Source organism: Falco cherrug, chromosome 11 (assembly GCF_023634085.1).
Source record: "Falco cherrug isolate bFalChe1 chromosome 11, bFalChe1.pri, whole genome shotgun sequence".
Lineage (NCBI taxonomy): Eukaryota > Metazoa > Chordata > Aves > Falconiformes > Falconidae > Falco > Falco cherrug.
The window spans coordinates 127,746-198,947 of record NC_073707.1 but is presented as its reverse complement, the minus strand read 5'-3'; positions in this window follow the sequence as shown (position 1 = coordinate 198,947).

The following is a 71,202-nucleotide window of genomic DNA, read 5'->3' as shown; positions in this document are numbered from 1 at the left end:
TAACTCGTTTCTGGCACCTTCCCCGGTGGAGTTGTGCATGGGGTGTGTTTGGAACATTTTGTCAGCAGCCAAGTCCAAAAGTCAGCAGTTCCCCATCTCAGCCCAGAAAGCAGGTAGAACAACTTTTGTGGTGTCTTTCAGCTGCATACCGGGGTAGTGTAAGAACTACAAAGAGAACTCCTTTCTGGCACCTTCCCCGGTGGAGTTGTGCATGGGGTGTGTTTGGAACACTCTTTCACCAGCCGAGTCCAAAATTCAGCGGTTCCCCATCTTCAGCCCAGAAAGCAGGTAGAACAACTTTTGTGGTGTCTTTCAGCTGCCTACCGGGGTACTGTAAAAACAACCATCAGAACTCCTTTCTGGCACTTTCCCGGGTGGAGTTGTGCATGGGGTGTGTTTGGAACACTTTGTTCACCAGCCTAGCCCAAAATTCTGCTGTGCCCCATCTCAGCCCAGAAAGCAGGTAGAACAACTTTTGTGGTTTCTTTCATCTGCCTACCGGGGTACTGTAAAATCTATCAACATAACTCCTTTCTGGCACCTTCCCCGGTGGAGTTGTGCATGGGGTGTGTTTGGAACATTTTGTCACCAGCCGAGTCCAAAAGTCAGCAGTTCCCCATCTCAGCCCAGAAAGCAGGTAGAACAACTTTTGTGGTGTCTTTCAGCTGCATACCGGGGTAGTGTAAGAACTACAAAGAGAACTCCTTTCTGGCACCTTCCCCGGTGGAGTTGCGCATGCGGTGTGTTTGGAACACTTTGTCACCAGCCGAGTCCAAAATTCAGCGGTTCCCCATCTCAGCCCAGAAAGCAGGTAGAACAACTTTTGTGGTGTCCTTCAGCTGCCCACCGGGGTACTGTAAAAACTACCAACAGAACTCCTTTCTGGCACCTTCCCCGGTGGAGTTGTGCATGGGGTGTGTTTGGAACATTTTTTCACCAGCCGAGTCCAAAATTCAGCGGTTCCCCATCTCAGCCCAGAAAGCAGGTAGAACACCTTTTGTGGTGTCTTTCAGCTGCCTACCGGGGTACTGTAAAAACTACCAACAGAACTCCTTTCTGGCACCTTCCCCGGTGGAGTTGTGCATGGGGTGTGTTTGTAACACTTTGTCACCAGCCGAGTCCAAAATTCAGCGGTTCCCCATCTCAGCCCAGAAAGCAGGTAGAACAACTATTGTGGTGTCTTTCAGCTGCCTACCGGAGCAATGTAAAAACTACCAGAAGAATTCCATTCTGGCACCTTCCCCGGTGGAGTTGTGCATGGGGTGTGTTTGGAACACTTTGTTCACCAGCCTAGCCCAAAATTCAGCAGTTCCCCATCTCAGCCCAGAAAGCAGGTAGAACAACTTTTGTGGTGTCTTTCAGCTGCCTACCGGGGTACTGTAAAATCTATGAACATAACTCCTTTCTGGCACCTTCCCCGGTGGAGTTGTGCATGGGGTGTGTTTGGAACACTTTGTCACCAGCCGAGTCCAAAATTCTGCAGTTCCACATCTCAGCCCAGAAAGCAGGTAGAACACCTTTTGTGGTGTCTTTCAGCTGCCTACCGGGGTACTGTAAAAACTACCAGAAGAACTCCATTCTGGCACCTTCCCCGGTGGAGTTGTGCATGGGGTGTGTTTGGAACACTTTGTCACCAGCCAAGTCCAAAATTCAGCCTTTCCCCATCTCAGCCCAGAAAGCAGGTAGAACAACTTTTGTGGTGTCTTTCAGCTGCCTACCGGGGTACTGTAAAATCTATCAACAGAACTCCTTTCTGGCACCTTCCCCGGTGGAGTTGTGCATGGTGTGTATTTGGAACACTTTGTCACCAGCCAAGTCCAAAATCCAGCAGTTCCCCACCTCAGCCCAGTAAGCAGGTAGAACAACTTTTGTGGTTTCTTTCAGCTGCCTACTGGGGTACTGTAAAATCTATGAACATAACTCCTTTCTGGCACCTTCCCCGGTGGAGTTGTGCATGCGGTGTTTTTGGAACACTTTGTCACCAGACGAGTCCAAAATTCAGCGGTTCCCCATCTCAGCCCAGAAAGCAGGTAGAACAACTTTTGTGGTGTCTTTCAGCTGCCTACCGTGGTACTGTAAAAACTACCAACAGAACTCGTTTCTGGCACCTTCCCCGGTGGAGTTGTGCATGGGGTGTGTTTGGAACACTTTGTCACCAGCCGAGTCCAAAATTCAGCCTTTCCCCATCTCAGCCCAGAAAGCAGGTAGAACAACTTTTGTGGTGTCTTTCAGCTGCCAACCGGGGTACTGTAAAATCTATCAACAGAACTCCTTTCTGGCACCTTCCCCGGTGGAGTTGTGCATGGGGTGTGTTTGAAACATTTTGTCACCAGCCGAGCCCAAAATTCAGCGGTTCCCCATCTCGAGCCCACAAAGCAGGTAGAACAACTTTTGTGATGCCTTTCAGCTGCCTACTGGAGCAATGTAAAATTATCAACATAACTCCTTTCTGGCACCTTCCCCGGTGCAGTTGTGCATGGGGTGTGTTTGGAACACTTTGTCACCAGCCGAGTCCAAAATTCAGCGCTTCCCCATCTCAGCCCAGAAAGCAGGTAGAACAACTTTTGTGGTTTCTTTCAGCTGCCTACTGGGGTACTGTAAAATCTATCAACATAACTCCTTTCTGGCACCTTCCCCGGAGGAGTTGTGCATGGGGTGTGTTTGGAACATTTTGTCACCAGCCAAGTCCAAAATTCAGCAGTTCCCCATCTCAGCCCAGAAAGCAGGTAGAACACCTTTTGTGGTGTCTTTCAGCTGCCTACCGGGGTAGTGTAAAAACTACCAACAGAACTCGTTTCTGGCACCTTCCCCGGTGGAGTTGTGCATGGGGTGTGTTTGGAACATTTTGTCACCAGCCGAGTCCAAAATGCAGCGGTTCCCCATCTCGGCCCAGAAAGCAGGTAGAACAACTTTTGTGGTGTCTTTCAGCTGCCTACCGGGGTACTGTAAAATCTATCAACAGAACTCCTTTCTGGCACCTTCCCCGGTGGAGTTGTGCATGGGGTGTGTTTGGAACATTTTGTCACCAGCCGCATCCAAAATTCAGCGCTTCCCCATCTCGAGCCCACAAAGCAGGTAGAACAACTTTTGTGATGCCTTTCAGCTGCCTACTGGAGCAATGTAAAAATTATCAACATAACTCCTTTCTGGCACCTTCCCCGGTGCAGTTGTGCATCGGGTGTGTTTGGAACATTTTGTCACCAGCCGCATCCAAAATTCAGCAGTTCCCCACCTCAGCCCAGAAAGCAGGTAGAACACCTTTTGTGGTGTCTTTCAGCTGCCTACCGGGGTACTGTAAAAACTACCAACATAACTCCTTTCTGGCACCTTCCCCGGTGGAGTTGTGCATGGGGTGTGTTTGGAACACTTTGTCACCAGCCGAGTCCAAAATTCAGCGCTTCCCCATCTCAGCCCAGAAAGCAGGTAGAACAACTTTTGTGGTGTCTTTCAGCTGCCTACCGGGGTACTGTAAAAACTACCAGAAGAACTCCATTCTGGCACCTTCCCCGGTGGAGTTGTGCATGGGGTGTGTTTGGAACACTTTGTCACCAGCCAAGTCCAAAATTCAGCGGTTCCCCATCTCAGCCCAGAAAGAAGGTAGAACAACTTTTGCGGTGTCTTTCAGCTGCCTACCGGGGTACTGTAGAATCTACGAACATAACTCCTTTCTGGCACCTTCCCCGGTGGAGTTGTGCATGGGGTGTGTTTGGAACATTTTGTCACCAGCCGAGTCCAAAAGTCAGCGGTTCCCCATCTCAGCCCAGAAAGCAGGTAGAACACCTTTTGTGGTGCCTTTATGCTGCCTACCGGGGTAGTGTAAAAACTACAAAGAGAACTCCTTTCTGGCACCTTCCGCGGTGGAGTTGTGCATGGGGTGTGTTTGGAACATTTTGTCACCATCCAAGTCCAAAATCCAGCCATTCCCCATCTCAGCCCAGAAAGCAGGTAGAACAACTTTTGTGGTGCCTTTCAGCTGCCTACCGGGGTACTGTAAAAACTACCAACAGAACTCGTTTCTGGCACCTTCCCCGGTGGAGTTGTGCATGGGGTGTGTTTGGACACTTTGTTCACCAGCCTAGCCCAAAATTCAGCAGTTCCCCATCTCAGCCCAGAAAGCAGGTAGAACAACTTTTGTGATGCCTTTCAGCTGCCTACTGGAGCAATGTAAAAATTATCAACATAACTCCTTTCTGGCACCTTCCCCGGTGGAGTTGTGCATGGCGTGTGTTTGGAACACTTTGTCACCAGCCGAGTCCAAAAGTCAGCGGTTCCCCATCTCAGCCCAGAAAGCAGGTAGAACAACTTTTCTGGTGTCTTTCAGCTGCATACCGGGGTAGTGTAAGAACTACAAAGAGAACTCCTTTCTGGCACCTTCCCATGTGGAGTTGTGCATGGGGTGTGTTTGGAACATTTTGTCACCAGCCGCATCCAAAATTCAGCTGTTCCCCATCTCAGCCCAGAAAGCAGGTAGAACAACTTTTGTGGTGTCTTTCAGCTGCCTACCGGGGTACTGTAAAAACAACCATCAGAACTCCTTTCTGGCACCTTCCCGGGTGGAGTTGTGCATGGGGTGTGTTTGGAACACTCTTTCACCAGCCGAGTCCAAAATTCAGCTGTTCCCCATCTCAGCCCAGAAAGCAGGTAGAACAACTTTTGTGGTGCCTTTCAGCTGCCTACCGGAGCAATGTAAAAACTACCAACAGAACTCCTTTCTGGCACCTTCCCCGGTAGAGTTGTGCATGGGGTGTGTTTGGAACACTTTGTTCACCAGCCTAGCCCAAAATTCAGCGGTTCCCCATCTCAGCCCAGAAAGCAGGTAGAACAACTTTTGTGGTTTCTTTCAGCTGCCTACCGGGGTACTGTAAAATCTATCAAGAGAACTCCTTTCTGGCACCTTCTCCGGTGGAGTTGTGCATGGGGTGTGTTTGGAACATTTTGTCACCAGCCGAGTCCAAAATGCAGCGGTTCCCCATCTCAGCCCAGAAAGCAGGTAGAACAACTTTTGTGGTGTCTTTCAGCTGCATACCGGGGTAGTGTAAGAACTACCAACAGAACTCGTTTCTGGCACCTTCCCCGGTGGAGTTGTGCATGGGGTGTGTTTGGAACATTTTGTCACCAGCCGAGTCCAAAATGCAGCGGTTCCCCATCTCGGCCCAGAAAGCAGGTAGAACAACTTTTGTGGTGTCTTTCAGCTGCCTACCGGGGTACTGTAAAATCTATCAACAGAACTCCTTTCTGGCACCTTCCCCGGTGGAGTTGTGCATGGGGTGTGTTTGGAACATTTTGTCACCAGCCGCATCCAAAATTCAGCGCTTCCCCATCTCGAGCCCACAAAGCAGGTAGAACAACTTTTGTGATGCCTTTCAGCTGCCTACTGGAGCAATGTAAAAACTATTAACAGAACTCGTTTCTGGCACCTTCCCCGGTGGAGTTGTGCATGGGGTGTGTTTGGAACACTTTGTCACCAGCCGAGTCCAAAATTCAGCGCTTCCCCATCTCAGCCCAGAAAGCAGGTAGAACAACTTTTGTGGTGTCTTTCAGCTGCCTACCGGGGTACTGTAAAAACTACCAGAAGAACTCCATTCTGGCACCTTCCCCGGTGGAGTTGTGCATGGGGTGTGTTTGGAACACTTTGTCACCAGCCAAGTCCAAAATTCAGCGGTTCCCCATCTCAGCCCAGAAAGAAGGTAGAACAACTTTTGCGGTGTCTTTCAGCTGCCTACCGGGGTACTGTAGAATCTACGAACATAACTCCTTTCTGGCACCTTCCCCGGTGGAGTTGTGCATGGGGTGCGTTTGGAACATTTTGTCACCAGCCGAGTCCAAAAGTCAGCGGTTCCCCATCTCAGCCCAGAAAGCAGGTAGAACACCTTTTGTGGTGCCTTTATGCTGCCTACCGGGGTAGTGTAAAAACTACAAAGAGAACTCCTTTCTGGCACCTTCCGCGGTGGAGTTGTGCATGGGGTGTGTTTGGAACATTTTGTCACCATCCAAGTCCAAAATCCAGCCATTCCCCATCTCAGCCCAGAAAGCAGGTAGAACAACTTTTGTGGTGCCTTTCAGCTGCCTACCGGAGCAATGTAAAAACTACCAACAGTACTCGTTTCTGGCACCTTCCCCGGTGGAGTTGTGCATGGGGTGTGTTTGGAACACTTTGTTCACCAGCCTAGCCCAAAATTCAGCAGTTCCCCATCTCAGCCCAGAAAGCAGGTAGAACAACTTTTGTGGTTTCTTTCAGCTGCCTACCGGGGTACTGTAAAATCTATCAACATAACTCCTTTCTGGCACCTTCCCCGGTGGAGTTGTGCATGGGGTGTGTTTGGAACATTTTGTCACCAGCCGAGTCCAAAAGTCAGCGGTTCCCCATCTCAGCCCAGAAAGCAGGTAGAACAACTTTTGTGGTGTCTTTCAGCTGCATACCGGGGTAGTGTAAGAACTACCAAGAGAACTCCTTTCTGGCACCTTCCCCGGTGGAGTTGTGCATGGGGTGTGTTTGGAACACTTTGTCACCAGCCGAGTCCAAAATTCAGCGGCTCCCCATCTCAGCCCAGAAAGCAGGTAGAACAACTTTTGTGGTGTCTTTCAGCTGCCTACCGGGGTACTGTAAAAACAACCATCAGAACTCCTTTCTGGCACCTTCCCGGGTGGAGTTGTGCATGGGGTGTGTTTGGAACACTCTTTCACCAGCCGAGTCCAAAATTCAGCTGTTCCCCATCTCAGCCCAGAAAGCAGGTAGAACAACTTTTGTGGTGCCTTTCAGCTGCCTACCGGAGCAATGTAAAAACTACCAACAGAACTCCTTTCTGGCACCTTCCCCGGTGGAGTTGTGCATGGGGTGTGTTTGGAACACTTTGTTCACCAGCCTAGCCCAAAGTTCTGCTGTGCCCCATCTCAGCCCAGAAAGCAGGTAGAACAACTTTTGTGGTTTCTTTCAGCTGCCTACCGGGGTACTGTAAAATCTATCAACATAACTCGTTTCTGGCACCTTCCCCGGTGGAGTTGTGCATGGGGTGTGTTTGGAACATTTTGTCACCAGCCGAGTCCAAAATGCAGCGGTTCCCCATCTCAGCCCAGAAAGCAGGTAGAACAACTTTTGTGGTGTCTTTCAGCTGCATACCGGGGTAGTGTAAGAACTACAAAGAGAACTCCTTTCTGGCACCTTCCCCGGTGGAGTTGTGCATGGGGTGTGTTTGGAACATTTTGTCACCAGCCGAGTCCAAAATTCAGCGGTTCCCCATCTCAGCCCAGAAAGCAGGTAGAACAACTTTTGCGGTGTCTTTCAGCTGCCTCCCGGGGTACTGTAAAATCTACGAACATAATTCCTTTCTGGCACCTTCCCCGGTGGAGTTGTGCATGGGGTGTGTTTGGAACACTTTGTCACCAGCCGAGTCCAAAAGTCAGCGGTTCCCCATCTCAGCCCAGAAAGCAGGTAGAACACCTTTTGTGGTGCCTTTATGCTGCCTACCGGGGTAGTGTAAAAACTACAAAGAGAACTCCTTTCTGGCACCTTCCCGGGTGGAGTTGTGCATGGGGTGTGTTTGGAACATTTTGTCACCATCCAAGTCCAAAATCCAGCCATTCCCCATCTCAGCCCAGAAAGCAGGTAGAACAACTTTTGTGGTGTCTTTCAGCTGCCTACCGGAGCAATGTAAAAACTACCAACAGTACTCGTTTGTGGCACCTTCCCCGGTGGAGTTGTGCATGGGGTGTGTTTGGACACTTTGTTCACCAGCCTAGCCCAGAATTCAGCAGTTCCCCATCTCAGCCCAGAAAGCAGGTAGAACAACTTTTGTGGTTTCTTTCAGCTGCCTACCGGGGTACTGTAAAATCTATCAACATAACTCCTTTCTGGCACCTTCCCCGGTGGAGTTGTGCATGGGGTGTGTTTGGAACACTTTGTCACCAGCCGAGTCCAAAAGTCAGCTGTTCCCCATCTCAGCCCGGAAAGCAGGTAGAACAACTATTGCGGTCTCTTTCAGCTGCCTACCGGAGCAATGTAAAAACTACCAACAGAACTCCTTTCTGGCACCTTCCCCGGTGGAGTTGCGCATGGGGTGTGTTTGGAACATTTTGTCACCAGCCGAGTCCAAAAGTCAGCGGTTCCCCATCTCAGCCCAGAAAGCAGGTAGAACAACTTTTGTGGTGTGCTGCGGGCATTTCGGGCGAGCGGGAATCAGATTCAAATACTCACAGAGTTCAAGATCTGATCCGTTTATTGTACAAACCAGGTAGACTTTTATAAGGCATTCTATAAGCGTGCAATAATGTGGTTGGCTATTTTACAAGCGTATAATAATATGATTGGTTAACAATTGTTTACTGGGAAGATTTCTGTTTCTGCTTTCTCTGGCACGTAGGCTCCTTTCTGCGGTTTCCCAGCTCCTCTTATCACGTCCCGTTGGCCTTGCTTTTGAGCAAACATCTGCAATTTGCTCCTTTTTCTTCATCCCACTGTTCTGGCCGTAACCTCGTCTTATTTCTTCAGTATTTTTCCACTTGCTTCAGAGTTCAGTATAATCATTCAATACAGCAAGAGCCCCAACACCTCCCCCTTTCTTTTTAAATACAGCATTAATACTGCGTTCCGCACAGCTCTGAAAACATTGTAAAAGGCAAGGCACTAAAAGTAACAAAAGAATAACAAACAACAATATAGACAGACCTTGTTTCAATAAATCCCTCAACCACCCTCAATTCTTGTTGAGGTAAATAAATTGATACATTTAAACGGTAAATCAACTGTTGCAAAAAATACATATTTTTAACAAGTGTAGTATTCCACCAGGTACAGTTATCACTAAAGCCAAAATTCGTGTCATTATACTTCTTATCTAACCAACCCCAATATGATTGATTTATAGCCGTATAGTTTACTCCCAAAGGCTCAAAAGCTAGTTCAAAGCAGAAACACATTTCTTGTAGGTGACATCTGAAGCACTTTTTTTCCTTTTTTTTTTTTCTTTTTTTTTTTTTTCCTTTTTTTTTCTTTTTTTTTTTCCCTTTTTTTTTCTTTCTTTTTTTTCTTTTTTCTTTCTTTTTTTTTTCTTTTTTCTTTTTTTTTTTCTCTTTTTTTCTTTCTTTTTTTTTTTTCTTTTTTCTTTTTTTTTTTTTCCTTTTTTTTTCCTTTCTTTTTTTTTTTTTTTTTTTTTTTTTTTTTGGGGGGGGGGAGGGGTTTGTAATCAAGTCCGTATTTTTCCTTGAGAAGCTTAAGCTGTTCCTCTTGTTTCAGGAGAGTTTCCAACTCTGATTTGTCGAATAGGTCCGTATTTCCCAAATAAATCATACATTTCCTCCGCTGTGATTTTATACGGCAGGTTCCGAATATAAAGGATCCGATTGACCTCTGGGGGCAGCCAGATGTTAGCTCGCTTGGCCGCTTGCACTGCCATGGCGCCGATCGGAGCGGGGGGGGGGGGTGGAGGGGGGGTGCCGCCTTGGAGAGAAACCGCGGCCGGGACGGGGCCTGCCGGGCCGCACGCCGCCGCTCGCCGCTTGTTCCTTTTCAGGACACCAGGGTGGTAATTGCGCGACCATACCCCGTACAGCTCGATACGTGCGAGCCAAAGTCTTTACCCCCTTAGTCCCAACTTGCACAGATTCCCATAAGTCCTCTCCTACTTTCTTCCATGTTTCATTATTATATATATCTTGCGTAGAAGCAAGGTAACCACGGCGGCGACTCCAACATAGCAGATCAACTACTGCCTGCCGTGAGACTGGCGTTTCAGTTTTTTCTGCCAGTTTCATCAAACTGTCTACAGTTGCTTTTTCCACCACTGATGCAGTGATTCCCATCCTGCTTAAATTTCCTGACTCACCGGTCAGCCGTGCACGTTCCGCCTTTCTTCGGGCGCCCAGCTCTCTCTCCGCTGGCAGCAGGATCCTCGCCGGCTCCGCAGCTTGTAACACGATCCTTAATGAATCTTCCTGACTTTTAACCGATCCTGTCGACCCTCATCGGATCACGTCGGGGGTCACCAGATGCTGCGGGCATTTCGGGCGAGCGGGAATCAGATTCAAATACTCACAGAGTTCAAGATCTGATCCGTTTATTGTACAAACCAGGTAGACTTTTATAAGGCATTCTATAAGCGTGCAATAATGTGGTTGGCTATTTTACAAGCGTATAATAATATGATTGGTTAACAATTGTTTACTGGGAAGATTTCTGTTTCTGCTTTCTCTGGCACGTAGGCTCATTTCTGCGGTTTCCCAGCTCCTCTTATCACGTCCCGTTGGCCTTGCTTTTGAGCAAACATCTGCAATTTGCTCCTTTTTCTTCATCCCACTGTTCTGGCCGTAACCTCGTCTTATTTCTTCAGTATTTTTCCACTTGCTTCAGAGTTCAGTATAATCATTCAATACAGCAAGAGCCCCAACAGTGGTGTCTTTCAGCTGCCTACCGGGGTACTGTAAAAACTACCAACAGAACTCCTTTCTGGCACCTTCCCCGGTGGAGTTGTGCATGGGGTGTGTTTGGAACACTCTTTCACCAGCCGAGTCCAAAATTCAGCGGTTCCCCATCTCAGCCCAGAAAGCAGGTAGAACAACTTTTGTGGTGTCTTTCAGCTGCCTACCGGGGTACTGTAAAAACAACCATCAGAACTCCTTTCTGGCACCTTCCCGGGTGGAGTTGTGCATGGGGTGTGTTTGGAACACTCTGTCACCAGCCGAGTCCAAAATTCAGCTGTTCCCCATCTCAGCCCAGAAAGCAGGTAGAACAACTTTTGTGGTGCCTTTCAGCTGCCTACCGGAGCAATGTAAAAACTACCAACAGAACTCCTTTCTGGCACCTTCCCCGGTGGAGTTGTGCATGGCGTGTGTTTGGAACACTTTGTTCACCAGCCTAGCCCAAAATTCTGCTGTGCCCCATCTCAGCCCAGAAAGCAGGTAGAACAACTTTTGTGGTTTCTTTCAGCTGCCTACCGGGGTACTGTAAAATCTATCAACATAACTCCTTTCTGGCACCTTCCCCGGTGGAGTTGTGCATGGGGTGTGTTTGGAACATTTTGTCACCAGACGAGTCCAAAAGTCAGCAGTTCCCCATCTCAGCCCAGAAAGCAGGTAGAACAACTTTTGTGGTGTCTTTCAGCTGCATACCGGGGTAGTGTAAGAACTACAAAGAGAACTCCTTTCTGGCACCTTCCCCGGTGGAGTTGCGCATGCGGTGTGTTTGGAACATTTTGTCACCAGCCGAGTCCAAAAGTCAGCGGTTCCCCATCTCAGCCCAGAAAGCAGGTAGAACAACTTTTGTGGTGTGCTGCGGGCATTTCGGGCGAGCGGGAATCAGATTCAAATACTCACAGAATTCAAGATCTGATCCGTTTATTGTACAAACCAGGTAGACTTTTATAAGGCATTCTATAAGCGTGCAATAATGTGGTTGGCTATTTTACAAGCGTATAATAATATGATTGGTTAACAATTGTTTACTGGGAAGATTTCTGTTTCTGCTTTCTCTGGCACGTAGGCTCCTTTCTGCGGTTTCCCAGCTCCTCTTATCACGTCCCGTTGGCCTTGCTTTTGAGCAAACATCTGCAATTTGCTCCTTTTTCTTCATCCCACTGTTCTGGCCGTAACCTCGTCTTATTTCTTCAGTATTTTTCCACTTGCTTCAGAGTTCAGTATAATCATTCAATACAGCAAGAGCCCCAACACCTCCCCCTTTCTTTTTAAATACAGCATTAATACTGCGTTCCGCACAGCTCTGAAAACATTGTAAAAGGCAAGGCACTAAAAGTAACAAAAGAATAACAAACAACAATATAGACAGACCTTGTTTCAATAAATCCCTCAACCACCCTCAATTCTTGTTGAGGTAAATAAATTGATACATTTAAACGGTAAATCAACTGTTGCAAAAAATACATATTTTTAACAAGTGTAGTATTCCACCAGGTACAGTTATCACTAAAGCCAAAATTCGTGTCATTATACTTCTTATCTAACCAACCCCAATATGATTGATTTATAGCCGTATAGTTTACTCCCAAAGGCTCAAAAGCTAGTTCAAAGCAGAAACACATTTCTTGTAGGTGACATCTGAAGCACTTTTTTTCCTTTTTTTTTTTCTTTTTTTTTTTTCTTTTTTTTTCTTTTTTTTTTCCCTTTTTTTTTTCTTTTTTTTTTCTTTTTTTTTCTTTCTTTTTTTTTCTTTTTTCTTTCTTTTTTTCTTTTTTCTTTCTTTTTTTTCTCTTTTTTTTTCTTTCTTTTTTTTTTCTATTTTCTTTTTTTTTCTTTTTTTTTTCTTTCTTTTTTTCTTTTTTCTTTCTTTTTTTTTTCTTTTTTCTTTTTTTTTTCTCTTTTTTTCTTTCTTTTTTTTTTTTCTTTTTTCTTTTTTTTTTTTTTTCCTTTTTTTTTCCTTTCTTTTTTTTTTTTTTTTTTTTTTTTTTGGGGGGGGGAGGGGTTTGTAATCAAGTCCGTATTTTTCCTTGAGAAGCTTAAGCTGTTCCTCTTGTTTCAGGAGAGTTTCCAACTCTGATTTGTCGAATAGGTCCGTATTTCCCAAATAAATCATACATTTCCTCCGCTGTGATTTTATACGGCAGGTTCCGAATATAAAGGATCCGATTGACCTCTGGGGGCAGCCAGATGTTAGCTCGCTTGGCCGCTTGCACTGCCATGGCGCCGATCGGAGCGGGGGGGGGGGGGTGGAGGGGGGGTGCCGCCTTGGAGAGAAACCGCGGCCGGGACGGGGCCTGCCGGGCCGCACGCCGCCACTCGCCGCTTGTTCCTTTTCAGGACACCAGGGTGGTAATTGCGCGACCATACCCCGTACAGCTCGATACGTGCGAGCCAAAGTCTTTACCCCCTTAGTCCCAACTTGCACAGATTCCCATAAGTCCTCTCCTACTTTCTTCCATGTTTCATTATTATATATATCTTGCGTAGAAGCAAGGTAACCACGGCGGCGACTCCAACATAGCAGATCAACTACTGCCTGCCGTGAGACTGGCGTTTCAGTTTTTTCTGCCAGTTTCATCAAACTGTCTACAGTTGCTTTTTCCACCACTGATGCAGTGATTCCCATCCTGCTTAAATTTCCTGACTCACCGGTCAGCCGTGCACGTTCCGCCTTTCTTCGGGCGCCCAGCTCTCTCTCCGCTGGCAGCAGGATCCTCGCCGGCTCCGCAGCTTGTAACACGATCCTTAATGAATCTTCCTGACTTTTAACCGATCCTGTCGACCCTCATCGGATCACGTCGGGGGTCACCAGATGCTGCGGGCATTTCGGGCGAGCGGGAATCAGATTCAAATACTCACAGAGTTCAAGATCTGATCCGTTTATTGTACAAACCAGGTAGACTTTTATAAGGCATTCTATAAGCGTGCAATAATGTGGTTGGCTATTTTACAAGCGTATAATAATATGATTGGTTAACAATTGTTTACTGGGAAGATTTCTGTTTCTGCTTTCTCTGGCACGTAGGCTCATTTCTGCGGTTTCCCAGCTCCTCTTATCACGTCCCGTTGGCCTTGCTTTTGAGCAAACATCTGCAATTTGCTCCTTTTTCTTCATCCCACTGTTCTGGCCGTAACCTCGTCTTATTTCTTCAGTATTTTTCCACTTGCTTCAGAGTTCAGTATAATCATTCAATACAGCAAGAGCCCCAACAGTGGTGTCTTTCAGCTGCCTACCGGGGTACTGTAAAAACTACCAACAGAACTCCTTTCTGGCACCTTCCCCGGTGGAGTTGTGCATGGGGTGTGTTTGGAACACTCTTTCACCAGCCGAGTCCAAAATTCAGCGGTTCCCCATCTCAGCCCAGAAAGCAGGTAGAACAACTTTTGTGGTGTCTTTCAGCTGCCTACCGGGGTACTGTAAAAACAACCATCAGAACTCCTTTCTGGCACCTTCCCGGGTGGAGTTGTGCATGGGGTGTGTTTGGAACACTTTGTCACCAGCCGAGTCCAAAATTCAGCTGTTCCCCATCTCAGCCCAGAAAGCAGGTAGAACAACTTTTGTGGTGTCTTTCAGCTGCCTACCGGAGCAATGTAAAAACTACCAACAGAACTCCTTTCTGGCACCTTCCCCGGTGGAGTTGTGCATGGGGTGTGTTTGGAACACTTTGTTCACCAGCCTAGCCCAAAATTCTGCTGTGCCCCATCTCAGCCCAGAAAGCAGGTAGAACAACTTTTGTGGTTTCTTTCAGCTGCCTACCGGGGTACTGTAAAATCTATCAACATAACTCCTTTCTGGCACCTTCCCCGGTGGAGTTGTGCATGGGGTGTGTTTGGAACATTTTGTCACCAGCCGAGTCCAAAAGTCAGCAGTTCCCCATCTCAGCCCAGAAAGCAGGTAGAACAACTTTTGTGGTGTCTTTCAGCTGCATACCGGGGTAGTGTAAGAACTACAAAAAGAACTCCTTTCTGGCACCTTCCCCGGTGGAGTTGTGCATGGGGTGTGTTTGGAACACTCTTTCACCAGCCGAGTCCAAAAATTCAGCGGTTCCCCATCTTCAGCCCAGAAAGCAGGTAGAACAACTTTTGTGGTGTCTTTCAGCTGCCTACCGGGGTACTGTAAAAACAACCATCAGAACTCCTTTCTGGCACCTTCCCGGGTGGAGTTGTGCATGGGGTGTGTTTGGAACACTCTTTCACCAGCCGAGTCCAAAATTCAGCTGTTCCCCATCTCAGCCCAGAAAGCAGGTAGAACAACTTTTGTGGTGCCTTTCAGCTGCCTACCGGAGCAATGTAAAAACTACCAACAGAACTCCTTTCTGGCACCTTCCCCGGTGGAGTTGTGCATGGGGTGTGTTTGGAACACTTTGTTCACCAGCCTAGCCCAAAATTCTGCTGTGCCCCATCTCAGCCCAGAAAGCAGGTAGAACAACTTTTGTGGTTTCTTTCATCTGCCTACCGGGGGTACTGTAAAATCTATCAACATAACTCCTTTCTGGCACCTTCCCCGGTGCAGTTGTGCATGGGGGTGTGTTTGGAACATTTTGTCACCAGCCGAGTCCAAAAGTCAGCGGTTCCCCATCTCAGCCCAGAAAGCAGGTAGAACAACTTTTGTGGTGTCTTTCAGCTGCATACCGGGGTAGTGTAAGAACTACAAAGAGAACTCCTTTCTGGCACCTTCCCCGGTGGAGTTGCGCATGCGGTGTGTTTGGAACATTTTGTCACCAGCCGAGTCCAAAATTCAGCGGTTCCCCATCTCAGCCCAGAAAGCAGGTAGAACAACTATTGTGGTGTCCTTCAGCTGCCTACCGGGGTACTGTAAAAAACTACCAACAGAACTCCTTTCTGGCACCTTCCCCGGTGCAGTTGTGCATGGCGTGTGTTTGGAACACTTTCTCACCAGCCGAATCCAAAATTCAGCCTTTCCCCATCTCAGCCCAGAAAGCAGGTAGAACAACTTTTGTGGTTTCTTTCAGCTGCCTACCGGGGTACTGTAAAATCTATCAACATAACTCGTTTCTGGCACCTTCCCCGGTGGAGTTGTGCATGGGGTGTGTTTGGAACATTTTGTCACCAGCCGAGTCCAAAAGTCAGCGGTTCCCCATCTCAGCCCAGAAAGCAGGTAGAACAACTATTGCGGTCTCTTTCAGCTGCCTACCGGAGCAATGTAAAAACTACCAACAGAACTCCTTTCTGGCACCTTCCCCGGTGGAGTTGCGCATGGGGTGTGTTTGGAACATTTTGTCACCAGCCGAGTCCAAAAGTCAGCGGTTCCCCATCTCAGCCCAGAAAGCAGGTAGAACAACTTTTGTGGTGTCTTTCAGCTGCCTACCGGAGCAATGTAAAACAACCATCAGAACTCCTTTCTGGCACCTTCCCGGGTGGAGTTGTGCATGGGGTGTGTTTGGAACACTCTTTCACCAGCCGAGTCCAAAATTCAGCTGTTCCCCATCTCAGCCCAGAAAGCAGGTAGAACAACTTTTGTGGTGCCTTTCAGCTGCCTACCGGAGCAATGTAAAAACTACCAACAGAACTCCTTTCTAGCACCTTCCCCGGTGGAGTTGTGCATGGGGTGTGTTTGGAACACTTTGTCACCAGCCTAGCCCAAAATTCTGCTGTGCCCCATCTCAGCCCAGAAAGCAGGTAGAACAACTTTTGTGGTTTCTTTCATCTGCCTACCGGGGTACTGTAGAATCTACGAACATAACTCCTTTCTGGCACCTTCCCCGGTGGAGTTGTGCATGGGTGTGTTTGGAACATTTTGTCACCAGCCGAGCCCAAAAGTCAGCAGTTCCCCATCTCAGCCCAGAAAGCAGGTAGAACAACTTTTGTGGTGTCTTTCAGCTGCATACCGGGGTAGTGTAAGAACTACAAAGAGAACTCCTTTCTGGCACCTTCCCCGGTGGAGTTGCGCATGCGGTGTGTTTTGGAACATTTTGTCACCAGCCGAGTCCAAAATTCAGCGGTTCCCCATCTCAGCCCAGAAAGCAGGTAGAACAACTATTGTGGTGTCCTTCAGCTGCCTACCGGGGTACTGTAAAAACTACCAACAGAACTCCTTTCTGGCACCTTCCCCGGTGGAGTTGTGCATGGCGTGTGTTTGGAACACTTTGTCACCAGCCAAGTCCAAAATTCAGCCTTTCCCCATCTCAGCCCAGAAAGCAGGTAGAACAACTTTTGTGGTTTCTTTCAGCTGCCTACCGGGGTACTGTAAAATCTATCAACATAACTCCTTTCTGGCACCTTCCCCGGTGGAGTTGTGCATGGGGTGTGTTTGGAACATTTTGTCACCAGCCGAGTCCAAAAGTCAGCGGTTCCCCATCTCAGCCCAGAAAGCAGGTAGAACAACTTTTGTGGTTTCTTTCAGCTGCCTACCGGAGTACTGTAAAATCTATCAACATAACTCCTTTCTGGCACCTTCCCCGGTGGAGTTGTGCATGGGGTGTGTTTGGAACATTTTGTCACCAGCCGAGTCCAAAATTCAGCAGTTCCCCATCTCAGCCCAGAAAGCAGGTAGAACAACTTTTGTGGTGTCTTTCAGCTGCCTACCGGGGTACTGTAAAAACTACCAACAGAACTCGTTTCTGGCACCTTCCCCGGTGGAGTTGTGCATGGGGTGTGTTTGGAACACTTTGTCACCAGCCAAGTCCAAAATTCAGCCTTTCCCCATCTCAGCCCAGAAAGCAGGTAGAACAACTTTTGTGGTGTCTTTCAGCTGCCTACCGGGGTACTGTAAAATCTATCAACAGAACTCCTTTCTGGCACCTTCCCCGGTGGAGTTGTGCATGGTGTGTGTTTGCAACACTTTGTCACCAGCCAAGTCCAAAATTCAGCAGTTCCCCACCTCAGCCCAGTAAGCAGGTAGAACAACTTTTGTGGTTTCTTTCAGCTGCCTACCGGGGTACTGTAAAATCTATGAACATAACTCCTTTCTGGCACCTTCCCCGGTGGAGTTGTGCATGGGGTGTGTTTGGAACACTTTGTCACCAGCCAAGTCCAAAATTCAGCCTTTCCCCATCTCAGCCCAGAAAGCAGGTAGAACAACTTTTGTGGTGTCTTTCAGCTGCCTACCGTGGTACTGTAAAAACTACCAACAGAACTCGTTTCTGGCACCTTCCCCGGTGCAGTTGTGCATGGGGTGTGTTTGGAACACTTTGTCACCAGCCGAGTCCAAAATTCAGCCTTTCCCCATCTCAGCCCAGAAAGCAGGTAGAACAACTTTTGTGGTGTCTTTCAGCTGCCAACCGGGGTACTGTAAAATCTATCAACAGAACTCCTTTCTGGCACCTTCCCCGGTGGAGTTGTGCATGGGGTGTGTTTGAAACATTTTGTCACCAGCCGAGCCCAAAATTCAGCGGTTCCCCATCTCGAGCCCACAAAGCAGGTAGAACAACTTTTGTGATGCCTTTCAGCTGCCTACTGGAGCAATGTAAAATTATCAACAGAACTCCTTTCTGGCACCTTCCCCGGTGGAGTTGTGCATGGGGTGTGTTTGGAACACTTTGTCACCAGCCAAGTCCAAAATTCAGCAGTTCCCCACCTCAGCCCAGAAAGCAGGTAGAACAAGTTTTGTGGTTTCTTTCAGCTGCCTACTGGGGTACTGTAAAATCTATCAACATAACTCCTTTCTGGCACCTTCCCCGGAGGAGTTGTGCATGGGGTGTGTTTGGAACATTTTGTCACCAGCCCAGTCCAAAATTCAGCAGTTCCCCATCTCAGCCCAGAATGCAGGTAGAACACCTTTTGTGGTGTCTTTCAGCTGCCTACCGGGGTACTGTAAAAACTACCAACAGTACTCGTTTCTGGCACCTTCCCCGGTGGAGTTGTGCATGGGGTGTGTTTGGAACATTTTGTCACCAGCCGAGTCCAAAAGTCAGCAGTTCCCCATCTCAGCCCAGAAAGCAGGTAGAACAACTTTTGTGGTGTCTTTCAGCTGCATACCGGGGTAGTGTAAGAACTACAAAGAGAACTCCTTTCTGGCACCTTCCCCGGTGGAGTTGCGCATGCGGTGTGTTTGGAACATTTTGTCACCAGCCGAGTCCAAAATTCAGCGGTTCCCCATCTCAGCCCAGAAAGCAGGTAGAACAACTATTGTGGTGTCCTTCAGCTGCCTACCGGGGTACTGTAAAAACTACCAACAGAACTCCTTTCTGGCACCTTCCCCGGTGCAGTTGTGCATGGGGTGTGTTTGGAACATTTTGTCACCAGCCGAGTCCAAAATTCAGCCTTTCCCCATCTCAGCCCAGAAAGCAGGTAGAACAACTTTTGTGCTGCCTTTCAGCTGCCTACCGGAGCAATGTAAAAACTATTAACAGAACTCCATTCTGGCACCTTCCCCGGTGGAGTTGTGCATGGCGTGTGTTTGGAACACTCTGTAACCAGCCGAGTCCAAAATTCAGCGCTTCCCCAACTTCAGCCCAGAAAGCAGGTAGAACAACTTTTGTGGTGTCTTTCAGCTGCCTAACGGGGTACTGTAAAATCTATCAACAGAACTCCTTTCTGTCACCTTCCCCAGTGGAGTTGCGCATGGGGTGTGTTTGGAACACTCTGTAACCAGCCGAGTCAAAAATTCAGCGCTTCCCCATCTTCAGCCCAGAAAGCAGGTAGAACACCTTTTGTGGTGTCTTTCAGCTGCCTACCAGGGTAGTGTAAGAACTACGAACACTACTCGTTTCTGGCACCTTCCCCGGTGGAGTTGTGCATGGGGTGTGTTTGGAACATTTTGTCACCAGCCGAGTCCAAAATTCAGCTGTTCCCCATCTCAGCCCAGAAAGCAGGTAGAACAACTTTTGTGGTGTCTTTCAGCTGCCTACCGGGGTACTGTAAAAACTACCAACAGGACTCCTTTCTGGCACCTTCCCCGGTGGAGTTGTGCATGGGGTGTGTTTGGAACACTTTGTCACCAGCCGAGTCCAAAATTCAGCGCTTCCCCACCTCAGCCCAGAAAGCAGGTAGAACAACTTTTGTGGTTTCTTTCAGCTGCCTACTGGGGTACTGTAAAATCTATGAACAGAACTCCTTTCTGGCACCTTCCCCGGTGGAGTTGCGCATGCGGTGTGTTTGGAACACTTTGTCACCAGCCGAGTCCAAAATTCAGCGGTTCCCCATCTCAGCCCAGAAAGCAGGTAGAACAACTTTTGTGCTGTCTTTCAGCTGCCTACCGGGGTACTGTAAAATCTATCAACAGAACTCCTTTCTGGCACCTTCCCCGGTGGAGTTGCGCATGGGGTGTGTTTGGAACATTTTGTCACCAGCCGAGTCCAAAAGTCAGCGGTTCCCCATCTCAGCCCAGAAAGCAGGTAGAACACCTTTTGTGGTGTCTTTCAGCTGCCTACCGGGGTACTGTAAAATCTATCAACAGAACTCGTTTCTGGCACCTTCCCCGGTGGAGTTGTGCATGGGGTGTGTTTGGAACACTTTGTCACCAGCCAAGTCCAAAATTCAGCAGTTCCCCACCTCAGCCCAGTAAGCAGGTAGAACAAGTTTTGTGGTTTCTTTCAGCTGCCTACTGGGGTACTGTAAAATCTATGAACACAACTCCTTTCTGGCACCTTCCCCGGTGCAGTTGTGCATGGGGTGTGTTTGGAACATTTTGTCACCAGCCGAGTCCAAAAGTCAGCAGTTCCCCATCTCAGCCCAGAAAGCAGGTAGAACAACTATTGTGGCGTCTTTCAGCTGCATACCGGGGTAGTGTAAGAACTACAAAGAGAACTCCTTTCTGGCACCTTCCCCGGTGGAGTTGCGCATGCGGTGTGTTTGGAACATTTTGTCACCAGCCGAGTCCAAAATTCAGCGGTTCCCCATCTCAGCCCAGAAAGCAGGTAGAACAACTATTGTGGTGTCCTTCAGCTGCCTACCGGGGTACTGTAAAAACTACCAACAGAACTCCTTTCTGGCACCTTCCCCGGTGCAGTTGTGCATGGCGTGTGTTTGGAACACTTTGTCACCAGCCGAGTCCAAAATTCAGCCTTTCCCCATCTCAGCCCAGAAAGCAGGTAGAACAACTTTTGTGGTGCCTTTCTGCTGCCTACCGGGGTAGTGTAAGAACTACCAACAGAACTCGTTTCTGGCACCTTCCCCGGTGGAGTTGTGCATGGTGTGTGTTTGGAACACTTTGTCACCAGCCGAGTCCAAAATTCAGCAGTTCCCCACCTCAGACCAGAAAGCAGGTAGAACAACTTTTGTGGTGTCTTTCAGCTGCCTAACGGGGTACTGTAAAATCTATCAACAGAACTCCTTTCTGGCACCTTCCCCAGTGGAGTTGCGCATGGGGTGTGTTTGGAACACTCTGTAACCAGCCGAGTCAAAAATTCAGCGCTTCCCCATCTTCAGCCCAGAAAGCAGGTAGAACACCTTTTGTGGTGTCTTTCAGCTGCCTACCAGGGTAGTGTAAGAACTACGAACACTACTCGTTTCTGGCACCTTCCCCGGTGGAGTTGTGCATGGGGTGTGTTTGGAACACTTTGTCACCAGCCGAGTCCAAAATTCAGCAGTTCCCCATCTCAGCCCAGAAAGCAGGTAGAACAACTTTTGTGGTGTCTTTCAGCTGCCTACTGGGGTACTGTAAAATCTATGAACAGAACTCCTTTCTGGCACCTTCCCCGGTGGAGTTGCGCATGCGGTGTGTTTGGAACACTTTGTCACCAGCCGAGTCCAAAATTCAGCGGTTCCCCATCTCGAGTTCACAAAGCAGGTAGAACAACTTTTGTGATGCCTTTCAGCTGCCTACTGGAGCAATGTAAAAATTATCAACATAACTCCTTTCTGGCACCTTCCCCGGTGGAGTTGTGCATGGGGTGTGTTTGGAACACTTTGTCACCAGCCGAGTCCAAAATTCAGCGCTTCCCCACCTCAGCCCACAAAGCAGGTAGAACAACTTTTGTGATGCCTTTCAGCTGCCTACTGGGGTACTGTAAAATCTATGAACAGAACTCCTTTCTGGCACCTTCCCCGGTGGAGTTGCGCATGCGGTGTGTTTGGAACACTTTGTCACCAGCCGAGTCCAAAATTCAGCAGTTCCCCATCTCAGCCCAGAAAGCAGGTAGAACAACTTTTGTGGTGTCTTTCAGCTGCCTACCGGGGTACTGTAAAATCTATCAACAGAACTCCTTTCTGGCACCTTCCCCGGTGGAGTTGCGCATGGGGTGTGTTTGGAACATTTTGTCACCAGCCGAGTCCAAAAGTCAGCGGTTCCCCATCTCAGCCCAGAAAGCAGGTAGAACACCTTTTGTGGTGTCTTTCAGCTGCCTACCGGGGTACTGTAAAATCTATCAACAGAACTCGTTTCTGGCACCTTCCCCGGTGGAGTTGTGCATGGGGTGTGTTTGGAACACTTTGTCACCAGCCAAGTCCAAAATTCAGCAGTTCCCCACCTCAGCCCAGTAAGCAGGTAGAACAAGTTTTGTGGTTTCTTTCAGCTGCCTACTGGGGTACTGTAAAATCTATGAACAGAACTCCTTTCTGGCACCTTCCCGGGTGGAGTTGTGCATGGGGTGTGTTTGGAACACTCTGTCACCAGCCGAGTCCAAAATTCAGCTGTTCCCCATCTCAGCCCAGAAAGCAGGTAGAACAACTTTTGTGGTGCCTTTCAGCTGCCTACCGGAGCAATGTAAAAACTACCAACAGAACTCCTTTCTGGCACCTTCCCCGGTGGAGTTGTGCATGGGGTGTGTTTGGAACATTTTGTCACCAGCCGAGTCCAAAATTCAGCCTTTCCCCATCTCAGCCCAGAAAGCAGGTAGAACAACTTTTGTGGTGCCTTTCTGCTGCCTACCGGGGTAGTGTAAGAACTACCAACAGAACTCGTTTCTGGCACCTTCCCCGGTGGAGTTGTGCATGGGGTGTGTTTGGAACACTTTGTCACCAGCCGAGTCCAAAATTCAGCGCTTCCCCACCTCAGTCCAGAAAGCAGGTAGAACAACTTTTGTGGTGTCTTTCAGCTGCTTACTGGGGTACTGTAAAAACTACCAACAGAACTCCTTTCTGGCACCTTCCCCGGTGGAGTTGCGCATGCGGTGTGTTTGGAACATTTTGTCACCAGCCGAGTCCAAAAGTCAGCGGTTCCCCATCTCAGCCCAGAAAGCAGGTAGAACAACTTTTGTGGAGTCTTTCAGCTGCCTACAGGGGTACTGTAAAAACTACCAACAGAACTCCTTTCTGGAACCTTCCCCGGTGCAGTTGTGCATGGGGTGTGTTTGGAACACTTTGTCACCAGCCGAGTCCAAAATTCAGCTGTTCCCCATCTCAGCCCAGAAAGCAGGTAGAAAAACTTTTGTGGTGTCTTTCAGCTGCCTACCGGGGTAGTGTAAGAACTACCAACAGAACTCGTTTCTGGCACCTTCCCCGGTGGAGTTGTGCATGGGGTGTGTTTGGAACACTTTGTCACCAGCCGAGTCCAAAATTCAGCGCTTCCCCACCTCAGCCCAGAAAGCAGGTAGAACAACTTTTGTGGTGTCTTTCAGCTGCCTACTGGGGTACTGTAAAATCTATGAACAGAACTCCTTTCTGGCACCTTCCCCGGTGGAGTTGCGCATGCGGTGTGTTTGGAACATTTTGTCACCAGCCGAGTCCAAAATTCAGCTGTTCCCCATCTCAGCCCAGAAAGCAGGTAGAACAACTATTGTGGTGTCTTTCAGCTGCCTACCGGGGTACTGTAAAAACTACCAACAGAACTCCTTTCTGGCACCTTCCCCGGTGGAGTTGCGCATGGGGTGTGTTTGGAACACTCTGTAACCAGCCAAGTCCAAAATTCAGACGTTCCCCATCTCAGCCCAGAAAGCAGGTAGAACAACTTTTGCGGTGTCTTTCAGCTGCCTACCGGGGTACTGTAAAAACTACCAACAGAACTCCTTTCTCGCACCTTCCCCGGTGGAGTTGTGCATGGGGTGTGTTTGGAACACTTTGTCACCAGCCGAGTCCAAAATTCAGCGCTTCCCCACCTCAGCCCAGAAAGCAGGTAGAACAACTTTTGTGGTGTCTTTCAGCTGCCTACCGGGGTACTGTAAAATCTATGAACAGAACTCCTTTCTGGCACCTTCCCCGGTGGAGTTGCGCATGGGGTGTGTTTGGAACACTTTGTCACCAGCCGAGTCCAAAATTCAGCTGTTCCCCATCTCAGCCCAGAAAGCAGGTAGAACAACTATTGTGGTGTCTTTCAGCTGCCTACCGGGGTACTGTAAAAACTACCAACAGAACTCCTTTCTGGCACCTTCCCCGGTGGAGTTGCGCATGGGGTGTGTTTGGAACACTCTGTAACCAGCCAAGTCCAAAATTCAGCCGTTCCCCATCTCAGCCCAGAAAGCAGGTAGAACAACTTTTGTGGTGTCTTTCGGCTGCCTACCGGGGTACTGTAAAAACTACCAACAGAACTCGTTTCTGGCACCTTCCCCGGTGGAGTTGTGCATGGGGTGTGTTTGGAACACTTTGTCACCAGCCAAGTCCAAAATTCAGCTGTTCCCCACCTCAGCCCAGAAAGCAGGTAGAACAACTTTTGTGGTGTCTTTCAGCTGCCTACCGGGGTACTGTAAAATCTATCAACAGAACTCCTTTCTGGCACCTTCCCCGGTGGAGTTGTGCATGGGGTGTGTTTGGAACATTTTGTCACCAGCCGAGTCCAAAATGCAGCAGTTCCCCATCTCGAGCCCACAAAGCAGGTAGAACAACTTTTGTGATGCCTTTCAGCTGCCTACTGGAGCAATGTAAAAATTATCAACATAACTCCTTTCTGGCACCTTCCCCGGTGCAGTTGTGCATGGGGTGTGTTTGGAACACTTTGTCACCAGCCGAGTCCAAAATTCAGCAGTTCCCCATCTCAGCCCAGAAAGCAGGTAGAACAACTTTTGTGGTTTCTTTCAGCTGCCTACTGGGGTACTGTAAAATCTATGAACATAACTCCTTTCTGGCACCTTCCCCGGTGCAGTTGTGCATGGGGTGTGTTTGGAACATTTTGTCACCAGCCGAGTCCAAAATTTAGCAATTCCCCATCTCAGCCCAGAAAGCAGGTAGAACACCTTTTGTGGTGTCTTTCAGCTGCCTACCGGGGTACTGTAAAATCTATCAACAGAACTCGTTTCTGGCACCTTCCCCGGTGGAGTTGTGCATGGGGTGTGTTTGGAACACTTTGTCACCAGCCAAGTCCAAAATTCAGCAGTTCCCCACCTCAGCCCAGAAAGCAGGTAGAACAACTTTTGTGGTTTCTTTCAGCTGCCTACTGGGGTACTGTAAAATCTATGAACTTAACTCCTTTCTGTCACCTTCCCCGGTGGAGTTGTGCATGGGGTGTGTTTGGAACATTTTGTCACCAGCCACATCCAAAATTCAGCAGTTCCCCACCTCAGCCGAGAAAGAAGGTAGAACACCTTTTGTGGTGTCTTTCAGCTGCCTACTGGGGTACTGTAAAAACTACCAACAGAACTCCTTTCTGGCACCTTCCCCGGTGGAGTTGTGCATGGGGTGTGTTTGGAACACTTTGTCACCAGCCGAGTCCAAAATTTAGCAATTCCCCATCTCAGCCCAGAAAGCAGGTAGAACACCTTTTGTGGTGTCTTTCAGCTGCCTACCGGGGTACTGTAAAAACTACCAACAGAACTCGTTTCTGGCACCTTCCCCGGTGGAGTTGTGCATGGGGTGTGTTTGGAACACTTTGTCACCAGCCAAGTCCAAAATTCAGCAGTTCCCCACCTCTAGCCCAGTAAGCAGGTAGAACAATTTTTGTGGTTTCTTTTAGCTGCCTACTGGAGCAATGTAAAAATTATCAACATAACTCCTTTCTGGCACCTTCCCCGGTGGAGTTGTGCATGGGGTGTGTTTGGAACATTTTGTCACCAGCCGCATCCAAAATTCTGCTGTGCCCCATCTCAGCCCAGAAAGCAGGTAGAACAACTTTTGTGGTGTCTTTCAGCTGCCTACCGGGGTACTGTAAAAACTACCAACAGAACTCGTTTCTGGCACCTTCCCCGGTGCAGTTGTGCATGGGGTGTGTTTGGAACGTTTTGTCACCAGCCGAGTCCAAAATTTAGCAATTCCCCATCTCAGCCCAGAAAGCAGGTAGAACACCTTTTGTGGTGTCTTTCAGCTGCCTACCGGGGTACTGTAAAATCTATCAACAGAACTCGTTTCTGGCACCTTCCCCGGTGGAGTTGTGCATGGGGTGTGTTTGGAACACTTTGTCACCAGCCAAGTCCAAAATTCAGCAGTTCCCCACCTCTAGCCCAGTAAGCAGGTAGAACAATTTTTGAGGTTTCTTTTAGCTGCCTACTGGAGCAATGTAAAAATTATCAACATAACTCCTTTCTGGCACCTTCCCCGGTGGAGTTGTGCATGGGGTGTGTTTGGAACATTTTGTCACCAGCCGCATCCAAAATTCTGCTGTGCCCCATCTCAGCCCAGAAAGCAGGTAGAACAACTTTTGTGGTGTCTTTCAGCTGCCAACCGGGGTACTGTAAAAACTACCAACAGAACTCATTTCTGGCACCTTCCCCGGTGGAGTTGTGCATGGGGTGTGTTTGGAACACTTTGTCACCAGCCAAGTCCAAAATTCAGCGGTTCCCCATCTCAGCCCAGAAAGCAGGTAGAACAACTTTTGTGGTGTCTTTCAGCTGCCTACCGGGGTACTGTAAAAACTACCAACAGAACTCCTTTCTGGCACCTTCCCCGGTGGAGTTGTGCATGGGGTGTGTTTGGAACATTTTGTCACCAGCCGAGTCCAAAATTCAGCCTTTCCCCATCTCAGCCCAGAAAGCAGGTAGAACAACTTTTGTGGTGCCTTTCTGCTGCCTACCGGGGTAGTGTAAGAACTACCAACAGAACTCGTTTCTGGCACCTTCCCCGGTGGAGTTGTGCATGGGGTGTGTTTGGAACACTTTGTCACCAGCCGAGTCCAAAATTCAGCGCTTCCCCACCTCAGTCCAGAAAGCAGGTAGAACAACTTTTGTGGTGTCTTTCAGCTGCTTACTGGGGTACTGTAAAAACTACCAACAGAACTCCTTTCTGGCACCTTCCCCGGTGGAGTTGCGCATGCGGTGTGTTTGGAACATTTTGTCACCAGCCGAGTCCAAAATTCAGCTGTTCCCCATCTCAGCCCAGAAAGCAGGTAGAACAACTATTGTGGTGTCTTTCAGCTGCCTACCGGGGTACTGTAAAAACTACCAACAGAACTCCTTTCTGGCACCTTCCCCGGTGGAGTTGCGCATGGGGTGTGTTTGGAACACTCTGTAACCAGCCAAGTCCAAAATTCAGCGGTTCCCCATCTCAGCCCAGAAAGCAGGTAGAACAACTTTTGTGGTGTCTTTCAGCTGCCTACCGGGGTACTGTAAAAACTACCAACAGAACTCCTTTCTGGCACCTTCCCCGGTGGAGTTGTGCATGGGGTGTGTTTGGAACACTTTGTCACCAGCCGAGTCCAAAATTCAGCGCTTCCCCACCTCAGCCCAGAAAGCAGGTAGAACAACTTTTGTGGTGTCTTTCAGCTGCCTACTGGGGTACTGTAAAATCTATGAACAGAACTCCTTTCTGGCACCTTCCCCGGTGGAGTTGCGCATGCGGTGTGTTTGGAACATTTTGTCACCAGCCGAGTCCAAAATTCAGCTGTTCCCCATCTCAGCCCAGAAAGCAGGTAGAACAACTATTGTGGTGTCTTTCAGCTGCCTACCGGGGTACTGTAAAAACTACCAACAGAACTCCTTTCTGGCACCTTCCCCGGTGGAGTTGCGCATGGGGTGTGTTTGGAACACTCTGTAAACAGCCAAGTCCAAAATTCAGCCGTTCCCCATCTCAGCCCAGAAAGCAGGTAGAACAACTTTTGTGGTGTCTTTCAGCTGCCTACCGGGGTACTGTAAAAACTACCAACAGAACTCGTTTCTGGCACCTTCCCCGGTGGAGTTGTGCATGGGGTGTGTTTGGAACACTTTGTCACCAGCCAAGTCCAAAATTCAGCCTTTCCCCATCTCAGCCCAGAAAGCAGGTAGAACAACTTTTGTGGTGTCTTTCAGCTGCCTACCGGGGTACTGTAAAATCTATCAACAGAACTCCTTTCTGGCACCTTCCCCGGTGGAGTTGTGCATGGGGTGTGTTTGGAACATTTAGTCACCAGCCGAGCCCAAAATTCAGCGCTTCCCCATCTCGAGCCCACAACGCAGGTAGAACAACTTTTGTGATGCCTTTCAGCTGCCTACTGGAGCAATGTAAAAATTATCAACATAACTCCTTTCTGGCACCTTCCCCGGTGCAGTTGTGCATGGGGTGTGTTTGGAAGACTTTGTCACCAGCCGAGTCCAAAATTCAGCAGTTCCCCATCTCAGCCCAGAAAGCAGGTAGAACAACTTTTGTGGTTTCTTTCAGCTGCCTACTGGGGTACTGTAAAATCTATGAACATAACTCCTTTCTGGCACCTTCCCCGGTGCAGTTGTGCATGGGGTGTGTTTGGAACATTTTGTCACCAGCCGAGTCCAAAATTTAGCAATTCCCCATCTCAGCCCAGAAAGCAGGTAGAACACCTTTTGTGGTGTCTTTCAGCTGCCTACCGGGGTACTGTAAAATCTATCAACAGAACTCGTTTCTGGCACCTTCCCCGGTGGAGTTGTGCATGGGGTGTGTTTGGAACATTTTGTCACCAGCCGAGCCCAAAATTCAGCGCTTCCCCATCTCGAGCCCACAAAGCAGGTAGAACAACTTTTGTGATGCCTTTCAGCTGCCTACTGGAGCAATGTAAAAATTATCAACATAACTCCTTTCTGGCACCTTCCCCGGTGGAGTTGTGCATGGGGTGTGTTTGGAACACTTTGTCACCAGCCGAGTCCAAAATTCAGCAGTTCCCCATCTCAGCCCAGAAAGCAGGTAGAACAACTTTTGTGCTGTCTTTCAGCTGCCTACTGGGGTACTGTAAAATCTATGAACATAACTCCTTTCTGGCACCTTCCCCGGTGCAGTTGTGCATGGGGTGTGTTTGGAACGTTTTGTCACCAGCCGAGTCCAAAATTTAGCAATTCCCCATCTCAGCCCAGAAAGCAGGTAGAACACCTTTTGTGGTGTCTTTCAGCTGCCTACCGGGGTACTGTAAAATCTATCAACAGAACTCGTTTCTGGCACCTTCCCCGGTGGAGTTGTGCATGGGCTGTGTTTGGAACACTTTGTCACCAGCCAAGTCCAAAATTCAGCAGTTCCCCACCTCAGCCCAGTAAGCAGGTAGAACAATTTTTGTGGTTTCTTTTAGCTGCCTACTGGAGCAATGTAAAAATTATCAACATAACTCCTTTCTGGCACCTTCCCCGGTGGAGTTGTGCATGGGGTGTGTTTGGAACATTTTGTCACCAGCCGCATCCAAAATTCTGCTGTGCCCCATCTCAGCCCAGAAAGCAGGTAGAACAACTATTGTGGTGTCTTTCAGCTGCCAACCGGGGTACTGTACAAACTACCAACAGAACTCGTTTCTGGCACCTTCCCCGGTGGAGTTGTGCATGGGGTGTGTTTGGAACATTTTGTCACCAGCCGCATCCAAAATTCAGCGGTTCCCCATCTCAGCCCAGAAAGCAGGTAGAACAACTTTTGTGGTGTCTTTCAGCTGCCTACCGGGGTACTGTAAAAACTACCAACAGAACTCCTTTCTGGCACCTTCCCCGGTGGAGTTGTGCATGGGGTGTGTTTGGAACATTTTGTCACCAGCCGAGTCCAAAATTCAGCGGTTCCCCATCTCAGCCCAGAAAGCAGGTAGAACAACTTTTGTGGTGCCTTTCTGCTGCCTACCGGGGTAGTGTAAGAACTACCAACAGAACTCGTTTCTGGCACCTTCCCCGGTGGAGTTGTGCATGGGGTGTGTTTGGAACACTTTGTCACCAGCCGAGTCCAAAATTCAGCGCTTCCCCACCTCAGTCCAGAAAGCAGGTAGAACAACTTTTGTGGTGTCTTTCAGCTGCTTACTGGGGTACTGTAAAAACTACCAACAGAACTCCTTTCTGGCACCTTCCCCGGTGGAGTTGCGCATGCGGTGTGTTTGGAACATTTTGTCACCAGCCGAGTCCAAAATTCAGCTGTTCCCCATCTCAGCCCAGAAAGCAGGTAGAACAACTATTGTGGTGTCTTTCAGCTGCCTACCGGGGTACTGTAAAAACTACCAACAGAACTCCTTTCTGGCACCTTCCCCGGTGGAGTTGCGCATGGGGTGTGTTTGGAACACTCTGTAACCAGCCAAGTCCAAAATTCAGCGGTTCCCCATCTCAGCCCAGAAAGCAGGTAGAACAACTTTTGTGGTGTCTTTCAGCTGCCTACCGGGGTACTGTAAAAACTACCAACAGAACTCCTTTCTGGCACCTTCCCCGGTGGAGTTGTGCATGGGGTGTGTTTGGAACACTTTGTCACCAGCCGAGTCCAAAATTCAGCGCTTCCCCACCTCAGCCCAGAAAGCAGGTAGAACAACTTTTGTGGTGTCTTTCAGCTGCCTACTGGGGTACTGTAAAATCTATGAACAGAACTCCTTTCTGGCACCTTCCCCGGTGGAGTTGCGCATGCGGTGTGTTTGGAACATTTTGTCACCAGCCGAGTCCAAAATTCAGCTGTTCCCCATCTCAGCCCAGAAAGCAGGTAGAACAACTATTGTGGTGTCTTTCAGCTGCCTACCGGGGTACTGTAAAAACTACCAACAGAACTCCTTTCTGGCACCTTCCCCGGTGGAGTTGCGCATGGGGTGTGTTTGGAACACTCTGTAAACAGCCAAGTCCAAAATTCAGCCGTTCCCCATCTCAGCCCAGAAAGCAGGTAGAACACCTTTTGTGGTGTCTTTCAGCTGCCTACCGGGGTACTGTAAAAACTACCAACAGAACTCCTTTCTGGCACCTTCCCCGGTGCAGTTGTGCATGGCGTGTGTTTGGAACACTTTGTCACCAGCCAAGTCCAAAATTCAGCCTTTCCCCATCTCAGCCCAGAAAGCAGGTAGAACAACTTTTGTGGTGTCTTTCAGCTGCCTACCGGGGTACTGTAAAATCTATCAACAGAACTCCTTTCTGGCACCTTCCCCGGTGGAGTTGTGCATGGGGTGTGTTTGGAACATTTTGTCACCAGCCGAGCCCAAAATTCAGCGCTTCCCCATCTCGAGCCCACAACGCAGGTAGAACAACTTTTGTGATGCCTTTCAGCTGCCTACTGGAGCAATGTAAAAATTATCAACATAACTCCTTTCTGGCACCTTCCCCGGTGCAGTTGTGCATGGGGTGTGTTTGGAACACTTTGTCACCAGCCGAGTCCAAAATTCAGCAGTTCCCCATCTCAGCCCAGAAAGCAGGTAGAACAACTTTTGTGGTTTCTTTCAGCTGCCTACTGGGGTACTGTAAAATCTATGAACATAACTCCTTTCTGGCACCTTCCCCGGTGCAGTTGTGCATGGGGTGTGTTTGGAACATTTTGTCACCAGCCGAGTCCAAAATTTAGCAATTCCCCATCTCAGCCCAGAAAGCAGGTAGAACACCTTTTGTGGTGTCTTTCAGCTGCCTACCGGGGTACTGTAAAATCTATCAACAGAACTCGTTTCTGGCACCTTCCCCGGTGGAGTTGTGCATGGGGTGTGTTTGGAACACTTTGTCACTAGCCAAGTCCAAAATGCAGCAGTTCCCCACCTCAGCCCAGTAAGCAGGTAGAACAATTTTTGTGGTTTCTTTAAGCTGCCTACTGGGGTACTGTAAAATCTATGAACTTAACTCCTTTCTGGCACCTTCCCCGGTGGAGTTGTGCATGGGGTGTGTTTGGAACATTTTGTCACCAGCCGCATCCAAAATTCAGCAGTTCCCCATCTCAGCCCAGAAAGCAGGTAGAACAACTTTTGTGGTGTCTTTCAGCTGCCTACCGGGGTACTGTAAAAACTACCAACAGAACTCGTTTCTGGCACCTTCCCCGGTGGAGTTGTGCATGGGGTGTGTTTAGAACATTTTGTCACCAGCCGCATCCAAAATTCAGCGGTTCCCCATCTCAGCCCAGAAAGCAGGTAGAACAACTTTTGTGGTGTCTTTCAGCTGCCTACTGGGGTACTGTAAAATCTATGAACAGAACTCCTTTCTGGCACCTTCCCCGGTGGAGTTGCGCATGCGGTGTGTTTGGAACATTTTGTCACCAGCCGAGTCCAAAATTCAGCTGTTCCCCATCTCAGCCCAGAAAGCAGGTAGAACAACTATTGTGGTGTCTTTCACCTGCCTACCGGGGTACTGTAAAAACTACCAACAGAACTCCTTTCTAGCACCTTCCCCGGTGGAGTTGCGCATGGGGTGTGTTTGGAACACTCTGTAAACAGCCAAGTCCAAAATTCAGCCGTTCCCCATCTCAGCCCAGAAAGCAGGTAGAACAACTTTTGTGGTGTCTTTCAGCTGCCTACCGGGGTACTGTAAAAACTACCAACAGAACTCGTTTCTGGCACCTTCCCCGGTGGAGTTGTGCATGGGGTGTGTTTGGAACACTTTGTCACCAGCCAAGTCCAAAATTCAGCCTTTCCCCATCTCAGCCCAGAAAGCAGGTAGAACAACTTTTGTGGTGTCTTTCAGCTGCCTACCGGGGTACTGTAAAATCTATCAACAGAACTCCTTTCTGGCACCTTCCCCGGTGGAGTTGTGCATGGGGTGTGTTTGGAACATTTTGTCACCAGCCGAGCTCAAAATTCAGCGCTTCCCCATCTCGAGCCCACAAAGCAGGTAGAACAACTTTTGTGATGCCTTTCAGCTGCCTACTGGAGCAATGTAAAAATTATCAACATAACTCCTTTCTGGCACCTTCCCCGGTGGAGTTGTGCATGGGCTGTGTTTGGAACACGCTGTCACCAGCCGAGTCCAAAATTCAGCAGTTCCCCATCTCAGCCCAGAAAGCAGGTAGAACAACTTTTGTGGTGTCTTTCAGCTGCCTACTGGGGTACTGTAAAATCTATGAACATAACTCCTTTCTGGCACCTTCCCCGGTGCAGTTGTGCATGGGGTGTGTTTGGAACGTTTTGTCACCAGCCGAGTCCAAAATTTAGCAATTCCCCATCTCAGCCCAGAAAGCAGGTAGAACACCTTTTGTGGTGTCTTTCAGCTGCCTACCGGGGTACTGTAAAATCTATCAACAGAACTCGTTTCTGGCACCTTCCCCGGTGGAGTTGTGCATGGGCTGTGTTTGGAACACTTTGTCACCAGCCAAGTCCAAAATTCAGCAGTTCCCCACCTCAGCCCAGTAAGCAGGTAGAACAATTTTTGTGGTTTCTTTTAGCTGCCTACTGGAGCAATGTAAAAATTATCAACATAACTCCTTTCTGGCACCTTCCCCGGTGGAGTTGTGCATGGGGTGTGTTTGGAACATTTTGTCACCAGCCGCATCCAAAATTCAGCAGTTCCCCATCTCAGCCCAGAAAGCAGGTAGAACACCTTTTGTGGTGTCTTTCAGCTGCCTACCGGAGCAATGTAAAAACTACCAACAGAACTCGTTTCTGGCACCTTCCCCGGTGGAGTTGTGCATGGGGTGTGTTTGGAACATTTTGTCACCAGCCGAGTCCAAAAGTCAGCGGTTCCCCATCTCAGCCCAGAAAGCAGGTAGAACACCTTTTGTGGTGTCTTTCAGCTGCCTACCGGGGTACTGTAAAAACTACCAACAGAACTCCTTTCTGGCACCTTCCCCGGTGGAGTTGTGCATGGGGTGTGTTTGGAACATTTTGTCACCAGCCGAGTCCAAAATTCAGCCTTTCCCCATCTCAGCCCAGAAAGCAGGTAGAACAACTTTTGTGGTGCCTTTCTGCTGCCTACCGGGGTAGTGTAAGAACTACCAACAGAACTCGTTTCTGGCACCTTCCCCGGTGGAGTTGTGCATGGGGTGTGTTTGGAACACTTTGTCACCAGCCGAGTCCAAAATTCAGCGCTTCCCCACCTCAGTCCAGAAAGCAGGTAGAACAACTTTTGTGGTGTCTTTCAGCTGCTTACTGGGGTACTGTAAAAACTACCAACAGAACTCCTTTCTGGCACCTTCCCCGGTGGAGTTGCGCATGCGGTGTGTTTGGAACATTTTGTCACCAGCCGAGTCCAAAATTCAGCTGTTCCCCATCTCAGCCCAGAAAGCAGGTAGAACAACTATTGTGGTGTCTTTCAGCTGCCTACCGGGGTACTGTAAAAACTACCAGCAGAACTCCTTTCTGGCACCTTCCCCGGTGGAGTTGCGCATGGGGTGTGTTTGGAACACTCTGTAACCAGCCAAGTCCAAAATTCAGCGGTTCCCCATCTCAGCCCAGAAAGCAGGTAGAACAACTTTTGTGGTGTCTTTCAGCTGCCTACCGGGGTACTGTAAAAACTACCAACAGAACTCCTTTCTGGCACCTTCCCCGGTGGAGTTGTGCATCGGGTGTATTTGGAACACTTTGTCACCAGCCGAGTCCAAAATTCAGCGCTTCCCCACCTCAGCCCAGAAAGCAGGTAGAACAACTTTTGTGGTGTCTTTCAGCTGCCTACTGGGGTACTGTAAAATCTATGAACAGAACTCCTTTCTGGCACCTTCCCCGGTGGAGTTGCGCATGCGGTGTGTTTGGAACATTTTGTCACCAGCCGAGTCCAAAATTCAGCTGTTCCCCATCTCAGCCCAGAAAGCAGGTAGAACAACTATTGTGGTGTCTTTCAGCTGCCTACCGGGGTACTGTAAAAACTACCAACAGAACTCCTTTCTGGCACCTTCCCCGGTGGAGTTGCGCATGGGGTGTGTTTGGAACACTCTGTAAACAGCCAAGTCCAAAATTCAGCCGTTCCCCATCTCAGCCCAGAAAGCAGGTAGAACACCTTTTGTGGTGTCTTTCAGCTGCCTACCGGGGTACTGTAAAAACTACCAACAGAACTCCTTTCTGGCACCTTCCCCGGTGCAGTTGTGCATGGCGTGTGTTTGGAACACTTTGTCACCAGCCAAGTCCAAAATTCAGCCTTTCCCCATCTCAGCCCAGAAAGCAGGTAGAACAACTTTTGTGGTGTCTTTCAGCTGCCTACCGGGGTACTGTAAAATCTATCAACAGAACTCCTTTCTGGCACCTTCCCCGGTGGAGTTGTGCATGGGGTGTGTTTGGAAAATTTTGTCACCAGCCGAGCCCAAAATTCAGCGCTTCCCCATCTCGAGCCCACAACGCAGGTAGAACAACTTTTGTGATGCCTTTCAGCTGCCTACTGGAGCAATGTAAAAATTATCAACATAACTCCTTTCTGGCACCTTCCCCGGTGCAGTTGTGCATGGGGTGTGTTTGGAACACTTTGTCACCAGCCGAGTCCAAAATTCAGCAGTTCCCCATCTCAGCCCAGAAAGCAGGTAGAACAACTTTTGTGGTTTCTTTCAGCTGCCTACTGGGGTACTGTAAAATCTATGAACATAACTCCTTTCTGGCACCTTCCCCGGTGCAGTTGTGCATGGGGTGTGTTTGGAACATTTTGTCACCAGCCGAGTCCAAAATTTAGCAATTCCCCATCTCAGCCCAGAAAGCAGGTAGAACACCTTTTGTGGTGTCTTTCAGCTGCCTACCGGGGTACTGTAAAATCTATCAACAGAACTCGTTTCTGGCACCTTCCCCGGTGGAGTTGTGCATGGGGTGTGTTTGGAACACTTTGTCACTAGCCAAGTCCAAAATGCAGCAGTTCCCCACCTCAGCCCAGTAAGCAGGTAGAACAATTTTTGTGGTTTCTTTAAGCTGCCTACTGGGGTACTGTAAAATCTATGAACTTAACTCCTTTCTGGCACCTTCCCCGGTGGAGTTGTGCATGGGGTGTGTTTGGAACATTTTGTCACCAGCCGCATCCAAAATTCAGCAGTTCCCCATCTCAGCCCAGAAAGCAGGTAGAACAACTTTTTTGGTGTCTTTCAGCTGCCTACCGGGGTACTGTAAAAACTACCAACAGAACTCGTTTCTGGCACCTTCCCCGGTGGAGTTGTGCATGGGGTGTGTTTAGAACATTTTGTCACCAGCCGCATCCAAAATTCAGCGGTTCCCCATCTCAGCCCAGAAAGCAGGTAGAACAACTTTTGTGGTGTCTTTCAGCTGCCTACTGGGGTACTGTAAAATCTATGAACAGAACTCCTTTCTGGCACCTTCCCCGGTGGAGTTGCGCATGCGGTGTGTTTGGAACATTTTGTCACCAGCCGAGTCCAAAATTCAGCTGTTCCCCATCTCAGCCCAGAAAGCAGGTAGAACAACTATTGTGGTGTCTTTCACCTGCCTACCGGGGTACTGTAAAAACTACCAACAGAACTCCTTTCTAGCACCTTCCCCGGTGGAGTTGCGCATGGGGTGTGTTTGGAACACTCTGTAAACAGCCAAGTCCAAAATTCAGCCGTTCCCCATCTCAGCCCAGAAAGCAGGTAGAACACCTTTTGTGGTGTCTTTCAGCTGCCTACCGGGGTACTGTAAAAACTACCAACAGAACTCGTTTCTGGCACCTTCCCCGGTGGAGTTGTGCATGGGGTGTGTTTGGAACACTTTGTCACCAGCCAAGTCCAAAATTCAGCCTTTCCCCATCTCAGCCCAGAAAGCAGGTAGAACACCTTTTGTGGTGTCTTTCAGCTGCCTACCGGGGTACTGTAAAATCTATCAACAGAACTCGTTTCTGGCACCTTCCCCGGTGGAGTTGTGCATGGGGTGTGTTTGGAACACTTTGTCACTAGCCAAGTCCAAAATGCAGCAGTTCCCCACCTCAGCCCAGTAAGCAGGTAGAACAATTTTTGTGGTTTCTTTAAGCTGCCTACTGGGGTACTGTAAAATCTATGAACTTAACTCCTTTCTGGCACCTTCCCCGGTGGAGTTGTGCATGGGGTGTGTTTGGAACATTTTGTCACCAGCCGCATCCAAAATTCAGCAGTTCCCCATCTCAGCCCAGAAAGCAGGTAGAACAACTTTTGTGGTGTCTTTCAGCTGCCTACCGGGGTACTGTAAAAACTACCAACAGAACTCGTTTCTGGCACCTTCCCCGGTGGAGTTGTGCATGGGGTGTGTTTAGAACATTTTGTCACCAGCCGCATCCAAAATTCAGCGGTTCCCCATCTCAGCCCAGAAAGCAGGTAGAACAACTTTTGTGGTGTCTTTCAGCTGCCTACTGGGGTACTGTAAAATCTATGAACAGAACTCCTTTCTGGCACCTTCCCCGGTGGAGTTGCGCATGCGGTGTGTTTGGAACATTTTGTCACCAGCCGAGTCCAAAATTCAGCTGTTCCCCATCTCAGCCCAGAAAGCAGGTAGAACAACTATTGTGGTGTCTTTCACCTGCCTACCGGGGTACTGTAAAAACTACCAACAGAACTCCTTTCTAGCACCTTCCCCGGTGGAGTTGCGCATGGGGTGTGTTTGGAACACTCTGTAAACAGCCAAGTCCAAAATTCAGCCGTTCCCCATCTCAGCCCAGAAAGCAGGTAGAACAACTTTTGTGGTGTCTTTCAGCTGCCTACCGGGGTACTGTAAAAACTACCAACAGAACTCGTTTCTGGCACCTTCCCCGGTGGAGTTGTGCATGGGGTGTGTTTGGAACACTTTGTCACCAGCCAAGTCCAAAATTCAGCCTTTCCCCATCTCAGCCCAGAAAGCAGGTAGAACAACTTTTGTGGTGTCTTTCAGCTGCCTACCGGGGTACTGTAAAATCTATCAACAGAACTCCTTTCTGGCACCTTCCCCGGTGGAGTTGTGCATGGGGTGTGTTTGGAACATTTTGTCACCAGCCGAGCTCAAAATTCAGCGCTTCCCCATCTCGAGCCCACAAAGCAGGTAGAACAACTTTTGTGATGCCTTTCAGCTGCCTACTGGAGCAATGTAAAAATTATCAACATAACTCCTTTCTGGCACCTTCCCCGGTGGAGTTGTGCATGGGCTGTGTTTGGAACACTTTGTCACCAGCCGAGTCCAAAATTCAGCAGTTCCCCATCTCAGCCCAGAAAGCAGGTAGAACAACTTTTGTGGTGTCTTTCAGCTGCCTACTGGGGTACTGTAAAATCTATGAACATAACTCCTTTCTGGCACCTTCCCCGGTGCAGTTGTGCATGGGGTGTGTTTGGAACGTTTTGTCACCAGCCGAGTCCAAAATTTAGCAATTCCCCATCTCAGCCCAGAAAGCAGGTAGAACACCTTTTGTGGTGTCTTTCAGCTGCCTACCGGGGTACTGTAAAATCTATCAACAGAACTCGTTTCTGGCACCTTCCCCGGTGGAGTTGTGCATGGGCTGTGTTTGGAACACTTTGTCACCAGCCAAGTCCAAAATTCAGCAGTTCCCCACCTCAGCCCAGTAAGCAGGTAGAACAATTTTTGTGGTTTCTTTTAGCTGCCTACTGGAGCAATGTAAAAATTATCAACATAACTCCTTTCTGGCACCTTCCCCGGTGGAGTTGTGCATGGGGTGTGTTTGGAACATTTTGTCACCAGCCGCATCCAAAATTCAGCAGTTCCCCATCTCAGCCCAGAAAGCAGGTAGAACACCTTTTGTGGTGTCTTTCAGCTGCCTACCAGGGTAGTGTAAGAACTACGAACACTACTCGTTTCTGGCACCTTCCCCGGTGGAGTTGTGCATGGGGTGTGTTTGGAACATTTTGTCACCAGCCGAGTCCAAAAGTCAGCGGTTCCCCATCTCAGCCCAGAAAGCAGGTAGAACACCTTTTGTGGTGTCTTTCAGCTGCCTACCGGGGTACTGTAAAAACTACCAACAGAACTCCTTTCTGGCACCTTCCCCGGTGGAGTTGTGCATGGGGTGTGTTTGGAACATTTTGTCACCAGCCGAGTCCAAAATTCAGCCTTTCCCCATCTCAGCCCAGAAAGCAGGTAGAACAACTTTTGTGGTGCCTTTCTGCTGCCTACCGGGGTAGTGTAAGAACTACCAACAGAACTCGTTTCTGGCACCTTCCCCGGTGGAGTTGTGCATGGGGTGTGTTTGGAACACTTTGTCACCAGCCGAGTCCAAAATTCAGCGCTTCCCCACCTCAGTCCAGAAAGCAGGTAGAACAACTTTTGTGGTGTCTTTCAGCTGCTTACTGGGGTACTGTAAAAACTACCAACAGAACTCCTTTCTGGCACCTTCCCCGGTGGAGTTGCGCATGCGGTGTGTTTGGAACATTTTGTCACCAGCCGAGTCCAAAATTCAGCTGTTCCCCATCTCAGCCCAGAAAGCAGGTAGAACAACTATTGTGGTGTCTTTCAGCTGCCTACCGGGGTACTGTAAAAACTACCAACAGAACTCCTTTCTGGCACCTTCCCCGGTGGAGTTGCGCATGGGGTGTGTTTGGAACACTCTGTAACCAGCCAAGTCCAAAATTCAGCGGTTCCCCATCTCAGCCCAGAAAGCAGGTAGAACAACTTTTGTGGTGTCTTTCAGCTGCCTACCGGGGTACTGTAAAAACTACCAACAGAACTCCTTTCTGGCACCTTCCCCGGTGGAGTTGTGCATCGGGTGTGTTTGGAACACTTTGTCACCAGCCGAGTCCAAAATTCAGCGCTTCCCCACCTCAGCCCAGAAAGCAGGTAGAACAACTTTTGTGGTGTCTTTCAGCTGCCTACTGGGGTACTGTAAAATCTATGAACAGAACTCCTTTCTGGCACCTTCCCCGGTGGAGTTGCGCATGCGGTGTGTTTGGAACATTTTGTCACCAGCCGAGTCCAAAATTCAGCTGTTCCCCATCTCAGCCCAGAAAGCAGGTAGAACAACTATTGTGGTGTCTTTCAGCTGCCTACCGGGGTACTGTAAAAACTACCAACAGAACTCCTTTCTGGCACCTTCCCCGGTGGAGTTGCGCATGGGGTGTGTTTGGAACACTCTGTAAACAGCCAAGTCCAAAATTCAGCCGTTCCCCATCTCAGCCCAGAAAGCAGGTAGAACACCTTTTGTGGTGTCTTTCAGCTGCCTACCGGGGTACTGTAAAAACTACCAACAGAACTCCTTTCTGGCACCTTCCCCGGTGCAGTTGTGCATGGCGTGTGTTTGGAACACTTTGTCACCAGCCAAGTCCAAAATTCAGCCTTTCCCCATCTCAGCCCAGAAAGCAGGTAGAACAACTTTTGTGGTGTCTTTCAGCTGCCTACCGGGGTACTGTAAAAACTACCAACAGAACTCGTTTCTGGCACCTTCCCCGGTGGAGTTGTGCATGGGGTGTGTTTAGAACATTTTGTCACCAGCCGCATCCAAAATTCAGCGGTTCCCCATCTCAGCCCAGAAAGCAGGTAGAACAACTTTTGTGGTGTCTTTCAGCTGCCTACTGGGGTACTGTAAAATCTATGAACAGAACTCCTTTCTGGCACCTTCCCCGGTGGAGTTGCGCATGCGGTGTGTTTGGAACATTTTGTCACCAGCCGAGTCCAAAATTCAGCTGTTCCCCATCTCAGCCCAGAAAGCAGGTAGAACAACTATTGTGGTGTCTTTCACCTGCCTACCGGGGTACTGTAAAAACTACCAACAGAACTCCTTTCTAGCACCTTCCCCGGTGGAGTTGCGCATGGGGTGTGTTTGGAACACTCTGTAAACAGCCAAGTCCAAAATTCAGCCGTTCCCCATCTCAGCCCAGAAAGCAGGTAGAACAACTTTTGTGGTGTCTTTCAGCTGCCTACCGGGGTACTGTAAAAACTACCAACAGAACTCGTTTCTGGCACCTTCCCCGGTGGAGTTGTGCATGGGGTGTGTTTGGAACACTTTGTCACCAGCCAAGTCCAAAATTCAGCCTTTCCCCATCTCAGCCCAGAAAGCAGGTAGAACAACTTTTGTGGTGTCTTTCAGCTGCCTACCGGGGTACTGTAAAATCTATCAACAGAACTCCTTTCTGGCACCTTCCCCGGTGGAGTTGTGCATGGGGTGTGTTTGGAACATTTTGTCACCAGCCGAGCTCAAAATTCAGCGCTTCCCCATCTCGAGCCCACAAAGCAGGTAGAACAACTTTTGTGATGCCTTTCAGCTGCCTACTGGAGCAATGTAAAAATTATCAACATAACTCCTTTCTGGCACCTTCCCCGGTGGAGTTGTGCATGGGCTGTGTTTGGAACACTTTGTCACCAGCCGAGTCCAAAATTCAGCAGTTCCCCATCTCAGCCCAGAAAGCAGGTAGAACAACTTTTGTGGTGTCTTTCAGCTGCCTACTGGGGTACTGTAAAATCTATGAACATAACTCCTTTCTGGCACCTTCCCCGGTGCAGTTGTGCATGGGGTGTGTTTGGAACGTTTTGTCACCAGCCGAGTCCAAAATTTAGCAATTCCCCATCTCAGCCCAGAAAGCAGGTAGAACACCTTTTGTGGTGTCTTTCAGCTGCCTACCGGGGTACTGTAAAATCTATCAACAGAACTCGTTTCTGGCACCTTCCCCGGTGGAGTTGTGCATGGGCTGTGTTTGGAACACTTTGTCACCAGCCAAGTCCAAAATTCAGCAGTTCCCCACCTCAGCCCAGTAAGCAGGTAGAACAATTTTTGTGGTTTCTTTTAGCTGCCTACTGGAGCAATGTAAAAATTATCAACATAACTCCTTTCTGGCACCTTCCCCGGTGGAGTTGTGCATGGGGTGTGTTTGGAACATTTTGTCACCAGCCGCATCCAAAATTCAGCAGTTCCCCATCTCAGCCCAGAAAGCAGGTAGAACACCTTTTGTGGTGTCTTTCAGCTGCCTACCAGGGTAGTGTAAGAACTACGAACACTACTCGTTTCTGGCACCTTCCCCGGTGGAGTTGTGCATGGGGTGTGTTTGGAACATTTTGTCACCACCCGAGTCCAAAAGTCAGCGGTTCCCCATCTCAGCCCAGAAAGCAGGTAGAACACCTTTTGTGGTGTCTTTCAGCTGCCTACCGGGGTACTGTAAAAACTACCAACAGAACTCCTTTCTGGCACCTTCCCCGGTGGAGTTGTGCATGGGGTGTGTTTGGAACATTTTGTCACCAGCCGAGTCCAAAATTCAGCCTTTCCCCATCTCAGCCCAGAAAGCAGGTAGAACAACTTTTGTGGTGCCTTTCTGCTGCCTACCGGGGTAGTGTAAGAACTACCAACAGAACTCGTTTCTGGCACCTTCCCCGGTGGAGTTGTGCATGGGGTGTGTTTGGAACACTTTGTCACCAGCCGAGTCCAAAATTCAGCGCTTCCCCACCTCAGTCCAGAAAGCAGGTAGAACAACTTCTGTGGTGTCTTTCAGCTGCTTACTGGGGTACTGTAAAAACTACCAACAGAACTCCTTTCTGGCACCTTCCCCGGTGGAGTTGCGCATGCGGTGTGTTTGGAACATTTTGTCACCAGCCGAGTCCAAAATTCAGCTGTTCCCCATCTCAGCCCAGAAAGCAGGTAGAACAACTATTGTGGTGTCTTTCAGCTGCCTACCGGGGTACTGTAAAAACTACCAACAGAACTCCTTTCTGGCACCTTCCCCGGTGGAGTTGCGCATGGGGTGTGTTTGGAACACTCTGTAACCAGCCAAGTCCAAAATTCAGCGGTTCCCCATCTCAGCCCAGAAAGCAGGTAGAACAACTTTTGTGGTGTCTTTCAGCTGCCTACCGGGGTACTGTAAAAACTACCAACAGAACTCCTTTCTGGCACCTTCCCCGGTGGAGTTGTGCATCGGGTGTGTTTGGAACACTTTGTCACCAGCCGAGTCCAAAATTCAGCGCTTCCCCACCTCAGCCCAGAAAGCAGGTAGAACAACTTTTGTGGTGTCTTTCAGCTGCCTACTGGGGTACTGTAAAATCTATGAACAGAACTCCTTTCTGGCACCTTCCCCGGTGGAGTTGCGCATGCGGTGTGTTTGGAACATTTTGTCACCAGCCGAGTCCAAAATTCAGCTGTTCCCCATCTCAGCCCAGAAAGCAGGTAGAACAACTATTGTGGTGTCTTTCAGCTGCCTACCGGGGTACTGTAAAAACTACCAACAGAACTCCTTTCTGGCACCTTCCCCGGTGGAGTTGCGCATGGGGTGTGTTTGGAACACTCTGTAAACAGCCAAGTCCAAAATTCAGCCGTTCCCCATCTCAGCCCACAACGCAGGTAGAACACCTTTTGTGGTGTCTTTCAGCTGCCTACCGGGGTACTGTAAAAACTACCAACAGAACTCCTTTCTGGCACCTTCCCCGGTGGAGTTGTGCATGGGGTGTGTTTGGAACATTTTGTCACCAGCCGAGTCCAAAATTCAGCCTTTCCCCATCTCAGCCCAGAAAGCAGGTAGAACAACTTTTGTGGTGCCTTTCTGCTGCCTACCGGGGTAGTGTAAGAACTACCAACAGAACTCGTTTCTGGCACCTTCCCCGGTGGAGTTGTGCATGGGGTGTGTTTGGAACACTTTGTCACCAGCCGAGTCCAAAATTCAGCGCTTCCCCACCTCAGTCCAGAAAGCAGGTAGAACAACTTTTGTGGTGTCTTTCAGCTGCTTACTGGGGTACTGTAAAAACTACCAACAGAACTCCTTTCTGGCACCTTCCCCGGTGGAGTTGCGCATGCGGTGTGTTTGGAACATTTTGTCACCAGCCGAGTCCAAAATTCAGCTGTTCCCCATCTCAGCCCAGAAAGCAGGTAGAACAACTATTGTGGTGTCTTTCAGCTGCCTACCGGGGTACTGTAAAAACTACCAACAGAACTCCTTTCTGGCACCTTCCCCGGTGGAGTTGCGCATGGGGTGTGTTTGGAACACTCTGTAACCAGCCAAGTCCAAAATTCAGCGGTTCCCCATCTCAGCCCAGAAAGCAGGTAGAACAACTTTTGTGGTGTCTTTCAGCTGCCTACCGGGGTACTGTAAAAACTACCAACAGAACTCCTTTCTGGCACCTTCCCCGGTGGAGTTGTGCATCGGGTGTGTTTGGAACACTTTGTCACCAGCCGAGTCCAAAATTCAGCGCTTCCCCACCTCAGCCCAGAAAGCAGGTAGAACAACTTTTGTGGTGTCTTTCAGCTGCCTACTGGGGTACTGTAAAATCTATGAACAGAACTCCTTTCTGGCACCTTCCCCGGTGGAGTTGCGCATGCGGTGTGTTTGGAACATTTTGTCACCAGCCGAGTCCAAAATTCAGCTGTTCCCCATCTCAGCCCAGAAAGCAGGTAGAACAACTATTGTGGTGTCTTTCAGCTGCCTACCGGGGTACTGTAAAAACTACCAACAGAACTCCTTTCTGGCACCTTCCCCGGTGGAGTTGCGCATGGGGTGTGTTTGGAACACTCTGTAAACAGCCAAGTCCAAAATTCAGCCGTTCCCCATCTCAGCCCAGAAAGCAGGTAGAACACCTTTTGTGGTGTCTTTCAGCTGCCTACCGGGGTACTGTAAAAACTACCAACAGAACTCCTTTCTGGCACCTTCCCCGGTGCAGTTGTGCATGGCGTGTGTTTGGAACACTTTGTCACCAGCCAAGTCCAAAATTCAGCCTTTCCCCATCTCAGCCCAGAAAGCAGGTAGAACAACTTTTGTGGTGTCTTTCAGCTGCCTACCGGGGTACTGTAAAATCTATCAACAGAACTCCTTTCTGGCACCTTCCCCGGTGGAGTTGTGCATGGGGTGTGTTTGGAACATTTTGTCACCAGCCGAGCCCAAAATTCAGCGCTTCCCCATCTCGAGCCCACAACGCAGGTAGAACAACTTTTGTGATGCCTTTCAGCTGCCTACTGGAGCAATGTAAAAATTATCAACATAACTCCTTTCTGGCACCTTCCCCGGTGCAGTTGTGCATGGGGTGTGTTTGGAACACTTTGTCACCAGCCGAGTCCAAAATTCAGCAGTTCCCCATCTCAGCCCAGAAAGCAGGTAGAACAACTTTTGTGGTTTCTTTCAGCTGCCTACTGGGGTACTGTAAAATCTATGAACATAACTCCTTTCTGGCACCTTCCCCGGTGGAGTTGTGCATGGGGTGTGTTTGGAACATTTTGTCACCAGCCGAGTCCAAAATTTAGCAATTCCCCATCTCAGCCCAGAAAGCAGGTAGAACACCTTTTGTGGTGTCTTTCAGCTGCCTACCGGGGTACTGTAAAATCTATCAAAAGAACTCGTTTCTGGCACCTTCCCCGGTGGAGTTGTGCATGGGGTGTGTTTGGAACACTTTGTCACTAGCCAAGTCCAAAATGCAGCTGTTCCCCACCTCAGCCCAGTAAGCAGGTAGAACAATTTTTGTGGTTTCTTTAAGCTGCCTACTGGGGTACTGTAAAATCTATGAACTTAACTCCTTTCTGGCACCTTCCCCGGTGGAGTTGTGCATGGGGTGTGTTTAGAACATTTTGTCACCAGCCGCATCCAAAATTCAGCAGTTCCCCATCTCAGCCCAGAAAGCAGGTAGAACAACTTTTTTGGTGTCTTTCAGCTGCCTACCGGGGTACTGTAAAAACTACCAACAGAACTCCTTTCTGGCACCTTCCCCGGTGGAGTTGTGCATGGGGTGTGTTTAGAACATTTTGTCACCAGCCGCATCCAAAATTCAGCGGTTCCCCATCTCAGCCCAGAAAGCAGGTAGAACAACTTTTGTGGTGTCTTTCAGCTGCCTACTGGGGTACTGTAAAATCTATGAACAGAACTCCTTTCTGGCACCTTCCCCGGTGGAGTTGCGCATGCGGTGTGTTTGGAACATTTTGTCACCAGCCGAGTCCAAAATTCAGCTGTTCCCCATCTCAGCCCAGAAAGCAGGTAGAACAACTATTGTGGTGTCTTTCACCTGCCTACTGGGGTACTGTAAAAACTACCAACAGAACTCCTTTCTAGCACCTTCCCCGGTGGAGTTGCGCATGGGGTGTGTTTGGAACACTCTGTAAACAGCCAAGTCCAAAATTCAGCCGTTCCCCATCTCAGCCCAGAAAGCAGGTAGAACACCTTTTGTGGTGTCTTTCAGCTGCCTACCGGGGGTACTGTAAAAACTACCAACAGAACTCGTTTCTGGCACCTTCCCCGGTGGAGTTGTGCATGGGGTGTGTTTGGAACACTTTGTCACCAGCCAAGTCCAAAATTCAGCCTTTCCCCATCTCAGCCCAGAAAGCAGGTAGAACAACTTTTGTGGTGTCTTTCAGCTGCCTACCGGGGTACTGTAAAATCTATCAACAGAACTCCTTTCTGGCACCTTCCCCGGTGGAGTTGTGCATGGGGTGTGTTTGGAACATTTTGTCACCAGCCGAGCCCAAAATTCAGCGCTTCCCCATCTCGAGCCCACAAAGCAGGTAGAACAACTTTTGTGGTGTCTTTCAGCTGCCTACCGGGGTACTGTAAAATCTATCAACAGAACTCGTTTCTGGCACCTTCCCCGGTGGAGTTGTGCATGGGCTGTGTTTGGAACACTTTGTCACCAGCCAAGTCCAAAATTCAGCAGTTCCCCACCTCAGCCCAGTAAGCAGGTAGAACAATTTTTGTGGTTTCTTTTAGCTGCCTACTGGAGCAATGTAAAAATTATCAACATAACTCCTTTCTGGCACCTTCCCCGGTGGAGTTGTGCATGGGGTGTGTTTGGAACATTTTGTCACCAGCCGCATCCAAAATTCAGCAGTTCCCCATCTCAGCCCAGAAAGCAGGTAGAACACCTTTTGTGGTGTCTTTCAGCTGCCTACCGGGGTACTGTAAAAACTACCAACAGAACTCGTTTCTGGCACCTTCCCCGGTGGAGTTGTGCATGGGGTGTGTTTGGAACACTTTGTCACCAGCCGAGTCCAAAATTCAGCGGTTCCCCACCTCAGCCCAGAAAGCAGGTAGAACAACTTTTGTGGTGTCTTTCAGCTGCCTACTGGGGTACTGTAAAATCTATGAACAGAACTCCTTTCTGGCACCTTCCCCGGTGGAGTTGCGCATGCGGTGAGTTTGGAACATTTTGTCACCAGCCGAGTCCAAAATTCAGCTGTTCCCCATCTCAGCCCAGAAAGCAGGTAGAACAACTATTGTGGTGTCTTTCAGCTGCCTACCGGGGTACTGTAAAATCTATCAACAGAACTCCTTTCTGGCACCTTCCCCGGTGGAGTTGTGCATGGGGTGTGTTTGGAACACTCTGTAACCAGCCAAGTCCAAAATTCAGCCGTTCCCCATCTCAGCCCAGAAAGCAGGTAGAACAATTTTTGTGGTTTCTTTTAGCTGCCTACCGGGGTACTGTAAAATCTATGAACATAACTCCTTTCTGGCACCTTCCCCGGTGGAGTTGTGCTTGGGGTGTGTTTGGAACACTTTGTCACCAGCCAAGTCCAAAATTCAGCCTTTCCCCATCTCAGCCCAGAAAGCAGGTAGAACAACTTTTGTGGTGTCTTTCAGCTGCCTACCGGGGTAGTGTAAAAACTACCAACAGAACTCGTTTCTGGCACCTTCTCCGGTGGAGTTGTGCATGGGGTGTGTTTGGAACATTTTGTCACCAGCCAAGTCCAAAATCCATCCATTCCCCATCTCAGCCCAGAAAGCAGGTAGAACAACTTTTGTGCTGTCTTTCAGCTGCCTACCGGGGTACTGTAAAAACTACCAACAGAACTCCTTTCTGGCACCTTCCCCGGTGGAGTTGTGCATGGGGTGTGTTTGGAACATTTTGTCACCAGCCGAGTCCAAAATTCAGCGCTTCCCCATCTCGAGTTCACAAAGCAGGTAGAACAACTTTTGTGATGCCTTTCAGCTGCCTACTGGAGCAATGTAAAAATTATCAACATAACTCCTTTCTGGCACCTTCCCCGGTGGAGTTGTGCATGGGGTGTGTTTGGAACATTTTGTCACCAGCCGAGTCCAAAATTCAGCGGTTCCCCATCTCAGCCCAGAAAGCAGGTAGAACAACTATTGTGGTGTCTTTCAGCTGCCTACCGGGGTGCTGTAAAAACTACCAACAGAACTCCTTTCTGGCACCTTCCCCGGTGGAGTTGTGCATGGGGTGTGTTTGGAACACTCTGTAACCAGCCAAGTCCAAAATTCAGACGTTCCCCATCTCAGCCAAGAAAGCAGGTAGAACAACTTTTGTGGTGTCTTTCAGCTGCCTACAGGGGTACTGTAAAAACTACCAACAGAACTCCTTTCTGGCACCTTCCCCGGTGGAGTTGTGCATGGGGCGTGTTTGGAACACTTTGTCACCAGCCGAGTCCAAAATTCAGCGGTTCCCCATCTCAGCCCAGAAAGCAGGTAGAACAACTTTTGTGGTGTCTTTCAGCTGCCTACCGGGGTAGTGTAAGAACTACCAACAGAACTCGTTTCTGGCACCTTCCCCTGTGGAGTTGTGCATGGGGTGTGTTTGGAACACTTTGTCACCAGCCAAGTCCAAAATCAGGAGTTCCCCACCTCAGCCCAGTAAGCAGGTAGAACAACTTTTGTGGTTTCTTTCAGCTGCCTACTGGGGTACTGTAAAATCTATGAACATAACTCCTTTCTGGCACCTTCCCCGGTGGAGTTGTGCATGGGGTGTGTTTGGAACACGCTGTCACCAGCCGAGTCCAAAATTCAGCAGTTCCCCATCTCAGCCCAGAAAGCAGGTAGAACAACTTTTGTGGTGCCTTTCAGCTGCCTACCGGAGCAATGTAAAAACTACCAACAGAACTCCTTTCTGGCACCTTCCCCGGTGGAGTTGTGCATGGGGTGTGTTTGGAACACTTTGTCACCAGCCAAGTCCAAAATTCAGCCTTTCCCCATCTCAGCCCAGAAAGCAGGTAGAACAACTTTTGTGGTGTCTTTCAGCTGCCTACCGGGGTACTGTAAAAACTACCATCAGAACTCCTTTCTGGCACCTTCCCCGGTGGAGTTGCGCATGGGGTGTGTTTGGAACACTTTGTCACCAGCCGAGTCCAAAATTCAGCGCTTCCCCACCTCAGCCCAGAAAGCAGGTAGAACAACTTTTGTGGTGTCTTTCAGCTGCCTACTGGAGCAATGTAAAAATTATCAACATAACTCCTTTCTGGCACCTTCCCCGGTGCAGTTGTGCATGGGGTGTGTTTGGAACACTTTGTCACCAGCCGTGTCCAAAATTCAGCGGTTCCCCATCTCAGCCCAGAAAGCAGGTAGAACAACTTTTGTGGTTTCTTTCAGCTGCCTACTGGGGTACTGTAAAATCTATGAACATAACTCCTTTCTGGCACCTTCCCCGGTGCAGTTGTGCATGGGGTGTGTTTGGAACATTTTGTCACCAGCCGAGTCCAAAATTTAGCAATTCCCCATCTCAGCCCAGAAAGCAGGTAGAACACCTTTTGTGGTGTCTTTCAGCTGCCTACCGGGGTACTGTAAAATCTATCAACAGAACTCCTTTCTGGCACCTTCCCCGGTGGAGTTGTGCATGGGGTGTGTTTGGAACATTTTGTCACCAGCCGCATCCAAAATTCAGCAGTTCCCCATCTCAGCCCAGAAAGCAGGTAGAACACCTTTTGTGGTGTCTTTCAGCTGCCTACCGGAGCAATGTAAAAACTACCAACAGAACTCGTTTCTGGCACCTTCCCCGGTGGAGTTGTGCATGGGGTGTGTTTGGAACATTTTGTCACCAGCCGAGTCCAAAAGTCAGCGCTTCCCCATCTCAGCCCAGAAAGCAGGTAGAACACCTTTTGTGGTGTCTTTCAGCTGCCTACCGGGGTACTGTAAAAACTACCAACAGAACTCCTTTCTGGCACCTTCCCCGGTGGAGTTGTGCATGGGGTGTGTTTGGAACATTTTGTCACCAGCCGCATCCAAAATTCAGCGGTTCCCCATCTCAGCCCAGAAAGCAGGTAGAACACCTTTTGTGGTGTCTTTCAGCTGCCTACCGGGGTACTGTAAAAACTACCAACAGAACTCCTTTCTGGCACCTTCCCCGGTGGAGTTGTGCATGGGGTGTGTTTGGAACACTTTGTCACCAGCCGAGTCCAAAATTCAGCCTTTCCCCATCTCAGCCCAGAAAGCAGGTAGAACAACTTTTGTGTTTATTTCTGCTGCCTACCGGGGTAGTGTAAGAACTACCAACAGAACTCCTTTCTGGCACCTTCCCCGGTGGAGTTGTGCATGGGGTGTGTTTGGAACACTCTTTCACCAGCCAAGTCCAAAATTTAGCAGTTCCCCACCTCAGCCCAGAAAGCAGGTAGTGTTACGACGGAGGGAATACACAGTCGCTCAATATGAGTGATCAGCAGACTTCCTTTATTGTCTCTTACAGTCACCTTTTATGCCTTCTTATAATTAGCTCATACATATTACAAAAGTTAAGCTCATTATTGGTTAGTTGCCTAAATACCAAGCCCACCCCTAGTTTCTCTTCTGTAGTTTTCTGTTCCCACCTGCAACATTCTTTTCCCACCAAAATCTTCCTGTTATTGTGTAACAAGGACAGCCAAAGACAGTGTATTTTGCTTTACTTCAGATAAGCTGAGAGCGATGTGCATTTTTGTCCAGCCAGCTGGACTATGTCTATGTGAACTTTTTCAGCTAGCCAGTTATCCACAATTCTCCCGTTTTTATTTTGGGCGACATAGGCTTGGTTGACAATCTTCAATAACAGCGTTTTAACACAAGAAAACTACATATCTAAGCACTACTAAAACTATTACCATAATGATCAAAAAAAAGAATAATAATAATCCCGTTTGCTGTGAGATTGTATCTTTGCTGTCAAAAGTTCGAGTTTTTCATGCATGGTCCTCTGTGTGTGGGATTGGAACAGATGTCGAATAGATTCCAGGTCAGGGCCCATTGCAAAGTGCTGGCAAAGCAGCGTTCTCGCATCGAGCTCCTCCAGCGTGCTCTACAGCAGGTTTTACCCAACGGCTGGGAACCCAAATAGTGCCTGAATTGGTAGAAATACAGACATAACCACGCCCCACATAAATCACCTCCACAGGACCTACCCATTGTCCTGTTTTTGCATCCTTATACAGTACTTTCATGTGTGGTGGCCTGGGGGGTTCTGAGCCAGCGTGGTGCCTTATTATAGGCGGCTCATTACTGTCCCCAAACACACACAAATGATTAAGCACAAAAAGGGCTTTCACCACCCTTTCTCTTACATCCTGAATCTCTTTGAACTTTTCTATATAGCGTTTTAGCGTCCCGTTAGCCCGCTCTACAATTGCTTGTCCAGTTGGAGAATGAGGGATTGCAGTAACATGTTTAATATTCCACATTTGCATAAAGCGTTTGAGTAGTCCGCTACCATATGCAGGACCATTATCAGTTTTAATAGTAATAGGCACCCCTAAAACAGCAAAGCAACTAGTTAAATGCCGGCGCACGTCCCGGACCTTTTCCCCGGGCTGTGGTGTGGCCCATAACATATGGCTATAGGTGTCTATAGTAACATGCACATATTTCAATCGACCGAATGCAGGAACATGAGTAACATCCATCTGCCAAACATCATTAGACTGTAGTCCTCGCGGGTTGACCCCGCAACCGAGCCCTAAGCCTGAGTTATGGTGACTACATATAGGGCAAGCCTTCACAATGGCCCGAGCCTCCTCCATAGACAGTTTGTAGGCTCGTGCCAATCCCTTCGCATTTTGATGGAAGATCGAATGGGCTTCTCGGGCTCGACAATGTGGTGCTAATGGGGGTTCAGTAGTGATTGCGACGAGACGATCAGCTCGAGCATTGCCCTCTCCGAGGCCTTCTTCCCACTGGTGGCTTCGGATATGGATCACCGCATACGATTCCGATCTCTGTGCGATTGCAAGCTGCAAGCTCACAAGTAGTTCTGTCAAGCGTTGATTCTTTAATTCACGCACGCTTGCATCTTCAATCCGGCTGACTATGCCGGCAACATAGAGAGAATCTGTGACTACATTCAGTGGGACATCTCTCCATCTAATAAATGTCCAGACCACTGCATAGAGTTCTAGCGTCTGTAGAGAATCCTTTGGCTGCGCTTGTAGAATTTGGTGTTGCCACCCTTGCTCATCTTTCCATGTTATGGCAGCGGTCCTAGAGCGTCGACCCGCATCAGTAAAGGCCGTGAGAGCGTGTGGGATAGGCTGGCTGGATCGCTTCGGCTTAACAATCCAGCCCATGTTCTCCATCCACGACAGGATGGGCGATGGGAGTGGTTTCACTATTATTGCTGCTCCATCGTGGAGTAATGCAGCCTGCAGTTCCTCGGAGTTCTGCAAGTACCACTCCAAGTCGATCTGTCTCATCGGCACCCATATCGTGCCAGGAGGAGTGCCATCCACCTGTAAAATACGACAGCGACCTTTCTTGATCAGCTCCGTCAGCGTCGAGATCTTGTCTTGTATTGTGCGTCGTGGTTGCAGTGGGGGAGCTATCCATTCCAATACGATGGTGGAGTACTCCCCTTTCTCCCCCGTTTTTATTTTTGCTGTGTTAGAGCACCCATGAGGTACTGAGTGCCACACAAGATAGTCAAATCGATGGGTAACCCTACAACACGCCGATGCGTGGAGCGCGCAGTCACCATTGAAGCTATTTGTTGTAACGTTTGTTCTTGCTGTTCAGTAAGCTGTACTGGGGTTGAAGGATCTGTCCCTCTCAACAGGGGGCGTAGTTGATTTAACAGTTCATTGGGAATGCCCACTACAGGCCGGAGCCATTGCAGATCACCGAGCAGTCGTTGGGCGTCGTGAAGGGTTTGGATATCCAAGTGGAGTGACAACTTTTGAGGCTGAATTGTTGTATCAGTGATGCGCCACCCCAGATACTTCCAGGGGCTTGATTCTTGCACCTTTTCGGGTGCTACTACCAATCCCCTAAGCTTGAGTTGTTCAATTAAAACCTGTTTTTGTCGTAAAGAGAAGGGTGTTGGCTGGGCTAACAAGATGTCATCCATATAATGGTAGATTAAAGTCTTAGCCCAGCGTTGTCGCAAAGGTTGTAGTGTGGCAGCAACATAGAGTTGACACAAGGTGGGCGAATTTCTCATTCCTTGCGGGAGGACCGTCCATTCAAAGCGTTGGTCCGGTCCCTCCCGGTTGATCGCGGGTAAGGTAAAGGCAAATCTGCGCTGATCATCTTCATGTAAAGCAATTGTGAAAAAGCAGTCTTTCAAATCTACAATGAGTAAATGCCACCCTTCCGGTATCATAGCTGGGTTGGGTAATCCGGGTTGTAAGGCCCCCATAACATGCATCTGTTTGTTTACCGCTCGCAGATCATGAAGCAATCGATATTTTCCAGACTTTTTCTTGGTAACAAAGATGGGGGTATTCCAGGGGCTCGTTGACAGACGCAAATGACCTTGTTGATACTGCTCTTTAACCAGTTCATGCGCCTGTTCTAGACTTTCCCTTTTTAACGGCCACTGCTCTATCCACACTGGTTCCTCTGTCTTCCATCGGAGTGGGATCGGGAAAGTCCAAGCAATGGCCGCCCCTAGAAAGGGAGGTCTGAAGTGAGGACCATCCCCATTTGGGCCAAGATATCGCGGCCAATCAAAGCATGCACCCCCTCAGGCAACGGAATAATTGAGACACAACAGTTTATAACTTTGTCAGCTATAGTCCATCGCAGAAGGGGGGATTTGCGAGCGAGGGTCAATCCCCCCACTCCTGCAACTGTAGCATTGGTCGTACAGGTTGGCCAATGCGCCGGCCATTTGTGTGCACTGATTATAGAGACATCAGCGCCAGTATCCAACAGCGCAGTAATCGAGAGAGTCTGGTCTCCATACTGCACTGTGACCGATCGCCGTGGTCGTTGTTGCAAGCCAATAGTCAATAAAGCCATTTGCCCTGTAGACCCAAAGTTACCTTGTCCTCGAGGTTGTTCTTGCAGTGGTTGGAGGGTGCCTGCAAGATGCGGTAGTGGAATCAGCTGGGCTATCTTGGTCCCTTTAGGTATAAAGAGTGGGGGAAACAGCGTCTGAGCCATAATATGAATTTCTCCGTGAAAGTCCTTATCAATCAGTCCCACCAAAACATTGAGTCCCAACATGGTGGCTGATGAACGCCCGATGAGTAATGCTCCAACAGCTTGTCCGCGTATACAAACTGGGCCTTGTATGCCAGTAGCAAGTTTTGTAGGCTTTGAGTCCAAGAGGGTACAATCTACTGTTGTTGCCAGGTCCAAGCCGAGGCTTCCGCTGGTTGCAGGTCGGAGAGGAAAGGATTTTGTGCTGCTGGGCAGGCAGCCGCTTTTTGTGTCAGCGCGGGGCGGCTCTTCCCGCTGGGTTGCCTGTTTCCCGATCGACGACAAGCAGCTTCATTGTGAGTGTCCGAGCGGCAGTTTCGGCACCATACGGAGTTGGCATTGCAGTCCCGTCTCACGTGTCCGGTGGCACCGCAACGGAAGCACCGTAGACGAGATGGGCCGCGGTCATTTGATCGCCCAGCAAAGGCTTGCAAAGGAGCAAGGGCTGCTAAGACCTGACTCTGGGTAGACTGCGCCTGCTCCTTTAAAGCACTCCCTAGTTCTTTTATTGCCTCGACTAACATAGCCTGGGGCCCGACTGGCACTTGTGCCATTCTTTCCAAAGCTTCTTCTATGGTCCATGTCCCTGGTAACGTAGCTAGGATGTTACGTGTGGCTGGGTTACAATTCTGTATGGCACACTGCTTTAAAATGGAGCCTTTGAGATAGTCTTGCACCCCAGCCGCCTGTATGGCGTTTGCTACCCGATCAATAAATAACCCAAATGGCTCCTCTCTTCCCTGTTTGATTCCCATATAGGAAGGGATTCCCCCGGGCTCCTTTATACGGTCAAGCGCTAGTCTAGCTAGCCTCATCGCTTCCTTTGCCTTATCCGGTCCCATCAGTGCCTGCGCTTCGGTTCTAAAATAGGGTCCTAAACCCATCAGCTCCTGTAAAGTAACCCCATGCAGTGGGTCCCCTGGCTGTCTAACCACTGCTACCGATTCCTGACAAGCAGCCTGCCAATGAGCGTTAAACAGAAGCTGCTGATGTTGGCTCAAGATTAACTTCATTATACTGCGTATGTCACTCGGGAGTAAGATATTAGTTCCCCAAAGATAATCTAACATTTGCCTGGTGGGTTCCCCTTTTAAACCTGACTCACTCACCGTAGCCCGTAGCTGAGTTAATAATTTCCAATCTAAGTTAGTGAGAGAAACCGTGATATTCCCCTGCGCATCTGGCTGTGAATACGTGACCGGGAAAGCCTCATGCACGATTCCCGTGGCAAAATCGCGTTCACCCTCAAGCATAGCACTGTCTGCTATCTGCTTCCAGACCTTTTGCCTATTTTGGGCAACCTGAAGGCATTCTGCAGAAGGATTCGTACATTCCCTACTCTCTACGGGGTTTTTACGGTCTATCTCTTCGCTTACGTCATCATTCCCCGACGGGGGGGGGGCTGAGGGATTCAACGAGGGCGGCGACGGGAAGGGCGACTGGTCCCAGCTTCCCGCAGCCCCCTGCTGAACCGTCAGCGTACGCACCGAGGGAGGCAGCGGGCAATCGGGGGGGGAAGCCGATTCCCCCTGCCGTGCGGCTACTGCAGTCCCGCTTGCAACTCCCAGCCGCCCAGAGGCAGCAGCAGCCGCTCTCTGTTCGGCTCGATGTTGCAAAAGGGCATTAGTGACAGCCTGCCACGGTTTCATCAGTTTTTTGGCAGTTTTATTGTCGGCTATTACTTCGGCAAACAGCGTGTCCCCATAATTACGCCACTCTGCATGCTCGAAAACCGTATCTGGATTCCCAAAATGACCCCTCGCTACCCCATAAGCTAATAACCCTGGTAATTCCTTTTTACAATCTATGCCCCGAATGCTCCGCTTTTCTAAAAAGCCTTTGAGCAAATCATACGTCGCTTGTCTCTCCATACCGTCGTCAGCGCTGTTGCAGCCTTTGCGAGACTTCGGCGACGCGTGGCCGGCGGGACCCTCTGTAGGTGCTCCCGGGCGCGGGGACTGTGCCCTTCCGCCTCCTGTGCTGCTTTCAGGACCGGTACCCGAATCTCCGTCGAACCGTGGCTCGCAGGTTCAGCCCTCTCTAGGGTCCCTGATCGGGCGCCATTTGTTGCGACGGAGGGAAGACACAGTCACTCAATATGAGTGATCAGCAGACTTCCTTTATTGTCTCTTACAGTCACCTTTTATGCCTTCTTATAATTAGCTCATACATATTACAAAAGTTAAGCTCATTATTGGTTAGTTGCCTAAATACCAAGCCCACCCCTAGTTTCTCTTCTGTAGTTTTCTGTTCCCACCTGCAACATTCTTTTCCCACCAAAATCTTCCTGTTATTGTGTAACAAGGACAGCCAAAGACAGTGTATTTTGCTTTACTTCAGATAAGCTGAGAGCGATGTGCATTTTTGTCCAGCCAGCTGGACTATGTCTATGTGAACTTTTTCAGCTAGCCAGTTATCCACAAGGTAGAACACCTTTTGTGGTGTCTTTCAGCTGCCTACCGGGGTACTGTAAAATCTATCAACAGAACTCCTTTCTGGCACCTTCCCCGGTGGAGTTGTGCATGGGGTGTGTTTGGAACACTTTGTCACCAGCCAAGTCCAAAATCCAGCAGTTCCCCACCTCAGCCCAGTAAGCAGGTAGAACAAGTTTTGTGGTTTCTTTCAGCTGCCTACTGGGGTACTGTAAAATCTATGAACATAACTCCTTTCTCGCACCTTCCCCGGTGGAGTTGTGCATGGGGTGTGTTTGGAACACTTTGTCACCAGCCAAGTCCAAAATTCAGCCTTTCCCCATCTCAGCCCAGAAAGCAGGTAGAACAACTTTTGTGGTGTCTTTCAGCTGCCTACCGGGGTACTGTAAAATCTATCAACAGAACTCCTTTCTGGCACCTTCCACGGTGGAGTTGTGCATGGGGTGTGTTTGGAACATTTTGTCACCAGCCGAGCCCAAAATTCAGCAGTTCCCCATCTCGAGCCCACAAAGCAGGTAGAACAACTTTTGTGATGCCTTTCAGCTGCCTACTGGAGCAATGTAAAAATTATCAACATAACTCCTTTCTGGCACCTTCCCCGGTGCAGTTGTGCATGGGGTGTGTTTGGAACAGTTTGTCACCAGCCGAGTCCAAAATTCAGCAGTTCCCCATCTCAGCCCAGAAAGCAGGTAGAACAACTTTTGTGGTGTCTTTCAGCTGCCTACCGGAGCAATGTAAGAACTACCAACAGAACTCCTTTCTGGCACCTTCCCCGGTGGAGATGCGCATGCGGTGTGCTTGGAACATTTTGTCACCAGCCGAGTCCAAAATTTAGCAATTCCCCATCTCAGCCCAGAAAGCAGGTAGAACACCTTTTGCGGTGTCTTTCAGCTGCCTACCGGGGTACTGTAAAATCTATCAACAGAACTCCTTTCTGGCACCTTCCCCGGTGGAGTTGTGCATGGGGTGTGTTTGGAACATTTTGTCACCAGCCGAGTCCAAAATTCAGCCTTTCCCCATCTCAGCCCAGAAAGCAGGTAGAACAACTTTTGTGGTGTCTTTCAGCTGCCTACTGGGGTACTGTAAAATCTATCAACAGAACTCCTTTCTGGCACCTTCCACGGTGGAGTTGTGCATGGGGTGTGTTTGGAACATTTTGTCACCAGCCGAGCCCAAAATTCAGCAGTTCCCCATCTCGAGCCCACAAAGCAGGTAGAACAACTTTTGTGATGCCTTTCAGCTGCCTACTGGAGCAATGTAAAAATTATCAACATAACTCCTTTCTGGCACCTTCCCCGGTGGAGTTGTGCATGGGGTGTGTTTGGAACACTTTGTCACCAGCCGAGTCCAAAATTCAGCAGTTCCCCATCTCAGCCCAGAAAGCAGGTAGAACAACTTTTGTGGTGTCTTTCAGCTGCCTACCGGAGAAATGTAAGAACTACCAACAGAACTCCTTTCTGGCACCTTCCCCGGTGCAGTTGTGCATGCGGTGTGCTTGGAACATTTTCTCACCAGCCGACTCCAAAATTCAGCCTTTCCCCATCTCAGCCCAGAAAGCAGGTAGAACACCTTTTGTGGTGTCTTTCAGCTGCCTACCGGGGTACTGTAAAATCTATCAACAGAACTCCTTTCTGGCACCTTCCCCGGTGGAGTTGTGCATGGGGTGTGTTTGGAACACTTTGTCACCAGCCGAGTCCAAAATTCAGCGGTTCCCCATCTCAGCCCACAAAGCAGGTAGAACAACTTTTGTGGTGTCTTTCAGCTGCATACCGGGGTAGTGTAAGAACTACAAAGAGAACTCCTTTCTGGCACCTTCCCATGTGGAGTTGTGCATGGGGTGTGTTTGGAACACTTTGTCACCAGCCGAGTCCAAAATTCAGCAGTTCCCCATCTCAGCCCAGAAAGCAGGTAGAACACCTTTTGTGGTTTCTTTCAGCTGCCTACCGGGGTACTGTAAAAACTACCAACAGAACTCCTTTCTGGCACCTTCCCCGGTGGAGTTGTGCATGGGGTGTGTTTGGAACACTTTGTCACCAGCCAAGTCCAAAATTCAGCCTTTCCCCATCTCAGCCCAGAAAGCAGGTAGAACACCTTTTGTGGTTTCTTTAAGCTGCCTACCGGGGTAGTGTAAGAACTACCAACAGAACTCGTTTCTGGCACCTTCCCCGGTGGAGTTGTGCATGGGGTGTGTTTGGAACATTTTGTCACCAGCCTAGCCCAAAATTCAGCGCTTCCCCATCTTGAGCCCACAACGCAGGTAGAACAACTTTTGTGATGCCTTTCAGCTGCCTACTGGAGCAATGTAAAAATTATCAACATAACTCCTTTCTGGCACCTTCCCCGGTGGAGTTGTGCATGGGGTGTGTTTGGAACACTCTTTCACCAGCCGAGTCCAAAATTCAGCAGTTCCCCATCTCAGCCCAGAAAGCAGGTAGAACAACTTTTGTGGTTTCTTTCAGCTGCCTACCGGGGTACTGTAAAAACTACCAACAGAACTCCTTTCTGGCACCTTCCCCGGTGGAGTTGTGCATGGGGTGTGTTTGGAACATTTTGTCACCAGCCGAGTCCAAAAGTCAGCGGTTCCCCATCTTCAGCCCAGAAAGAACGTAGAACACCTTTTGTGGTGCCTTTATGCTGCCTACCGGGGTAGTGTAAAAACTACCAACAGAACTCCTTTCTGGCACCTTCCCCGGTGGAGTTGTGCATGGGGTGTGTTTGGAACATTTTGTCACCAGCCAAGTCCAAAATCCATCCATTCCCCATCTCAGCCCAGAAAGGAGGTAGAACAACTTTTGTGGTGTCTTTCAGCTGCCTACCGGGGTACTGTAAAATCTATCAACATAACTCCTTTCTGGCACCTTCCCCGGTGGAGTTGTGCATGGGGTGTGTTTGGAACATTTTGTCACCAGCCGAGTCCAAAATTCAGCGCTTCCCCATCTCAGCCCAGAAAGCAGGTAGAACAACTATTGCGGTCTCTTTCAGCTGCCTACCGGAACAATGTAAAAACTACCAACAGAACTCCTTTCTGGCACCTTCCCCGGTGGAGTTGTGCATGGGGTGTGTTTGGAACATTTTGTCACCAGCCGCGTCCAAAATTCAGCGGTTCCCCATCTCAGCCCAGAAAGCAGGTAGAACAACTTTTGTGGTGTCTTTCAGCTGCATACCGGGGTAGTGTAAGAACTACAAAGAGAACTCCTTTCTGGCACCTTCCCCGGTGGAGTTGTGCATGGGGTGTGTTTGGAACACTCTTTCACCAGCCGAGTCCAAAATTCAGCGGTTCCCCATCTCAGCCCAGAAAGCAGGTAGAACACCTTTTGTGGTGTCTTTCAGCTGCCTACAGGGGTACTGTAAAAACAACCATCAGAACTCCTTTCTGGCACCTTCCCCGGTGGAGTTGTGCATGGGGTGTGTTTGGAACACTCTTTCACCAGTCGAGTCCAAAATGCAGCAGTTCCCCATTTCTAGCCCAGAAAGCAGGTAGAACAACTTTTGTGGTGCCTTTCAGCTGCCTACCGGAGCAATGTAAAAACTACCAACAGAACTCGTTTCTGGCTCCTTCCCCGGTGGAGTTGTGCATGGGGCGTGTTTGGAACATTTTGTCACCAGCCAAGTCCAAAATGCAGCGGTTCCCCATCTCAGCCCAGAAAGCAGGTAGAACAACTTTTGTGGTGTCTTTCAGCTGCCTACCGGGGTACTGTAAAATCTATCAACAGAACTCCTTTCTGGCACCTTCCCCGGTGGAGTTGTGCATGCGGTGTGTTTGGAACATTTTGTCACCAGCCGAGCCCAAAATTCAGCAGTTCCCCATCTCAGCCCAGAAAGCAGGTAGAACAACTTTTGTGGTGTCTTTCAGCTGCCTACTGGAGCAATGTAAAAATTATCAACATAACTCCTTTCTGGCACCTTCCCCGGTGGAGTTGTGCATGGGGTGTGTTTGGAACACTTTGTCACCAGCCGAGTCCAAAATTCAGCAGTTCCCCATCTCAGCCCAGAAAGCAGGTAGAACAACTTTTGTGGTTTCTTTCAGCTGCCTACTGGGGTACTGTAAAATCTATGAACATAACTCCTTTCTGGCACCTTCCCCGGTGGAGTTGTGCATGGGGTGTGTTTGGAACACTTTGTCACCAGCCGAGTCCAAAATTCAGCAGTTCCCCATCTCAGCCCAGAAAGCAGGTAGAACACCTTTTGTGGTGTCTTTCAGCTGCCTACCGGGGTACTGTAAAAACTACCAACAGAACTCCTTTCTGGCACCTTCCCCGGTGGAGTTGTGCATGGGGTGTGTTTGGAACACTTTGTCACCAGCCAAGTCCAAAATTCAGCCGTTCCCCATCTCAGCCCAGAAAGCAGGTAGAACAACTTTTGTGGTGTCTTTCAGCTGCCTACCGGGGTAGTGTAAGAACTACCAACAGAACTCGTTTCTGGCACCTTCCCCGGTGGAGTTGTGCATGGGGTGTGTTTGGAACATTTTGTCACCAGCCTAGCCCAAAATTCAGCGCTTCCCCATCTTGAGCCCACAACGCAGGTAGAACAACTTTTGTGATGCCTTTCAGCTGCCTACTGGAGCAATGTAAAAATTATCAACATAACTCCTTTCTGGCACCTTCCCCGGTGGAGTTGTGCATGGGGTGTGTTTGGAATATTTTGTCACCAGCCAAGTCCAAAATGCAGCGGTTCCCCATCTCAGCCCAGAAAGCAGGTAGAACAACTTTTGTGGTGTCTTTCAGCTGCCTACCGGGGTACTGTAAAAACTACCATCAGAACTCCTTTCTGGCACCTTCCCGGGTGGAGTTGTGCATGGGGTGTGTTTGGAACACTTTGTCACCAGCCGAGTCCAAAATTCAGCGCTTCCCCATCTCAGCCCAGAAAGCAGGTAGAACAACTTTTGTGGTGCCTTTCAGCTGCCTACCGGAGCAATGTAAAAACTACCAACAGAACTCGTTTCTGGCACCTTCCCCGGTGGAGTTGTGCATGGGGTGTGTTTGGAACACTTTGTTCACCAGCCTAGCCCAAAATTCAGCAGTTCCCCATCTCAGCCCAGAAAGCAGGTAGAACAACTTTTGTGGTTTCTTTCAGCTGCCTACCGGGGTACTGTAAAAACTACCAACAGAACTCCTTTCTGGCACCTTCCCCGGTGGAGTTGTGCATGGGGTGTGTTTGGAACATTTTGTCACCAGCCGAGTCCAAAAGTCAGCGGTTCCCCATCTCAGCCCAGAAAGCAGGTAGAACACCTTTTGTGGTGCCTTTATGCTGCCTACCGGGGTAGTGTAAAAACTACCAACAGAACTCCTTTCTGGCACCTTCCCCGGTGGAGTTGTGCATGGGGTGTGTTTGGAACATTTTGTCACCAGCCGAGTCCAAAATGCAGCGGTTCCCCATCTCAGCCCAGAAAGCAGGTAGAACAACTTTTGTGGTGTCTTTCAGCTGCCTACCGGGGTAGGGTAAGAACTACAAAGAGAACTCCTTTCTGGCACCTTCCCCGGTGGAGATGCGCATGCGGTGTGTTTGGAACATTTTGTCACCAGCCGAGTCCAAAATTCAGCACTTCCCCATCTTCAGCCCAGAAAGCAGGTAGAACAACTTTTGTGGTGTCTTTCAGCTGCCTACTGGGGTACTGTAAAAACAACCATCAGAACTCCTTTCTGGCACCGTCCCCGGTGGAGTTGTGCATGGGGCGTGTTTGGAACACTCTTTCACCAGCCGAGTCCAAAATGCAGCGGTTCCCCATCTCAGCCCAGAAAGCAGGTAGAACAACTTTTGTGGTGTCTTTCAGCTGCCTAACGGGGTACTGTAAAATCTATCAACAGAACTCCTTTCTGGCACCTTCCCCGGTGGAGTTGTGCATGCGGTGTGTTTGGAACATTTTGTCACCAGCCGCATCCAAAATTCAGCAGTTCCCCATCTCAGCCCAGAAAGCAGGTAGAACAACTTTTGTGGTGTCTTTCAGCTGCCTACCGGGGTACTGTAAAAACTACCATCAGAACTCCTTTCTGGCACCTTCCCGGGTGGAGTTGTGCATGGGGTGTATTTGGAACACTTTGTCACCAGCCGAGTCCAAAATTCAGCTGTTCCCCATCTCAGCCCAGAAAGCAGGTAGAACAACTTTTGTGGTGCCTTTCAGCTGCCTACCGGAGCAATGTAAAAACTACCAACAGAACTCGTTTCTGGCACCTTCCCCGGTGGAGTTGTGCATGGGGTGTGTTTGGAACACTTTGTTCACCAGCCTAGCCCAAAATTCAGCAGTTCCCCATCTCAGCCCAGAAAGCAGGTAGAACAACTTTTGTGGTTTCTTTCAGCTGCCTACCGGGGTACTGTAAAAACTACCAACAGAACTCCTTTCTGGCACCTTCCCCGGTGGAGTTGTGCATGGGGTGTGTTTGGAACATTTTGTCACCAGCCAAGTCCAAAAGTCAGCGGTTCCCCATCTCAGCCCAGAAAGCAGGTAGAATACCTTTTGTGGTGCCTTTATGCTGCCTACCGGGGTAGTGTAAAAACTACCAACAGAACTCCTTTCTGGCACCTTCCCCGGTGGAGTTGTGCATGGGGTGTGTTTGGAACATTTTGTCACCAGCCGAGTCCAAAAGTCAGCGGTTCCCCATCTCAGCCCAGAAAGCAGGTAGAACAACTTTTGTGGTGTCTTTCAGCTGCCTACTGGAGCAATGTAAAAACTACCAACAGAACTCCTTTCTGGCACCTTCCCCGGTGGAGTTGTGCATGGGGTGTGTTTGGAACACTCTTTCACCAGCCGAGTCCAAAATTCAGCAGTTCCCCATCTCAGCCCAGAAAGCAGGTAGAACACCTTTTGTGGTGTCTTTCAGCTGCCTACAGGGGTACTGTAAAAACAACCATCAGAACTCCTTTCTGGCACCTTCCCCGGTGGAGTTGCGCATGGGGTGTGTTTGGAACACTCTTTCACCAGCCGAGTCCAAAATTCAGCTGTTCCCCATCTCAGCCCAGAAAGCAGGTAGAACAACTTTTGTGGTTTCTTTCAGCTGCCTACCGGGGTACTGTAAAATCTACCAACAGAACTCGTTTCTGGCACCTTCCCCGGTGGAGTTGTGCATGGGGTGTGTTTGGAACACTTTGTTCACCAGCCTAGCCCAAAATTCTGCTGTGCCCCATCTCAGCCCAGAAAGCAGGTAGAACAACTTTTGTGGTTTCTTTCAGCTGCCTACCGGGGTACTGTAAAATCTATCAACAGAACTCGTTTCTGGCACCTTCCCCGGTGGAGTTGTGCATGGGGTGTGTTTGGAACATTTTGTCACCAGCCGAGTCCAAAAGTCAGCAGTTCCCCATCTCAGCCCAGAAAGCAGGTAGAACAACTTTTGTGGTGTCTTTCAGCTGCATACCGGGGTAGTGTAAGAACTACAAAGAGAACTCCTTTCTGGCACCTTCCGCGGTGGAGTTGCGCATGCGGTGTGTTTGGAACACTCCGTTACCAGCCGAGTCCAAAATTCAGCGGTTCCCCATCTCAGCCCAGAAAGCAGGTAGAACAACTATTGTGGTGTCCTTCAGCTGCCTACCGGGGTACTGTAAAAACTACGAACATAACTCCTTTCTGGCACCTTCCCCGGTGGAGTTGTGCATGGGGTGTGTTTGGAACATTTTGTCACCAGCCGAGTCCAAAATTCTGCAGTTCCCCATCTCAGCCCAGAAAGCAGGTAGAACACCTTTTGTGGTGCCTTTATGCTGCCTACCGGGGTAGTGTAAAAACTACCAACAGAACTCCTTTCTGGCACCTTCCCCGGTGGAGTTGTGCATGGGGTGTGTTTGGAACATTTTGTCACCAGCCAAGTCCAAAATGCAGCGGTTCCCCATCTCAGCCCAGAAAGCAGGTAGAACAACTTTTGTGGTGTCTTTCAGCTGCCTACCGGGGTACTGTAAAAACTACCATCAGAACTCCTTTCTGGCACCTTCCCGGGTGGAGTTGTGCATGCGGTGTGTTTGGAACATTTTGTCACCAGCCGAGCCCAAAATTCAGCGCTTCCCCATCTCAGCCCAGAAAGCAGGTAGAACAACTTTTGTGGTGCCTTTCAGCTGCCTACCGGAGCAATGTAAAAACTACCAACAGAACTCGTTTCTGGCACCTTCCCCGGTGGAGTTGTGCATGGGGTGTGTTTGGAACACTTTGTTCACCAGCCTAGCCCAAAATTCTGCTGTGCCCCATCTCAGCCCAGAAAGCAGGTAGAACAACTTTTGTGGTGCCTTTCAGCTGCCTACCGGGGTACTGTAAAATCTATCAACATAACTCCTTTCTGGCACCTTCCCCGGTGGAGTTGTGCATGGGCTGTGTTTGGAACATTTTGTCACCAGCCGAGTCCAAAATTCAGCAGTTCCCCATCTCAGCCCAGAAAGCAGGTAGAACAACTTTTGTGGTGTCTTTCAGCTGCCTACTGGAGCAATGTAAAAACTACCAACAGAACCCCTTTCTGGCACCTTCCCCGGTGGAGTTGCGCATGCGGTGTGTTTGGAACATTTTGTCACCAGCCGAGTCCAAAATTCAGCTGTTCCCCATCTCAGCCCAGAAAGCAGGTAGAACAACTTTTGTGGTGCCTTTCAGCTGCATATGGGGGTAGTGTAAGAACTACAAAGAGAACTCCTTTCTGGCACCTTCCCCGGTGGAGTTGCGCATGCGGTGTGTTTGGAACATTTTGTCACCAGCCGAGTCCAAAATTCAGCGGTTCCCCATCTCAGCCCAGAAAGCAGGTAGAACAACTTTTGTGGTGTCCTTCAGCTGCCTACCGGGGTACTGTAAAAACTACCAACAGAACTCCTTTCTGGCACCTTCCCCGGTGGATTTGTGCATGGCGTGTGTTTGGAACATTTTGTCACCAGCCGAGTCCAAAATTCAGCCTTTCCCCATCTCAGCCCAGAAAGCAGGTAGAACAACTTTTGTGGTGTCTTTCAGCTGCCTACCGGGGTACTGTAAAAACTACCAACAGAACTCCTTTCTGGCACCTTCCCCGGTGGAGTTGTGCATGGGGTGTGTTTGGAACACTTTGTCACCAGCCGAGTCCAAAATTCAGCCTTTCCCCATCTCAGCCCAGAAAGCAGGTAGAACAACTTTTGTGGTGCCTTTCTGCTGCCTACCGGGGTAGTGTAAGAACTACCAACAGAACTCGTTTCTGGCACCTTCTCCGGTGGAGTTGTGCATGGGGTGTTTTTGGAACACTTTGTCACCAACCGAGTCCAAAATTCAGCGGTTCCCCATCTCAGCCCAGAAAGCGGGTAGAACAACTTTTGTTGTTTCTTTCAGCTGCCTACTGGGGTACTGTAAAATCTACGAACACAACTCGTTTCTGGCACCTTCCCCGGTGGAGTTGTGCATGGGGTGTGTTTGGAACATTTTGTCACCAGCCGAGTCCAAAAGTCAGCAGTTCCCCATCTCAGCCCAGAAAGCAGGTAGAACAACTTTTGTGGTGTCTTTCAACTGCCTACCGGAGCAATGTAAAAACTACCAACAGAACTCCTTTCTGGCACCTTCCCCGGTGGAGTTGTGCATGGGGTGTGTTTCGAACACTTTGTTCACCAGCCTAGCCCAAAATTCTGCTGTGCCCCATCTCAGCCCAGAAAGCAGGTAGAACAACTTTTGTGGTGTCTTTCAGCTGCCTACCAGAGCAATGTAAAAACTACCAACAGAACTCCTTTCTGGCACCTTCCCCGGTGGAGTTGTGCATGGGGTGTGTTTGGAACACTTTGTTACCAGCCGAGTCCAAAATTCTGCTGTACCCCTTCTCAGCCCAGAAAGCAGGTAGAACAACTTTTGTGGTTTCTTTCAGCTGCCTACCGGGGTACTGTAAAATCTATCAAGAGAACTCCTTTCTGGCACCTTCTGCGGTGGAGTTGTGCATGGGGTGTGCCTTGGAACAGTCTGTCTCCAGCGGAGTCCAAAAGTCAGCGGTTCCCCATCTCAGCCCAGAAAGCAGGTAGAACAACTATTGTGGTGCCTCTTTTATTGCCACCGGGGCAGTGTGAGAACTACCAACAGTATTCCTTTCTGGCACCTTCCCCGGTGCAGTTGTGCATGGGGTGTGCCTTGGAACAGTTTGTCTCCAGCCGAGTCCAAAATTCAGCAGTTCCCCATCTCAGCCCAGAAAGCAGGTAGAACAACTTTTGTGGTGTCTTTCAGCTGCCTACTGGGGTAGTGTAAAATCTATCAACAGAACTCCTTTCTGCCACCTTCCCCGGTGAGGTTGTGCATGGGGTGTGTTTGGAACACTTTGTCACCAGCCGAGTCCAAAATTCAGCCTTTCCCCATCTCAGCCCAGAAAGCAGGTAGAACAACTTTTGTGGTTTCTTTCAGCTGCCTACCGGGGTACTGTAAAATATATCAACATAACTCGTTTCTGGCACCTTCCCCGGTGGAGTTGTGCATGGGGTGTGTTTGGAACACTTTGTCACCAGCCGAGTCCAATATTCAGCTGTTCCCCATCTCAGCCCAGAAAGCAGGTAGAACAACTTTTGTGGTTTCTTTCAGCTGCCTACCGGGGTACTGTAAAATCTATCAACATAACTCCTTTCTGGCACCTTCCCCGGTGGAGTTGTGCATGGGGTGTGTTTGGAACATTTTGTCACCAGCCGAGTCCAAAAGTCAGCGCTTCCCCATCTTGAGCCCACAAAGCAGGTAGAACAACTTTTGTGATGCCTTTCAGCTGCCTACTGCAGCAATTTAAAAATTATCAACATAACTCCTTTCTGGCACCTTCCCCGGTGGAGTTGTGCATGGGGTGTGTTTGGAACACTTTGTCACCAGCCGAGTCCAAAATTCAGCAGTTCCCCATCTCAGCCCAGAAAGCAGGTAGAACAAGTTTTGTGGTGCCTTTCTGCTACCTACCGGGGTAGTGTAAGAACTACCAACAGAACTCGTTTCTGGCACCTTCCCCGGTGGAGTTGTGCATGGGGTGTGTTTGGAACACTTTGTCACCAGCCAAGTCCAAAATTCAGCCTTTCCCCATCTCAGCCCAGAAAGCAGGTAGAACAACTTTTGTGGTGTCTTTCAGCTGCCTACCGGGGTACTGTAAAATCTATCAACAGAACTCCTTTCTGGCACCTTCCCCGGTGGAGTTGTGCATGGGGTGTGTTTGGAACATTTTGTCACCAGCCGAGTCCAAAAGTCAGCGCTTCCCCATCTCGAGCCCAGTAAGCAGGTAGCCCAACTTTTGTTGTGTCTTTACACTGGCTACCGGGGCAGTGTGAGAACTACCAACAGTATTCCTTCCTGGCACCTTCCCCGGTGCAGTTGCGCATGGGGTGTTCCTTGATACATTTTGTCTCCAGCCGAGTCCAAAAGTCAGCGGTTCCCCATCTCTAGCCCAGAAAGCAGGTAGCCCACCTTTTGTTGTGTCTTTACACTGGCTACTGGGGCAGTGTAAGAACTACCAAGAGAATTCTTACCTGGCACATTCCCCGTTGCAGTTCTACTTGGGGTGTGCCTTGGAACATTTTGTCTCCAGCCAGGTCCAAAAGTCAGCGCTTCTCCATCTCAGCCCAGAAAGCAGGTATCCCAAATTTTGTTAAATCTTTCAACTGGCTACCAGGGCAGTGTGAGAACTACCAACAGAATTCCTTCCTGGCACCTTCCCTCGTGGAGTTGTGCATGGGGTGTGCCTTGGAACATTTTGTCTCCAGCCTGCAGGAGCAGGCTGGAAACTAGGACCATGCGTGGCAATCAGTTAGCTGAGGGGAATGTGCTCGGGCTTGTCTACACAACAATCAACATGATGAGCTTGTCTAGACAGCAATTAACATGATGAGGCCTGTTTGCAGAGCACAGGGGAGCGGGAAACGGATGGCGCCAAAGTTGGTGCCAAGGAAAGGCAACACCTTGCTGTTAATTAGCCGCCAATCAGGGATTGCCTAGTATGCAAGGCTTAGCCTCAGGAACCAATTGGTTTAAGACGCGCAGCCTTTGAAAGTGTATATAAAGTTGTGCTCTTGTACAATAAACCGACATTTGCTTGCATCAAGCTGCGTCCCATCTCCTCATTCGCCGCAAATTGGTGACCCCGACGTGATACGTTTAAGGATCTAACGTGAAGGGCTCTCGAAACGCCTATCTGAGCGACACGCAGCGAATCCCACAGAACTTTGAATGATCTGCTGAAAGGAAGCAGGAGCCGGCCAGAAATCCCTCCGGAGTTGAGAGGTGAGCTGTGGGAAATCCGTAATGGGGAATCAGGCTTCGTCCCCAGAAGGAGACGTTTATGAGCTTATGAAAGGTCTTCTTAATAAACATAAGAAAAATATCTCTGGACAAGACCTTAAAGCAATGCTCAGGTGGGTGCAAGTAAATATGCCCGCAGTGACTGCATCTACAATTTTTACGCGGGAACTTTGGGACGACACAGGGGTGAAATTATGGGATTCTGCGACAAAGGGCAATACTGAGTCCCACCGTCTGCTCTCTTCGTGGAGAGCTATTTTTGAGACTATGAAAGCAGAGGAAGGAGAGGAGGAGGAATCGCAAGCTCCTACAGCTCTTTCCTCATCAGCCTCTAAGTCACAGTGCTCTAGACCCCTGGGTGTCAATGCAGTGGGGTATCCGCCAGAAGAAGATCCTTTTGACCCAGGACTGATAGACTGTGAAAAAGAACTTGATTTACACCCTCCTGATCTACGTGATGTGTGGACAAAAATAAAGAAACAAGCCTTAAAGGAGGGGGATTTGGACATGGCTAAAACTATAGTTGCTCTGGTCTTGTATTCTCAGGGTCGGGCAGGGGGAGCACGATGGGAGGCTCTTTCTTTTTCGGTTGTTAAAGAACTGCGCCGCACGGTTACGGAACATGGTATTTCTTCTCCCTATTTTATAAGCCTGTTATCTTCTGTGTTTGATACTTATATCATGACTCCTCATGATTTGAAATCTTTAGCACGATTGTTACTAACCCCGACTCAGTATACGTTGTGGGAGTCGCATTGGAGAGGAGGACTGCAAGCACTCCTGCTCACGTATGTTAATCATAATGATCCTGTATTAGCTGCATTGACAATAGAACATCTTATGGGCACCGGGGCACATGTTGATCCGGTGACACAGGCTCAACACTGCCCCCGTGCGGCTCTCGAGGCAATTAGAGAAGAGGCAAAAAAGGCTTTTTTCCAGGTTCCTGATGTACAAAAGCCACAAAAAGCTTTTACTAACATCACTCAGGAGTCTCGAGAACCTTATATGCAGTTTATTGATAGACTAAAACAGGCTTTGGAACATCAAGTAGATAATGCGGAAGCTCGGGATATATTGCTAACAAAACTAGCTGTTGAAAATGCTAATGCTGATTGTAAAAGGTTATTGAAGTCTCTTCCCAACCCAAACCCCACTCTGGTGGAAATGGTGGAAGCATGTAACCGAATCGGTACGGTTGACCATAAGTTTGAAGCTATGGCTGCTGCTTTTGCAACAATGCGTGGTGTGGGGAATTGCTATGGTTGTGGTAAGCCTGGCCATTTAAAGAGAAATTGTCTTGCGCGGGCTGCGGGGAATAAACAACAACCTCCTGGTCCTGGAGTTTGTCCGACATGTCGGAAAGGGCGTCATTATGCTAATCAATGTCGATCTAAGTATGATTTCCAGGGACAACCGATACAGGGAAACGGACCGCAGAGCGCGGGGCAGCGACGCGCGCAGACACAAATGCCACAGCTGACATTTCAACAAGCTCGGAGAGAAGCACCGACACCTCAAGTCTCTGTCCAGCAACCTCAGGCAGCGCAGGATTGGACCTGGCAACCTCACACACAGTAACGTTGCTCGATTCCTCGGTTCATTTATTATCAACAAATGTCAAAGGACCATTACCCCCTGATACACAGGCTCTATTAATTGGTAGATCTTCCACAACATTGTCTGGTCTATTTGTTTTACCAGGTGTTATTGACTCTGACAGTGTGGACGAAATTAAAATTATGGCATGGACTCCATTTCCACCTTGTACGATACCTCAAGGTAGTAGAATAGCGCAATTGATTTTGATCCCAGCAGGGGTAAGCTCTCTTACCTCTGATCACCCTCCGCAGAGGAAAGGAGGTTTTGGATCTACAGGGTTACCTCACATTTTGTGGGTACAATCCATTTCTCCACAGCGACCTATGTATCAGTGTACCCTTATTTACAATGACCAACAAATAGCACTAAATGGGATCACTGACACTGGAGCTGATGTCACAGTAATTTCTCAAGCCAAATGGCCTCCACAATGGCCACTGACTAATGTCTCTCAGGCACTGGCTGGGATAGGGGGGACCGGTAATAGTCATCAGAGTTTGGAACTAATTCAAATTCAAGGACCAGAGGGACATGTGGCTTCTGTTAAACCTTTTGCGCTACCTGTCCCTATGGTTTTGTGGGGACGTGATGTATTGTCACAATGGGGAATGTCTATCCGTACACATTTTTAGATGGGGCCATTGAAGTGCGTGACACCCTAAAAATAACTTGCAAGTCTGATGTTCCTATTTGGGTGGATCAATGGCCCCTTCCTTTGGAAAAACTTCGCGCACTTCAAAACTTAGTCTCAGAACAACTGTCCAAAGGACACATTGTGCCCTCTACCAGCCCATGGAATTCACCAGTTTTTGTTATTAAAAAACAAACTGGCAAGTGGCGCTTGCTCCATGATCTCAGAAAAATTAATGATGCTATGGAAGATATGGGAGCCCTCCAACCCGGGCTCCCGTCTCCAACTATGATCCCTCGACACTGGCATCTAACTGTCACAGATCTTAAAGATTGTTTTTTCAGTATCCCATTGCATCTAGATGATACACCAAAATTTGCCTTTTCCATCCCAAGCATCAACATGCAAGCTCCGTTGCAGAGATATCAGTGGGTTGTACTGCCACAAGGTATGAAAAATAGCCCTACAATGTGTCAATGGTATGTTGCGAAAATACTCAGTCCTGTCCGAAATGCTATGCCTACTGTGTTATTGTATCATTATATGGATGACCTTTTAGTGGCAGCACAACATCACGAAGTCATGGAGAAAGCTGTAGCCCTTGTCACAGATGCCGTGAATTTGGCAGGTCTCTGTATAGCACCAGAAAAGGTCCAAAAGTTTCCCCCTTGGAAATATCTGGGCTGGCGAATAAGAGCACAAACTATTATTCCTCAACCATTGCAGATCAATACCAATGTAAGAAACCTGCATGATGCACAAAAATTACTGGGAACAATAAATTGGGTTCGACCATTATTGGGAATTTCTAATACAGACTTGGGTCCTTTGTTTGACCTACTAAAAGGGGACACTAATCTTTGTTCTCCACGTAATCTTAACCGTGAAGCAGATACATCTTTACAAAAGGTTGCCTCAGCTATCGCTTCTCGACAGGCCCACCGATGGGCCCCTGAATTACCTTTTTACTTGATTATTTTAAACCCTGTACGACAGCCTTATGCCCTGATATTTCAATGGGATCTTCAGAACTTGGACCCCCTGTTAATTATTGAATGGATCTTTTTACCTAACCAGCCTACAAAAACTATTTTGACACAACATGAAATGTTTGCCTCTCTGATTGTTAAAGCTAGATCACGCCTGTTAACCTTATCAGGGAAGGATTTTGTCTGTATTTGTCTACCAATAACAACAGTATACTTAAAATGGCTTTATCAGCAATCAGACACCTTTGTTATGGCACTTGCCGACTATACAGGCCAAATAACTTCTCATCCACCTTCACACAAACTGTTTAACATTGA